The sequence below is a fragment of the Vigna unguiculata genome, chromosome 5 (assembly GCF_037176805.1).
Source record: "Vigna unguiculata cultivar grain cowpea cultivar isolate G323 ecotype 2 chromosome 5, ASM3717680v1, whole genome shotgun sequence".
In the NCBI taxonomy this organism is placed as follows: domain Eukaryota; kingdom Viridiplantae; phylum Streptophyta; class Magnoliopsida; order Fabales; family Fabaceae; genus Vigna; species Vigna unguiculata.
In genome coordinates, this window is record NC_140796.1 from 29,037,205 (window position 1) to 29,109,293 (window position 72,089).

Consider the following 72,089-nt stretch of genomic DNA (forward strand, 5'->3'; position numbering starts at 1 on the left):
TTTGAGATTTTATTAAGGTTTTATTCGAATGAAACTTTGACAGGTCATTTATGAAATAAAAGTTTTTAGAAGTTCCTATTTCATTAGGATGGTATCAGAGTTGTATGGTTTTGAATGTTACAAGTGACGTCCTGAAAAGGGTGTTACAGTGGGTACTATATAAACAACTTTTGTTTCTATACAAAAGTAGAAGATGACAAAAGTAGAGATCAAAACAATGGGGTTACCATTGAAACTAAGACTATGCATTTTGTTAATTCAAGAGATAAAAATCTCATAATAGCATTTATGAGTTACATCGGAATGATAGAAGACATTTAGGAAATTGACTACGTGACATTTAAAGTGTCGGTCATGAAGTGTACATGGATTGATGTCAATACGAGTGTGAGGAATGATGAGGTTAGGTTTACTTTGGTCGATCTTAACAAGTTTGGTTACATGGATGAACCATTTGTTATGACATACCAGGCAATACAAATATATTTTCATTAATCTTTCTAATCATAAATGGTCATTTGTCTTGGAAGGAAAAAATATACATGGAACTTATGATGATGACTCTCTAGATATGGTTAAGACAACATCCTTTTCATCAAGAGTAGTTCAAGTAAATGTCGACAACATAGTCGATGACATGCATGTTATTCCGAGTGATCATGATTAAGGGATATGGGAGAACATAACAATACCGCAGTAGTGAGCCTCTTTGTTCTATTTACAAGTTCTAAATATAAACTATAGTTGGTCCCAAATTATTAAAAGGGAGTATAGTATATACATTCGAAACTTGAGTTAGAGTAGTGAGGAAGCTATCTACATCAGTTGTGAGAGAATAAGAAGTGTAGTTTATCCAAAAAGCAAAACACATTTTGGGTAGAAACGCAACTCCTTTCTTTGCAAATAATAATTGATTAACAGAGTAAATGCCCAAACCCACTTGTAATAAGATTCCAACCATTGACGTATGGGCGGCTAAGGATGTCCTAATAATTCAGCCTGTGGTCGGTCTGAAAATGATTGTTTCTTTTGTTGTGGTTCATGCAAATCATCACAAAATGACAATAGTGAGAGAAAGAAACCAACCACCTTTTCCCATTTGCAGTTCTCTATGTTGGATAGCAGACAAAGCAATTCCTTAAAGTTTTTGTGGGAAAAACTTATCCAGCTTGGAATACACCTCATCCGTGGGACACAGATTGGTATCGTTACCCACCTCCACCGTCCACATCATCCCCTTACACAATAATCAAATCAAATCATACAGCTAAAAGATTCTCAATACTAAATAAAATTTTCCATCATTTTTTTCATACAAATTTCTAAAAATACAAAATATTTATAACTTAACGTTTATATAAAAAAAAACTAAAAATAAAAAATTTAGATAATATATAAAATTTCAACAATTAACTTATACATAAATTTATTTAATTTTTTCTTCTTATTTTTATCCAATAATTTGATGAAAAAATTATGTAAATATATATATATATATATATATATATATATATATATATATTTGTTATCCAACAGAACTTTCTAGTCAAAATTATATTACTAAACAGTTCAATAAGATTTATTATTATTTAAAGTTATATTTAATAAATTAACAATTTTTTCAATAAATATAATTTTGTTTAGGAAAATAGTAGTTATCTTTATTCTTTTACTAATTAATTCTGATTTTTATCTTTTTCTTTTTTTTTTCTCCTTCACTTCTCTTCTAATGATTCTATTCATTGACTCTTAGTTTTCTTCTTCATGTAAACCTCATTTGTACAAAAACTAATTTAGGATTGTTTCCATGCTCTAGCCATCGTCATAAGTCCTCCAAGTCCTTCAAGTAGATCCTTACCCTTACTAATGATCATGTTTTCATCGCTTCTTAAATATTAATTGAGTAGTTTAGTTTAACACATTAGTCAACATTCATTAGCTTATTCTCATCTCTTATGTATTGTGCATGTGTGTTATTGTCAATGGAGGATCTTTAACAAATATGTTGAAGGTGTCAAAATCTATATATAGATATTAAAAAGTTTTGGAGTACCAAATATGTAAAATATATTAAAATTAAAAAAAAATCTAAATTATATATTATAAAATTCAAGGGTCTAGCCTTCCTCTTCCTCCATTATAATTCGTCATTACTCACATTATCTATATTTCAAGTGGTATTAGTTGGAATTTCTTTATTTTCAGTGCGACATTGTTTTATTTCAGGTAAAAAGTTAAAAAAACAAAAAATAAAATTTGTTATATTGTTGTTCCTTTTTTATTTTTTCTATTTTTCACTATTCAGATATGCTTGCTTCCCAATAAATAATGTCCCAAAAATTGCTTTTGAAATGAATATAGACCCTAAGTTTAGTAAAAAATGAATTAGTCCTAGAAAGAAAAAAATTGATGAAAATGTTGAGAATAAAATTGTAAAATATCATCAAGAATCATTTAAAATTAATTATTTTTTGTACAGTCTAGATAAAGCAATTATCACGTTTCAAATTAGATTTGAACAATTCAAAATATATGAAGATATTTTTGGTTTTTTATTTAGTGGTAAACAATTATAGTCACTAAATTTTATACTTTTAAAAAAAAAATAATTGAACCTTGAAAACCTTTGAAACATGATAATTTGTTGAATCTTGATGGATTGGATTTATTTTCATAATTAAATATTTTAATGGAAATTATAGAATTGGAAAATAATATACCAATTAACATTCTTAATTATAAAAAAATATTTTTCAAATATATATATATATATATATATATATATATATATAATTATAATTATAGAATGAAGTTAACAATTATAGTATCAATTGCTTCAATTGAAAGAAAGTTTGCAAAAATAAAAATAAGAAAAACTTATTTAAGATCAACAATGTCTCAATAAATTATTTATTAAAAAATAATATTAAATGAATTTAATTATAACAATTTAATAGATAATTTTGCATAAAAAATTAAAAAGTAAATTTTGAATAAAATTATAATATATTTTAAAATAAATTATTTTATTAGGATATAAAAATGTCTCATTCTTAAATTTGTTGTAAACCTCCTAAACCCATGAACCGTTCTTGGTTAGGACAACTTAAGTTAAGAAACATTAAACATAACTTAAGACAAAATTTAATTAAAAATAAAATATTTAGTTGAGGAAACTATTCCTTTTTATTTCCAATAATTATGAAACTATATTTTTTAATTCCTAAATTACAATTCACCGATCATATTTGTATACAATTTAAGAAGGTGTATAACTTAAGTGATAATAATAAATTGTTTAAAATCAAAAGAAATTATTAAATTTAAAATTTTGATTAAACAAATTCTAAGTTTAATTTTTTTTTTTTAAATTATTCTAGATTTTATTAAGGTAATAGAAATGATATTCGTTGGAGAAATTTATTTTTACTACTAAAAAATTCATAGTTTTTTACAATTTTATTTTTAATCTTTTTAAGAAATATTTATAAATTTTCTTATGAAATAATTGTAAAAACTTCTTACCAATTAATTTTTAAAAATATTTTGTATAAAATATTTTAAAAAAAAAAATAATGTAAAAAATACGGGCAAACTTTTATAATTTTACAAGAAATAATTATTTAAAAAAAAATTATCTGTCAATTAAAATTTTTAAAAAAATCATAAAAATAAATTTTTTTATAAATATTTTTAACAAATTTATAATTAAAATGTTATATAATATAAAAATTTCTAGTAATTATATATTATAATTTAAATCTATATCTTAACTATGTCGATATCTAACATAGTTTCTCACAATGTGAATATTATATATAAAAATAAAATAAAATCTTATTGTAAATGATAGAATAAATCTAGATCTCTTTAAATAACTCAATCTAACTAAATCTAACTCTATAAATTAATCTTATATCTTAAAAAAACATGTAATCTTCTATCAATTTTAATAAATAATGAGATAACACATTACACTTTACCAAATAATAATTTAGTAAAATAGAAATAAATCCTATTTACAATAGGATATACCATTTGTGAATATGAATTTGGATTTTTTTGACAGAGATTTTTGTTTTTTTTTATTTATTTAGTGTCTTTAGAATAACATGATCATTGTTGATTTTAACATTTTAAAATATATTAAAAAATTCAATATTAATATAATATATTTTTAATATTCAACAGAAAATTTTTAAAATACATTAAAAAATTTAATTATTAGTATATTTTTAATGTTCGACCAGAGAATAGTAAAAGAAAAAACACATTAAATTCACAGTTTCAATACGAACTAACGGTTGGTATCATGGTTTCAATACCCAAAATTCCAGCACAGCTTTGAGTAGAAATTCCTGATCAGTGATCACGATTCATATTTAAGACGCCGCTAATGTCATAAATTCGGAGCCAATTATTCATACCCACGTGCTATATCACTGAAGCACTGCTAACATCATGATTCATGAATATGGATATTTTTGGAGGAATATACGCATAAAAATTTTCCAGTACAAGAAAATCAAATGAGTTTTTTCGTAAATTAAAATTAGTTTGTAAATAAACTAATATCGCCAAGTTCATTCATTTAAATTTATTTAAATTTTTATTTTTAACTTGGCTATAAATTAATTTTAATATAAAGAAGTTTACTGTATTTTCTTCCCTTTTTCTAGAAATTTTAATAAAAAAAAAAACTATGTAATAATCTTTGTACATATTCCAAAGCAATCAATTAGAAACATTATGACTTAACGAGCATTATGTCTCCTAGTAATTACTTACGACAATCAATACTAGACATGAAGTTTCTTTGAACATTTATGCGGAATGGATTTAAAGAAAAAGTATGAAAGATAAAATTAACTTTTTTTCAAAGTTAAAATTACTTTATATACAAATTAAAATTAAAAATTTGAAAAATCAATGATTATATGAAAAAAAACTTCCTCAAATTAAAATAATTATATCAATTTCATTTAATTCATTTATAAATTAAAATAATAAAATTAAATTTACATTTTTTTAATAGAGATCAATATTCTAAAACTTAGTCTATCTTACCTTCAACAAAGACTACACAGGTGATCACCTTATTCATTTGGGGTGATAAAAGGTGATGTCAAGTAATGATTAGGAAGATTCATTTCAAATGCAATCCTCTTATACATGGTGAGATTAGAGGATAACGGACTCCAATTTATAAAATTATATCTTCATATCTCAATTTCCTTATACGTGATTTATTTATTTCTCTTTATTATGAAAACAACATAATAAAGATTAATAACACAAATAAAAATTATTATGGTTATAATAAAAATGTATTACTTTTATAATTACTGTTAAAAATAAAATAAAATCTCTATGAATAAATTATTTTTCACCTTACATATTAAATTTATTTTCAAACCAAATATATTGTGTTATTCATTTTTTTTATAAAGAATTTATTTTATAATTTTAATCATTCAATAAAATTTGTGAAAATAATTCTAAATCATTTATATATTATTTAATATTACTTTTATCCATAGGACATTTTGATAATCTAATTCTTTTATCTATTAAAAGTTTTTTTAATATGTCACATCAATCAATTCTTTTCCCTCTCCTTCATATCTCATCCCCTCAACACAACCTAAAAACATACAAAATATCTTAGAATGTTTTTAATGGAAAACAAACTAATATCATATTTAGTATATCTTAAATAACGTTTATATTAATTTATTTAAATAAAATACTAAATAACTTAATATTAATATAAAAATTTATACTATAATAAAATACTAAAAAACTTAATATCCGGGTAAATAAAACTTTTAATCAATCAACAAAGTTTGATGAAAACAAATTTATTTGAAAATTATTCTACATCAGGCACTGGTTTAATCTGATTTTACAACAGTAGTGTATTTGGAGATCACAATCCCGTTCACTTGCCAACTTTTGTTCAAAATTATTCAAACTGAACAACTATTTTATAAATTTTTTTCAAAAACTAGTTAGTAGTATCAGAATCGATGATTAGTGAATAATATAGTCTTGAATTCCCAACACATTCATATTTATATGGATACTGATATTTTGACACTAATTTTTTTTATTATCATTTGACAGTATCTTTTATTATTATTTACTTTCTTTTTCTTCTAAAAATATAAAAATTAATTTTTATTAAGATTATTTTACTATTTTAAGAGTTGTGAAATAACCTTCAAACATTTATTTTCCTATTCATATCAGGATCCTTAACTCCACAAAAGCCAACTTAATAAGGATAAATGATTATGCTTGCTTTCGCTGTCTGACTAGAAGTGTTGATAATAAAAAAATAGAAATTGATTAATTTTTCATGTGACTAATCTATGAGCAGGACCATATTACAAGTGGCACTGTCACTGTTGTGGCAATTAGTAATGCTGAAATCCAAGTGTATTAATACAAACATGCACACACTTATATACACAAAGTCTGAGTTTAGATTGGAATTAACCAAGTTCTGACAGAGCAAACGAAGTGAGGTACAACTATAGTGCTTCAGGATACGAAAGTGAAAGAACAGTATACAAGATCACCAATACTTTTTATGCAACTGCAGCCTCTGTTGAGTTGGTGAGGCCTGCAACATGGAAGCTGAAACCGATTCTCCAGAAGATGCATCTCCTGTGGTATGTCCTTCTATACAGCTTTCTAATCACTCAATTTTTGCACACTTAGCTTTCTTTAACTCAACCAAATACTTAGATTTAGTTATCTTTGTCAAAAGTTGTCTTCTTCTGCTTGATGTTCCTGGTAACTTGATTATGCAGTAATATTTCCTTTTGCCTTTGATTATGAGGTATTTTGATGAAACTATTGGATATATAAGAACTGAGCTCTCAAGCAAAGAGTGGGAATTATAAACCCCAAATACTCAAATTACTATAACACACCACAACTGCTTAAATACTTCACCATTCGTCTCACAACACTCGATGTCAGACTCAAATTTCCCATATTAGATCATTTTCTCCTTTAACATCACTAGGATCAATACCTAAGTATTATATCATACTTAGACACCAAAAAAATAAATGGTTGGAGATATTTATGATAACAATTATCTCAATATATTAAGATCGCATACCTTCTGAATAGTGAAGGAATACAAGTCACATTTTCTTAAGCACCAAATTTTGCAGTTATCTACAAAATATATTCCACTTAGTAAAATAGATTTCAAATAAAAAATTATTAGTTTTTATATTTTGGATTGTGTTTAACTAATTCAATCTCACAGCCAACTTGTCTGATAAGTGCTGTTCTCCACTTAATACATTATTCAAGTTTATTCCTAGATCTAGTCAATGTGGAACATGCGTTCTCTTAATACACCCTTTCACCACGTAGGCTTGACACATGACTGAGGCTAAGTAACAATTTTAATGAATTTAGGACTAATTCTAAGACTATAAATTTATAGTTTCCGGTTAGACTTATTTGAGTTCCTCAGTTCTTCCAATATCAATAAATTTGATTCAATAACATAGTTGGGGTTGGACTTTAAATGTAAAAGTGGAGTTTCTTTTAAGGGAAAAGACCCCACCAGTGTCGGAAAGTATTTTGGTATTGGTTCTTTTGACAATTTTGTTTCGGTTCATTAGTTAAAACATATCAAAACGAGGTAAAAAGGATGATTTTTTGACTTCAGTTATAAACCGAAGCCAAAAAGTCAATATTATGCTAATCTACAGGTGCTAATTGAAGCCTAATACCTTTATGATTTTAAAAAATTGTTTAATTTAATGGATATTAGGCTTTGATTAGACCTAGAACCAAAGTTAAATACTCTTTAAATTAAACAATTCTTTTATTAAAAAGAGTATTTGGCTTCAGTTATACCCATTACCGAGCCCAAATGTCCTTAAAGTTAAATAATTTTAAATTAAAAAGGGTATTTAGTTTCGGTTATGGCAAGAACCGAAAACTATCATTAAAATTAAATTATAATTTTAAATTGAACATGAATTAAGCTTCAATTATTATCAAAACCAAGGTCAAATACTTCCTTTATGTTTCGGTTATTAACAAAACCGAGACCAAATACTCTTTTTATATTTCAATTTTGGTATAATCAAAGCCTAATGAAGGCGTTTTTTTTTTTAAATAATTTTTTTGTTTTTGTTTCTTCCCACATTTTAAACCTGCACAGATTGAGATAGGACCAACACAAAAATAGAACAACATATTTTATCAAACCTAGAATCATCCAAAATCCAAACTCAACTATCAGTCTTGTCTTACAACACTTTTATTATAAATTTTGTACAAACTGTCCTACCATACTTTATGAACTTATCAATTGAATACTTTTGAATTTTTGCACAAAAGACAATAATTTCAATTAGTATATAAAAAAGACAAAGTTGCAAAGTATTTGATTCTATGCAAATATTATCGTTTCCCAACTAGTTGTAAACAACCACAAACAATGGTTGTCATCCATTGTATTACATAGTAACCGCACTCATTTGAGTCGGTTTGTTTATTACACTACAATATATCAACACAAATAGAAATTATTAAGAAAGAAAAGGAATCAAACAATTATAAATTTATGGAACAAAATACCAAACCTAAAGGGACAACCATGTAAGTTTTTTTGCCTTAGCAGTTGATTTCCCTAACAACATGTTATATCCAACAATTGAACTATGATAAGGGAATGTTTTAGAATACATTTATATAACAAATAAAGTTCATAACATTGAGGTTCTTACCAATATATTACTTGTCTGAGATGGTTAGGGAAAAAATTACAAAACTGTCACTGCATTTTTATATGCTTCGATTTTCATAAAACCAAAACATATAAGCTGATTTTAAAACTGATTTTAAAAGTGTTTTCTACATAGTGTTAATTATTCTAGTCTTACTATTGAGTCAATAGTAAATATCTAATTGTGTAAACTTTAAGCTAATAATGTCTAGTTTTAGAGGTCTAAGGTTAGTGTGTTAATACTCCAATCGAATAAGATAAATGTATTATGGTTATTTATATAAGACATGCTAAGTACATATTTAAAATGTATTATTACATATCAAAACATTATAAATATATAATAGTAATTGTACAATTCCAAATTAAAACTGCATTTCTCAAACATTTCCAAACTAAAAATTTATAAATTATTTTCATTTATTTACATATAAAATAACATTATCAATACCATTGCCTCAAATAATCCTTCGAAAAAAATTTCTATCTTTGATTCATGAAGAAATAACCTTTATATGCTTTTACATTACACATAGTTATATGTTTCTTGTAGCTTTATTTGATATAAATTATTTAATACAGTTAGTATTTTATTAATGGGGAGTGTTGAACTCATAACCTCTCTTACCCTCCCTTCTAAAACCCTTCAAACCAACCTTATATCTCCCAAATGTTAGTTGAAGGAGTTGAATTTGAAACCTCTCCTACTCTCCCTTTCAACTTTTAACACTAAATCAACTTTTAAATAACTTATTAATATACATATTGTTGCTTCATAGGTTTAGACACTTCATTAATACGTAACACTAAAATATCCTAGAATATCAATATCAAATACAAATTAACAAAGGTAAATAAAGCAGATTGAAGTATTGATGCTTCAAACAACATTGATTGAGTATGTAAAGAGAGCACCCCAACTAGGTTCCTTAAGGCAAGATACAGTCCAAATTCTAATAAAAGTCATATAGGAAATGAGTGTTGTTAAGAGAAAAAAAATAGAATAGCATATAGGAAACAAAGGTTCTTCCACAATAAACTTTAAGATTATCCTTTCATTGGATTTACAAGGAAACTTGACATCATAGACGAGCACTCATGCTAGAGAGAGGGGGTGTTTGAGATTATTTGACAAACATTTCAATATGCTTTCGAGCTATATGAAGATTTGGAGGAATGTGCATACAAAAATAGAATAAAAAGGACACAAACTAATTAGAAGAGCAAAAAAAGGAAAAAAAAAAAAAACTTAAATCTTAATAACTTTCTTCTACCCTTTTCATTCATGGCGTTGGTCTTAAAAAGATCTCAAAAATAAAAAAGTTAAGATCCTAAACCCTAAATCCTAGATCTCAAGTAAGACTCTCGTCAATTATTCAAATAAATAAATGTTCTTAGTTGAGACAACTCATTTTAGTAGTCAAATGTAATCCTTTAGTCGTGAGTTTGTTGATCTTTCTAGTGGGCTTGTGATGAATTTTACTCTTTTTGGATTTGTACAATCCAAACACTAAAAATAGTTTCCAAAAGTTAGAAACAAGCATTCTAGAATGCATTTTTCCGAAACTAGAATGCATTTTTCGGATTTGAAAATAATTCCAAAACATTTTCCAGATTTGAAAATACTTTCCGGAACAATTCATCAAAACAAAATGAAAGTGTTTTTGCATGATGACATCCCCAATGGCTTTGCTAGGGGAGAATGATCATAGTATGTGGCTTGTCGCCCGAGACTCCTTTGTCACCTCCTACACAGATCATTTTATAAGCCTCTTCACTCCGAACAATAGATTCATATTTAAGATGTGCAATCAACAAGAACTTGAAAATCTGATATCGATCAACAAACTGAGTCAGGTTTTTAAGATTAAAAAATCTTATACTAGTCTAGTTTTATCCTGTAGTAGTTACCAAAGAATACATCTTGTTTCAAGATCTTACTTTCTAACTCGGGAACAGATATATCATTCCTGAAAGTAAGTATTTCTTAGATCATCCCAAATTTATCGAGAAGTAGAGTAAAACATATATAGTTTCACTGACCACTTTATAATGTGTGAATCATCATTGTTCTAGTTTGAAAAATAGGCTTATCCCGAGGTACAACCTCATTCAATATCGTTAAGTCTTCCCTGTACCCTGTTAGGTATGGTTGATGAATCTTCGGGAAAATGAGGAAGATCAACATTATTTTATGGGAAACTACAGAGTGTGCCGATACGTTATCCATGCTTCAAATCCAAAGGGTTATTATGTGAGTGCCTATTAGAGATATAAGATAAAATCATTCGTGTGTTTCATCCAATAGCTTGAGTTTCTGGGATTGCTGGTTCATGAATGAAAGTGCATGTGCTGAAGAACCAAGAGTTAACATGCATCTACAGGAAAGCAGATGATGATCCCAGATAGTTGATAACACAAGGCCAATATGAGAAAAAGATGTTGATCTAGAATGCAATGAAAAAGCCACGAGATTTTCTGATGTAATGATCAATCAAGTATAAATTTGCAACCTCGGTTGGAAACCAAAACGCTAGAAACAATGATGAAAGCTAAGCTGTGTGCAAAGTGGTAAAACATAAACAACATGAATATAGTGACAGTCAGATCAATAAAGTGTTAGGTAAACTTAATTACAATAAAGTTTATGTTATAGTAATAATTGATAATTAATATACTAGTCGTTTGTTTATAGTAGTATAGATAATTTACTGGTCGTTGAATAATTGATGTACTAGTCGTATTAGGAGTACCACCGACAAAAATTATAAACCTTGTATTGTTAATGACATGAATAAGATAACACAAAAAGTACAAAAAGTGAATAAGTTTATTTATCCAAAAACCTCTTTCTCCTGACCTAAAGTTTAAATTAAACCCTTAACTTGGAAACCAAGAATCCAAGCCACGTATAAAAAGATAAGGAGACCAAAGACAAGTGTAAGTAACTGTAAGTGTCACATGCAGAGGATGATATTAAAGAAAATAAGATAAAACAAAAATTCTGGTGGTGCTAAATATATATGGAAGAGGAGGAAAATGAAGAGGAAAGAACTCAATAGGGTTCAGAGGCTATTGGAAAAAAAAAATCAAAACTAATTCAGAAAAACATGAATAAACATGAAAAACATAGTTGACATGTAATTCTGGTTCCATAAAGAGTGAAGTGGAAGCTTCGTGCAAAAGAGCTAAAATAATATTGAAGACTAGAAAGGGATCCTGAGAAAAGAGTTAATGTAGAAAATAACAGAAAGTTGTATCAACTTTGAGGTCAGTGAAAAACTATAGTTTTAGGAGATGTAATGATGCACTGTATTGTTTAAAAAATATAGAAAGCCTCAACTTTGCATGAGATCTTATTTAATTTAGATAAGCTTAGTATTTATGTTATACTTTAAATAATAATACTGTTTTGTTTAAATTGAAAATCTTGAGCTGAATAACCTTTCTTTCTGCAGTGTGTCCCATTAGTTAAGTCATTTAAAAATATTGGAAGTGAAGAGATAACATTTCCGCAAAAACATGGAAATGATGTAAATTCTAAATATCCATTGGTAGAAGAAAAAGGGAATGCAGATAGTAGCAAGACTGATGAAGTCTCCGAAATAAGACCTCAAGAAATACATCAAGAATCATGTAAGGTCTTTGTGGGAAGCGAAAAACAAACTGAAGTGCCTGCAGGCTGGTCAAAGCAAAGAGATTCAGAAGGAATGGTTATGACGGAATCAATACCAAAATCAAGTATTGAAGAACAAGGAAAAGTTCCAGGTTTTGAGACAGGATATCTATCAGATGTATTAGAAATTAGAAAATAACTTTAGCCAACTTTGAGGGTATGATAGTTACGAACATCTAACATTTTCTAATGACAGGTGAGCACGAACATGAACACATGTCAACAATACCTGAATTGGCAATTAACCCCACTGAGGTGGCTGTAAAAATCTGTGAGGAAGAAACATACAAGGAGGAAGAAGGGTTAACAGCAACGGATAATGACCAGAGCTGCAGGCCAGAAAATGAACTAGACGAAACGAGTAAAGCTCTCGAGGTTAGACACTAATGAAGTACAACATACGTGCAGATAATTTCATTCATTCTAACATAATATGCCCATGTTGCATCCATGCAAACAACCAATCATTTATTTTCTTCTTTTTTTGTAATACAAATTTGATTCTGATGCAACATGCAAACAGGCAATTGATCAAACCCAATTCACGGGCAAAGATACAGCAGAATATGAACATGCTGACCACCAATCGGAAGCACCCAGCACGGAGAATGTGATTGCAAAGCATTCCAACTCAGAACAGTTGCCAACGAAAAGCAGCATAAAATCAAATTGTGATGAGGAACCACTAGAAAAGACTCTTGAATTATACTCTGTTGATAATTCAGAGATAAAAAAAGATGGAAAAGTCATGTCAGAGAAGGCAATAGGTATTAACAAAGCCACTGAAGTGGAATTACAAATATCTAAAACAAAAAAGTAATTATGTTCTGAAAATTTACAACCTGCTCTTTTTTTTTACATCCTAGAAACAAATTGATTGTAGAACAAAATATTAAAATAGACAACACTGTCAATCATTGCATTGAATATCTATTTTGGATAATGATAGGTGTGCCTGCAGATGGGACCCTGAAAACTTTATCAACTACAGCATGTGTTGGCGCTGCAGAGTTAGAGAACAAGGATGAAGGAAAGTTCACACTTGAGAAAGAAAAAGAGATGGAAGCAGCAACAGATATGCAATTATTAAAAAGTGCAACAGATAGTATGTGGTCAACGTTTACCAACATTTTTTTACTTTAGTGAAATAAATATTGACCATACAAAATAAAATAAAAGAAACATTATGGTTCCAACTAAAAACTGATTATTTTTCATACCACCTCAAAAAATCAATTTTTCACTCAGATATGGCCTCCAGTGTTTGTGCCATTAAAATGAATAACTTGCATTAAAAGATCAAAGACTTGCATTAAAAGTAAATAGTGTATGATATTATGTATAGAATTGTATATGTTCTGAATGTATTGTGTGTCTAATGCAGACCACACAATATGTATTTATATTATTGAATAGAATCAATTACAATAAAGGCTCACAATAATATGGAATCAATCACCCTAATTTATGAGATTATGTAACGGTTGATTTTCTAGAAATCTGTAACCACTGATTATATTCTAACACTCCCCCTCAAGCTGGAGCATATATTTCATATGCACCAAGCTTGTTACAAATGTACTCAATCTGAGGGCCTCTAAGAGACTTGATGAATTGTCCGCCAATTGATTGCTAGAGTTGACAAAATCAGTAGTGATTTCTTCAAAGAGCACCTTTTCTCTAATGAAGTGACAATCAATTTCAACGTGATACAACATCCCAAATGCTATCAGAAGGAGCATTTAGAAATTGGCTTAACACACTAACCGCGAAAGTAATGTCGGGTATGGTGATGGTGAGATAGTTAAGTCTGCCTACCAGGCGACGATATCTTTCCGGGTCTTTCAATGACTCCCCCTAACCCAAAAGAAGCTTGATATTAGGATCCTTAGGAGTATCACAAGGATGACAGTCAAGCATAGCAGTTTCAGTAAGAATGTCCAAGGCATACTTACGTTGATTAATGACAATTCCAGAAGCAGATTGAGCAACTTCAATGCCTAAGAAATATTTGAGAGGGCCCAAATCTTTCGTATAAAATTGCTGTAAAAGGTGCTCTTTTTTATTGTCGAATTCCAGGCTCATCATTACCCGTGATGACAATGTCATCAACATAAACAACAAGGTAAATGCACTTTCCAGAAGAGGAATGGATGTAAAAGACAGAGTGATCAGCCTCACACCTGGTCATGCCAAACTGAATTAAGACAGAACTGAAACGACCAAACCAAGTCCGAGGAGATTGTTTCAAACTATAGAGAGACAGTTGAAGCTTACAAACAAGACGAGAATCACCGAGAGCAAGAAAACTACGGGGTTGTTCCATATAAACTTCTTGCAATTCACCATGTAAGAATGCATTTTTAATATCTAGCTGATGAAGAGGCCAATGATGAATAGCAGCCATAGCCAGAAAGATACGAACAAAAGTTATTTTAGCCATAGGAGAAAAGGTGTCCCCATAATCTAGACAAAAAATCTGTGTATATCCTTTGGTGACCAAACAAGCTTTTAACCGATCAATATGACCATCAAGTCCAATTTTCACTGTATAAACCCAACGATAGCCAATAGTTTGCCTGCCATGAGGTAAAGGAACAAGTTCCCATGTGCCATTAGAATGTAAGGCTGCCATCTCCTCTACCATTGCCTGATGCAGCCGGGATCAGCCATGGCTTCACCTGTAGTCTTAGGAATAGACACAGAATCAAAAGAAGAAACAAAGGAGAAATAGGATGGAGACAAACGATCATAATTAATGGTAAAAGCATATTGAGAGTTCGGATTACGAGAGGAACAAGTACCTTTTCGTATCGCGAAAGGAAGTTCAGGTGTAGGAGGCGTGGCCGTAGGGGCGATTGGAGCAGGAGATGATGCTTGAGGATTAGTAGTGTAAGTCACAATTGGAGTTTGAACCTGTCTATGGAAAAGAAGAAACAAAGGAGAAATAGGATGGAGACAAACGATCATAATTAATGGTAAAAGCATATTGAGAGTTCGGATTACGAGAGGAACAAGTACCTTTTCGTATCGCGAAAGGAAGTTCAGGTGTAGGAGGCGTGGCCGTAGGGGCGATTGGAGCAGGAGATGATGCTTGAGGATTAGTAGTGTAAGTCACAATTGGAGTTTGAACCCGTCTATGGTATTGAAGCAAAGGACGTTGAGGTGAAGCAATTACTTGAGTCGAAAGAGGCAAGACTTCTGGACATTGTGGAGAAGCAATTACTTGAGTCGAAACAGACAAGACTTCTAAAGATTCAATTGAAAGATTGACATTCAATAGTAGAAGTGTAGAACAGGGTAGTCTCGAAAAAGGTGACATCAGTAGAAACTATATATCGTTGAAGTTGAGGAGAAAAACAACAGTAGCCCTTTTGAAGGCGTGAGTAACCAAGGAAAATACATTTGAGAGACATGGCAGAAAGTTTATCTTTACCTGGAGTAAGGTCATGGACAAAACATGAACAACCAAAGACTCAAAGAGGAATGGAGTAAAGATCTTGTGTGGGATATAAGAGAGAATAAGGAACCTGATTATTAAAGACGGACAAAGGCATGCGGTTGATCAAATAACATGCTGTCAGAATGGCATCTCCCCATAATCGAAGAGGAACATTTTGGTGAAGAAGAAGGGTACGGGCAGTTTCAACCAAGTGTCGATTCTTTCTTTCAGCAACACCATTTTGTTGAGGTGTGTGAGAGCAAGATGTTTGACGTATGATACCCTATGAACTAAGAAAAGACTAAAACTGGGAAGACATTTATTCACGAGCATTGTCAGTGCGTAAAATTTTAATAGTGGTGCCAAATTGATTTTGAATTTCAGTCGAGAAACCTTGGAATATAGAAAAAAGATCTGAACAATTTTTCATTAAGAATAACCAAGTACATCGAGAGAAATCGTCAATGAAAGTAACAAAGTAATAAAAACCCAAAGTAGAATAGACACGACTAGGACGCCAAATATCGGAGTGAACTAAAGCAAAAGGTGACGAAACGCCTTTATTAACTCGAGTACTGTAGGTATGACGAGTGTGTTTTCCTAACTGACAAGACTCGCATTGAAAAGACGAACTGTAAGAAAAACTAGGAAGCATAAGGCGCATTTTTGGTAGGACGAGGATGATGTAAGCATTGATGCTCAAGAGCTTGAGATGCAGTGGAGATACAAGCAACCGATTGTGACAGATAGTATAATCCTCGAGACTCATGTCCTGCTCCAATTGTCTGTCCGGTACACCGATCCTTGAACAAGGTTGTGTTTGACCAATGCCATTAACTTTCATTTGAGAGCCATTTGCCATGGTAACAGAAGATAAAGAATCCAAATAAGTCAGTTGAAAGAAAAAAGACTTGTTACCAAACATATGGTCATCGAAGTCAAGAATCCAAGATCCAAGAGAGGAGGACTGAGAAATATAGGCTAGAGGATTACCAGACTGAGTAACGGCGACCACATGTTGTGTAGGTTGCATGGCTGCCTTGTATTGGAGAAACTCATTATAGGCATCAACGGAAATTGAAACCTCATATGATGGTTTTGGAGAAATGATTTGAGCAATATTAGCTGTCTTGTGTTGTTGTTGTGCCTTTGTACGACATTCTTCCTTAGTATGGCCATACCGTTGACAAAAATTGAAGTGAGGACGTTGACCATGATATCCACCACGAGTTCCACTTCGTCCACCCCAGTAGGAAGATTGGGAGTATAAAGCAGAGGAATCAGTTGGAGGTACGAGAGAATGACCAAACATGTGAGGAACTGAGAGGCAAAGTAACTGTTCATTAACGGTGTCATAAGACGGAACAACTGTGCCAGATAAGATTTGATTGCGGACAGAATCAAGCTCAGTAGGAGGTCCAACAAGTGCAAGAACCATAAAAAACTTGCCACGTTGTTCAGCATGTTTGACTACATCATTAGTGAAAGGCATGAGCAATTCAAAATCAGCAATTAAGCGATCGAGCTTACCAAGATATGTCTATATATCATTATTTTCCAGCTTCACAATGATAAGGTTGGAGACAACATTGTAAAGGCGATGAACAACATTGGAGTATACTCTCTTGGCTTTGTTCCAAACATCATAACATGTAGTAAAAGCGTGGTATTGAGGCTGCAATTTGACATCAATAGAGAACCAAAAAACACTACACAAGGAGGCATCAATTTGTATCCATTGGGCTTGATAATTACTTGGAATGTCTTTGGCCTGTTTGGTCAAGTGGTCAACACAACCTTGACCCTGAAACCATAGCTAGATAGTAGCAGCCCAGGAGCCATAGTTGCTCGTCCCGATCAATTTTTCACATGGAATCAGCGGAACATTGGTAAAAGTAACTATAGATGGGGCACTTGATTGTGAGCTTTCGGAAGCCATGAGAAAAGTACCTGAAATGAGCTAAAAACAGGCCGCCTGGGTGTGCGGAAGAGGGTAGAGTGTGACAGCAAGTGGGTAGTGACACAACAGTGAGAAAAAAACAAAACAAGCAGAGACAAGCATGTGAGACGGACACGTCGAGAAGAGGCCGCACGTATAGTGGCAGATCGGAACAAAGAACAAAATGTGGTGGTTGCCGGAGGAAGAAGTTCCTAATAACAGCAGCAGGGCACTGGAGGAGAAAGTGCTCGGTGATAGAGCAAAGGGGCACATAATGGCTGGGTACTGTTCACCCGAAAAAGAAAAGAAAAAAAAGAGTGAAGAAAAAATTCTGGATCAAAACCTTAAACTACTGATAGCATATAGAATTCTACATGTTCTGAATGTATTGTGTATCTAATGCAAACCACACAATATGTATTTATACTATTGAATAGAATCAATTACAATAAAGACTCAATAATATGGAATCAATCATCCTAATTTACGAGATTATGTAACGGTTGATTTTCTAGAAATCTGTAACCTCTGATTATATTCTAACATTATGTATAAATTATTAACTTAACTTTGATCTTATTAGTAGCGTGAAATGCCAGTAAAAATCTGAGTTTTTCCAGACATGATGTTTCAAATGACTACTAAACAGCTACTTTAGCTAACTTTGGATGGGTGATATCAAAGAAATATCTCAATTGTTAATGATAGGTCCACCTGATAATAAAGACCTGCCAGCAGTGTCCACTTCTGAATTTGTCAAAGGTCACACTGACGAAATCCCACAGCAACAAACACATAAAAATGATGAAACATCAGTTACTGACACTGGGAAGAGCAGTGCAGAATCTGACGATGATGAGAAATTAGATAAAGAGGAGAAAGCAATTGAAGAAGCAATAAAAACCCAGTTAGTAAACACTGAAACAGAAAGTATGTGCTAAAACTTCACTAATTTCTATTACTTTGTATTCAGTTTAATTTTGACCCCAAGAAACTGTAGGCTTCTATCTGAAAATTTCATTATTTCTCAATATCCTTAAGAACACAATTTTTGCTGAGAAACGGCATTTGGCACCTATAGTTTTGAAAGTCTGTTAGAATCACAATAAATTGTAAGGCTTTAACTATTGAAACATCTCGAGTGCATAATGACAGGTCTACCAGAGGAAGAAGTCCAGCTAAGATTGCCTACGCCTGATATTGTCCAACAAAATACTGATCAAATCATAAAGGAACAACCACTTAATCAAGATCAACCAGACATGATTGATAACGCCCAGAGCTGCATAGCAGAAAAGGAACCTGACAGAGTTATTGAGGTTAGGCCATAGTGAAGTAGGCAAGTAAATATATATGTGTGTGTGTGTGTGTGTGTGTGTATGTTTGCGGTGAACAAAAACAAACAATTTTCTTAACTTGTATACTAGTTTCATACTTTAAATATATTCAACCAGGAACCTGTAGAAATTGAAACCAAGCACAACATCAGAATATTAAAAGAACAAGAAGACCAACAATCAGAAGAAAAAAGCATGCAGAATGTCACTGCAAATTCTATAATAGAAGGGCACGTCACACCAAAAAGTAGCACAAAAGTAGCTGATGATGTCCACAAATCAGACTCAATAAAGAATTTAGAGAAGAAAGATGCGAATGAAATAAGAGAAGTGGAAGCAACGGATGTCAAACAATCAACTAATGTAGAGAAACAAAAAGCAGAAGCTAAAGGTAATTATGTTTTGAAGTCTTACAATTGAATACCCGAAAGCCAAAACCAAAAGGCAAACACAATGATATTTAAACCAGGAAAAGAAAAATAAACACATGCATTTTGAATGGAAACAATTTTTTTTTCACATAAAATAAAATAAATTGCTTCTTTAGATGACACAGTTTTATTCACTTCCATATGTGGATGATAACCATACATGGAAATTTTGTGGCCCCAAAAGCAACTTCTTGGGACACTTTGACCTTTTGAATTTTTAAGAGAAGATACGAAAGTGTTAAAATAGTAACAGCAGCCTCAGGTAATTGATTGCTTACCATATAATCTTTCTTTAACAATAGGGATGTCTGAAGATAAAGGCCTGCAGACATTACCCAGTGCAGAATTGGTCGGAAACAAAGCAATTGAAGAGAGTTGTAAAGGACATATAAAACCAGAAGCAGGACTTGCAGTGACATATGCAAATGAGGAGCAAGCACTGCAACATGAATTCGACAAAAAAGAAGAAATTCTGGAGGTTCGGACCAAACAAACCAAACTAAATAACAACAAACAAATAATACCTTTTATATTCACACTTGAACAAGTAAATTTGTGTAACACAAAATATTATTTATATCAGAATAAAAAATGTTAACACTCTGACGGTATTTTTTTAAACCGACATATGGGTGTAGGAAGAGGCATGCCAGCTCACTGCAGAAAGTGAAGCGAAACCAGAACCCCAGATTGTAGCACAGAACAATGAGACCACATGCATAAAGCATCCGTATTTGGATAGAGAGGCTTCAGAAATGAACCCCATTGTTGATACTATAGAGCACGAGATTTCAATGCCCCATGCGAAGTTCAATCAAGAGGAAGAAAAAGGGACAGAAAAAGAAACAAAAATGCAGCTAGAAGACACTACAGAAAGTATGTGGTTTTAAAAATCATGATTTCTACTACTATTTAGTTTCATTTTAACTAGATAAATGATAGGCTTCTATTTCAAAAGCTTATTGTTTCCCAATAAAGCAATTTGTTGTGGAACTATGACAACTTTAATTTTAAAAAATAATATAAATGAATTAAAATAGTAAAACAAACTGCCCTTGTGCAAACGATTCTTTACAATATCCGATCTTTTATAACATCAGGAATGCCACCAGTTGAAGCTTTGCAATTCTCTAATATTAGGGTATAATAGAATAATTTATTGCTAAGAGTAGATCAGATACATATACAAGCTTGGAAAATTAATTTGGGAAATATAACAACTTCACTTAATGTCATCAAATCCCTATGATTTAGGGATATAACCAATTCCTATTATTAAATAATATAATCAGATCCCTATTATTCATGAATATAATTAGGTCCCTAAGATTTAGGAATATTTTGGTTATACATTTCTAATATAATTTACTAAATATGGACTAATAAATATGATTGTTGACATAACAAAATACATAGTAACTCTTTTGGTCAAGACAGCACTGTGACTATTTTAATTTTCAAGACAGCACAACTTGTATTAAAAAAGTAAAACATGCAATCTTTGTTTAAGTATTTGCTTTTTGAAATTCTTTTGTAACAAAAGGTGTGCCGAAAGAGGAAACTATACAACCAATAGCTATAGCAGAATTAGTCAGAATCAAAGCACATGATGAGAGTAGTCCAGAAGCAAATGTTACAGTGAAATCAAACAAGGAGGTGCAAACATCTAATGTCATAGAGAACGAAGAGATTTGGGATACTGGAAAGTGCAATCAAGTAGAAGAAGAACAAACGACTGAAGAACCTACAAAATCACAGCTCCAGGAGGAACAAGTCCAAACAAGATCACCCACTCCTGCCTCTGTCCATGGTGACCCTAATCAAATTTGGCAGCAAGAAACACTGTACATAAACGAATCAGAAATAAATGATAATGACAAGCAGGGCAGCATACCAAAAATTGCACAAGACCCAAAATTGACTATTGCTCAGGTTAGGCAATAAGTAAACAAGTAAAAACTTACAAATATATCACCATGTTATGAACAAATAAAATTCTTCTATTTTCCTAGCCTCTTACACAAATTTTATACTTATGCTGTCTGTATTCAACCAGGAAACTGATAAACCAGAAACCGAGGACAATGTTGGAATAGTGACAGAGAAATTAGAAAACAAGCATGCAAGTGAAATCAGATCAAAGGAAGGAACAGATGCCAAACAATTGACAGATGTGGAGATACCAAAGTCAGAAATAGAAGGTAATTAGTTCTGAAATTTTAAAATTGCATCTGACTCAAAAACCTAAACCAAGAAACAAGCAAAGGTGTATATTCATGTTTAGAAAAAATAAAATCATTTCATCCAGACAAAATTAAAAAATTAGCATCTCTAGATGACACAAAGATTTACTCACCACTTTTTGTGAATGATACAATATAAACAGTAATTCTAGGGGCAAACATGGGAGTTTTTTGTGGCCTGTGACTTCAAATTTTCAAGAGAGCATATAAATGTATTTAAATAATAAGATATGCAACGCTTGTGTAAATGATTAATTTCAATAACTCATTCTCATAACAATAGGTGTGTCAAAAGATGAAGCTCAACAACCAATAGCCAATACAGTATTTGTGGGAACCGAGGTTGTTGATGAGGGCAGTGGAGAAGAGATAGAGTCAGAAGCAGATACTAAATTGCTACCAAACAATGAGGAGCAAAGACCAGAATATGTTACTGAGGGAACTGTAGGAATAAACGACACTAATTATACAAATGAAAAAAAGGACGTTCCAACATCTCCTGTCAGTGTGAAAGAAGGGGTTGAGAATGATCGAAAATTCAGTAAAGAAGAAGAATCAAAAAGGGTAGAAGATGAAATAAAAATGCAAGTCCAGACAAGATCACCCACTCCTGCCTCTGTCCATGGTGATACTGATCAAATTTGGCAGCAAGAAACATTGTACATTGACGAATCAGAAATAAAGAATAATGACACGCAGGGCTGCATACCTAAAATTGCTCATGACACAAAACTGACTATTGCTCAGGTTAGGCAAAAAGTAAACAAGTAAAAACTAACAAAACATATCACCATGTTATGAACAAATAAGATTCTTCTATTTTCCTAACCTCGTATACAAATTTTATACTTACGCTGTCTGTATCCAACCAGGAAACTGAAAAACCAGAAACCAAGGACAATTTTGGAATACTGACAGAGAAATTAGATATGAAGCATGCAAGTGAAATCAGATCAGAGGAAGGAACAGATGCCAAACAATTGACAGATGTGGAGATACCAAAGTCAGAAATAGAAGGTAATTAGTTCTGAAATTTTAGAATTGAATCTCACTCAGAAGCCTAAACCAAGAAACAAGCAAAAGTGTATATTCATGTTTAGAAACAACAAACACCACTTTAAATGAAAAAATAAAATCATTTCATCCACACAAAATTAAAAAATTAGCATCTCTAGATGACACAATGATTTACTCACCACTTTGTGTGTATGATAAGGTATAAACAGTAATTCTAGTGGCCAACATGGGAGTTTTTTGTGGCCTGTGACTTCAAATTTTCAAGAGAGCATACAAATGTATTTAAATAGTAAGATATGCAACGTTTGTGTAAATGATTAATTTCAATAACTCATTCTTATAACAATAGGTGTGTCAATAGATGAAGCTCAACAACCAATAGCCAATACAGTATTTGTGGGAACCGAGGTTGTTGATGAGGGCAGTGGAGAAGAGATAGAGTCAGAAGCAGATGCTAAATTGCTATCAAACAATGAGCAAAGACCAGAATATGTTACTGAGGGAACTGTAGGAATAAACGACACTAATTATACATATGAAAAAGAAGGGGTTCCAACATCTCCTGTCAGTGTGAAAGAAGGGATTGAGAATGATCGAAAATTCAGTAAAGAAGAAGAATCAAAGAGGGTAGAAGAGAAAACAAAAATGCAGTTACAGGAGGAACAAGTCCAGACAAGATCACCTACTCCTATCTCTGTCCAAGGTGACAGTAATCAAATCCATCAGCAAGAAACACTGTGCATTGACGAATCAGAAGTTTTTGATAATGCCAAGCAATGGTGCATAGCTGCAATTGAACTTGAGAAAGACACCACTGTTGTACAGGTTAGTCATTGGTGAAGTAATATATTAAATGTATATCAGCTTCCTGTGAGCAAACAAAGCACTTATTTTCCCAACTTGTTTCACAAATCCCATATTGCATGTGTTCAACCAGGAAACCAGAAATTCAGAAACCAACGATAAAATTATCACAGTAGCAGAGAATTTACATCACAAGGATGAAACAGAAATCAAGGAAGAGGAAGGAACATATGCCCAAAAATCGACTGAAGTGGAGATGCTACAGTCAGAAAGAGAAGGTAATTAGGTTTTGAAATATTAGAATCAAATATGACTCCAAATCTTAAATGCAGAAACAAAGATAATGAATATATTAATGCCAGGTGTTGAGAATAAAGAAAATAGGGATTGAGATTAATCTCCCTTGTGTATAAACCACACATAGGGTAATCTATTTATAATAGAGAGAGGTACAAGTAAAAAAAGTAACTGAAAATAAAAAGATTAAATAGAAGATATTGTTTGATATTGTGGTTATCAATATCTAACAATATCTTAATAATATCAAATAATATCTAACACTCCCCCTCAAGCTGAGCATACAAATCGTATGTGCCAAGCTTGTTACAGATATAATCAATTCTAGGCCCCCGTAAAGACTTAGTAAAAATATCTGCTAACTGATCACTTGAGTTAACAAATTCAGTTTTGATGTCTCCAGACAAAACCTTTTCTCGAATGAAATGACAATCAATCTCAATGTGTTTGGTCCTCTCATGAAAGACAAGATTAGAGCTAATATGAAGAGCAGCCTGATTGTCACACACAAGTATCATTTGAGTAACATCTCCAAATTGTAACTCTTGAAGCAATTGCTTAAGCCAAACAAGTTCACATACAGCTGAGGCCATAGCTCTATATTCTGCTTCTGCACTGGATCTTGCTACAACACTCTGTTTCTTACTTTTCCACGAGATCAAGTTACCACCAATGGAGACACAATACCCAGATGTAGATCTTCTATCAGAAGGAGATCCTGCCCAATCAACATCTGAATAGCAAACAACTCTTGTATGATTATTAGAACCATATAACAATCATTTTCCAGGGGATCTTTTAATATACTTCAAGATACGAATGACTGCATTCCAATGATCTTCACATGGGGAATTAAGAAATTGACTTACCACACTGACTGCAAAAGAAATGTCAGGACGAGTAACGGTAAGATAATTTAATTTTCCAACTAATCTTCTATACTGCTCAGGATCAGATATAGGCTCCCCCTGATTTGGTAGAAGTTTAGTAATGGGATCCATGGGTGTATCAACAGACTTTGAACTCACCAACCTAGTTTCCTCCAGAATATCCATGGCATACTTTTTTTGAGATATAACAATACCATCATTGGATTGTGCCACCTCAATACCCAAGAAATATCTGAGTTTGCCAAGATCTTTTGTCTGAAAATGGTGACAGATATGTTGTTTCAACTGAGAGATGCCATGGTTGTTACTCCCTGTAAGAACGATGTCATCAACATATACTATCAAGTAAACACATCCAGCACTCGAGTGTTGATAAAAAACATAATGATCTGTTTCACACCGAGTCATACCAAATTGTTGAACAACATTGCTAAACTTTCCAAACCAGGCCCTAGGAGATTGTTTTAGGCCATATAGTGATTTGCGAAGACGACATACCATCCCAGAAGACTCCCCCTGAGCAACAAACCCAAGAGGTTGCTCCATATAGATTTCTTCTTGCAAATCACCATTGAGGAAAGCATTTTTAACATCCAGTTGATAAAGAGGCCATTGTTGAAGAGCAGCCATGGCGATAAACAAACGAACAGAAGCCATCTTTGCCACGGGGGAAAAAGTATCGCCATAATCCAAACCAAAAATTTGAGTATAACCTTTGGCCACAAGACGAGCTTTGAGGCGATCAACAGTACCATCAAGTCCAACTTTGATAGCAAACACCCACCTGCAACCAACAACAGATTTCCCAGACGGTAACAGGACCAAATCCCAAGTTCCACTGTTATGAAGAGCATTTAGTTCATCTGTCATGGCCTGACACCAACCAGGATGGGCTAAAGCTTCACAGACAGTTTTTGGAATGGTCACAGAAGAAAGAGAGGAAAGACATGTATAAAAAGGTAATGACAAGCGATGATAACTCAAAGCAATATAATGGGGAGAGGGATTACGAGTAGAACGCATACCTTTTCGGAGGGTAATGGGAAGGTTAGACTCAGGTGTTAGAGCCGGAGGAGACAGAGCAGTTGGCACTTGAGTGGAGTCACATGGTGGTAGTTGTGATCGGTTTCGGCGACTATAAACTTGAAGAGGTGGTGGAGAAGCGGACTGTGGAGCAGGAACCGATGGTGAAGAAGACACAGTAAGAGGGTCACAAACAAGAGGAACATTAAGGGTATTAGAAGAGGTGTCAGGACTAGATGGAGGTAGAGGTGAAGTTTGACTCTTAAAATAAAGGGAGAACTCATCAAAGGTGACATCTGCAGATACAAAATAACGATTAAGAAAAGAAGAAAAACATTTGTATCCTTTTTGTGATCTTGTAAACCCTAAGAAAACACACTTATGTGATCTAGGAGAAAGCTTGTCAAGACCAGGACTGAAATTATGAACAAAACATGTAGACCCGAAAACTCTTAGAGGTAAGGGATGAAGAGGGTCATGAGGAAATAAAATGGAATGAGGGATGTTATTCTTTAAAACCGAAGAAGGCATGCGATTAATAAGATAACATGCAGTAAGAATAGCATCACCCCAAAAATGTTCAGGAACCGCTCCATGAATTAAAAGAGTGCGAGTGGTTTCAATAAGATGTCTATTTTTACGTTCAGCTACACTATTTTGTTAAGGGGTATAAGCACAAGAAGTTTGATGCAGAATACCGTGAGAAACCATAAATTGTTTAAAAGAATGAGAAAGATATTGACAGCCATTATCACTGCGCAAAACTCTAATAGAAACACCGAACTGAGTTTTAATTTCATGAAAAAAAGATTGAAAGATATGAAATAAGTCCGAACGATGCTTCATTAAAAATAACCAAGTACATCTAGAATAATCATCAATGAAAGTAACAAAATATTGAAAACCTAATGTAGACTTAACGCGGCTAGGACCCCAAATGTCAGAGTGAACCAAGGCAAAAGGGGATAAAGCACCACGTGTGACACTACGAGGAAAGGAAGTACGACTATGTTTGCCTAATTGGCATGACTCACACACCAAATGAGATAACTTGGACAAGGCACGGACAAGCTGCTGTAACTTAGCAAGGTTTGGATGACCTAACTAAGCATGAAGAAGAGAGGGAGACTCCATAACTGCACCAACTTGTGTAGAAGGACGGAGATGATAAAGACCATGAGACTCACATCCTGTGCCAATCACCTGTTTCGAACTCCGGTCCTGTAAACACCCGGAATTGTGGGTAAAAGAAACAACACAATCAAGAGAACGAGTTAGACGACTAATGGACAACAGGTTAAAAGGAGACCCAGGGACATAAAGAACATTATCAATGGTTAAAGAAGGAAAAAGTTTAACAGTGCCAATACCATGAGATGAGACTCTAGAACCATCAGCCAGTGTAACAGAAGGTAAATGATTAGGAGAGGATAAAGAAGAGAACAAAGATTTGTTACCAGTAATATGATCAGTGGCTCTTGAATCAAACACCCAAGGACCAAGAGAAGAAGATCGAGTCAGACCAACAAAAGATGTACCTGTGTGAGCGATAGATGCAATGGAACTAGAAGACTCATGATCCTTATACCATTTGAGAAATTTGTTGAACATAGCAGGTGTATCAGGTGAAACAGAAGGAAGATCCTCAGTAGAGGAAGGTGGGGAAAGGTTGGTCTGAACAACTGCAGCAGAGCGAGGAGGATGTCCATGAAATGCATAACACTTGTCAATCTTGTGACCTGGCTTGCCACAATGTTCACACTCATGTAATGCATAACACTTGTCAATCTTGTGACCGAGCTTGCCACAATGGTCACACTTAGGACGCCCTTTTCCCTGTTTGCGAGGGCGAGTCCGGTCATCGTGGTGAGATACCAATGCAGAAGAATCATCAACAGAAGCAGGTGTATCAGTGTTAGGTTGTTCTGGTACACGCAAAAGAGTAGAGCATGTTGAAGTTAAGGTGGGGACAACCGGGGAACCCAAAATTTGATCACGAATATGTGAATATTTATCAGCAAGCCCGTGTAATGCTCCGAGCATGAAGAACTTTGAGCGTTGTTCGATCTCCGTGGCAGGGTCGGGGAAGGAGGCAATAATTCATTGAATTCATGAAATAGAGCATGAATTTTGCCCATATAATCAGTCATAGAGTCTTGATGTTTAGAGGAAATAAGCGTTGCAAATTTAGAACAGACACCATAGAGACATTGAGTATCATTGGTGTATAATAACTTGGCATGCTCCCAGATTTGAGCACATGTTTCGTAGGAACGAAAAAGTTGCTTTAACGAAGGATTAAGAGTACCCTTAAGAACCACACATAATTGAGCATCAATGGTTTCCCAACGGTCGTTCTCAGCAGGAGTGAGAGTAGATGTTTTCGGGGCAAGATGATCAAGATACCTCTAACTCTTAAAACATAAGCGGACGTCATATGACCATGTGGCATAATTATGGCCAGTTAACTTGTCAATGGATAAGTGTACATTAATATAGTTAGTGTAGATGGACGGGTCAGACACATTAGAAGAGTTTTCAGAATGGGAAGAGGCAGCGGAAGACGCCATGTAGGAGGCACGGCTTCAAGGTTGCCGGTCAGAATTGGCACTCCAGCAACAGAGGGCTGGCGAAAGTCCGGCAAGGTCCGGCGAAGGTCTGGCGGTGGTCCGGCGGCGGTTCGGCGGTGCTCCGGCGGCGATCTGGTAGAGGCGGCGGCTCCAGTGGCGACGGCAGAGGCAACGGCAACGAAAAGAAAAGAGACCTTAAGCTCTGGATACCATGTTGAGAATAAAGAAAATAGAGATTGAGATTAATCTCCCTTGTGTATAAACCACACATAGGGGTAATCTATTTATAATAAAGAGAGGTACAAGTAAAAAGAGTAACTGAAAATAAAAAGATTAAATAGAAGATATTGTTTGATATTGTGGTTATCAATATCTAACAATATCTTAATAATATCAAACAATATCTAACACCAGGAAAAGAAAATGTGGCTCAAGGTGAGAGAAAAATTATTTAATCCACATAAAAATTAAGAAATTATGTTATTTAGATTTCTTTTATGATATTTTGAGGTGCTGCATATGATTGATGTTATTTGTGGTGCCAAAATAGTTAGGATGGCAAACAACATAGTTGATGCCTAAGTACTCTCATTTCTATTAAAAAAATGTTATTTAGATGACACAAACGATACTCACTACTATGTGTATGATGACATACATAGAGATTCTTTTGGGTAGTTGGGGAGCATTTGTGTCACTGCGACTACTTTAATTTTCAAGAGAGCACATAAATCTATTAAAATAGTATGATATGCAGCCTTTTTTATAAATGGCTACTTTAATTAATTCAATTTAATAAATCAGGTATGCCAGTAGATGAAGCTCAACAAACAATGGCGAATGCAGTATCAGTCAGGTCCGAAGCACTTGATGAAAGTAGCCAAGAAGAGATACTGCCAGAAGCATATGTTACAGAGAAATCTAACAAAGAGGTGAAAACACCAGAATCTGTTACTAATGAAGTTGTAGAAACAAACACCACTAACTATACTGAGAAACAAGAGGTCCCAAAGGGTTATGTCAGAGAGAGAGGAAGGATTGGGGATAAATTCAATCAAGAGAAAGAAGTAGAAGGAATTGAAGCAACAAACACTCAGTTACTGGAGGAAGAAGTCCAGATACGATCATCCACTTATGTATCAGTTCAAAGTGATATTAATCAAATACCGCAGCAACAAACAGTAAACGTTAATGAATCAGAAGTGATTGAAATTGCCATTGTTGTTCAGGTCAGGAATTAGTGAAGTAAATAAGTATATATTTCTGTATATATAAATAAAAATCATTTATTTTCCCTGCCTGTTATATAAAATTTATACTTGTACATATTCAAATAGGAATCGGAAGTATCTGAAGCAAAGGACAATGCCAGCAGAGTAATAGAGAATTTAGACAAGGATGAAAGTGAAATCAGAGCAGAGGATGGAACAGATGCCAAAGAGTTGACTGATTTGGACATGTCAAAGTCAGAAACCGAAGGTAACTAAGATTTGAAATTTTATAATCGAAATTGACTCAAAAACCAAAACCAAGAAAAAACACAGCATATATTCATGGGAGGAAGAAATTAGCATCGTTAGATTAGATGACATCAACAGTTTTATAAACTACTATATGTGGATGACAACATAAACATTGTATTCTTTTGTGCCGATATGGGAGTGTTTGTGGCCCTGGGACTACTTATATTTTTACAAAGCTTTATAATGCTAAGATAAAATAGAAAGATATGCAGCTTTTTTGTGTGAATGATAGCAACCAATAGCCAACGCTGTATCAGTCAAAACTAAAGACTAGTCAACAAGTGATACAGCCAAAAGCAGATGATACAGAGAAATTTAACAAAAAGGTGCAAACATCACAATATTTTACGAAGGAAACTGCAGAAATAAAACCACTAATCAGACTGGGAGACAAGAAGAGGTTCCAACATCTCATTCCAGGGACAAAGGTGTTGAAAGAGAGAAAAGTAGATCGAAGAGATGAGAAAACTGTGTGGAATTCTTAAGAGTCCATTTAATATATGTTAATGGTATTACATGATATGATATGCCTGTAAATATAATAAATCTGATTCTAAAAAGATATTCCTATAATTATAAAGATTCTTAGTAAATGACGAAATAAATCAAACTATAAAAGAAGAATAAATCCAAAGAGATTATATAAGATACTCGTAATATTCTAAGAGATAATATCTTCAGATATTTCTTAAATTTCTAACAGAAAAAATTCAAGACGACGGAAAATTCAATCAAAGGGAAAAAGAAAAAAGGATTGACGAAGTAACAGAAATCCTTACACCAGAGGAAGAAGTCCACACGACATCACCCACTCCTGCCTTTGTCAAAAGTCATACCGATATAACTGAGCAGCAAATAGCATTCCATCTCAATGAATCAAATGTGATTGCTACTGCCAAACAAAGCTGCATACCAGAATTTGAACATGACAGAAATCCTACTGTTGTTCAGGTTAGGCATTGGTGAAGTAAAGAGAAAAAATTTACAAATGTATTGCTGTGAACAAAAGCAAATTTACTTTTGTAATCTATTACACAAATCTTTTACTTGCATTGTATGAATTCAATTAGGAAATCGAAGTATTTGAAACAAAGCACAACATCGACAGAGTAATGGAGAATTCAGACAAGGAAAAAACTAAAATCAGAGAAAATGAGAAAACAGATGCCACACAACTGAATGAGGAGAGTGGTCAACAAGACAAACAGCTAGAAGCAGATATTACAGACAAATCTAACAAAAAGGTGAAAACACCAGAATATGTTACAGAGGAAAATCTAGAAACAAACATCACTGATTATGCTGAGGAAAAGAACAAAAGTCCAACAGATCATGCCAAAGAGAAAGAAGGGATTGAGGCTATATTCAATCAAGAGGAAAAAGAAAAATTAATTGAAGAAACAACAAAAACACACTCAGAGGAGGAAGAAGTCCAGACACATGCTCCTGCCTTTGTCCTAGGTGATACTAATCAAATTCCGCATCAAGAAACAATGCATGCTAATGAATCAAAAGTGATGGATAATGCCAAGCAGAGCTACATACCAGAGATTGAACTGGATGAAAAGGCCATTGTTTTACAGGTTAGGTATTATTGAAGTAGACAAGTAAAAATTTACTATATATTTCCTTTCTGTGAACAAATAAAAATTGTTTATTTTTATAACCTGTTAGCAATATTTTAAATTATATTATATAAATTCAACCAGGAAACTGAAGTATCAGAGAGCTTGTACAAAAAGGATCCAACTGAAATCAGAGTAAAGAAAGAAATAGATGCCAAAAAATTGACTGATTCGGAGATGCCAAAGCCAGAAACCGAAGGTAATAACTTTTTGAATTTTAGGAATGACTTTGATCGAAAATTCTAACCCAAACAACAAATAGAAAGTGTATATTCATCCCAGGAAAATAAAAATAGACACGGGATATTTGACTAAAGAAATTATTCAAACCACATAAAATGATGAAAGAAAAAAAAAAAAAAAAAAACTAGTGTCATTCGATGACACATAATTTTACTCACTACTATTGTCGATGATAACAGACATAGTAATTATTTCGACAAATAAGGGAGCTTTTTGTGGAACTCTGACTATAATGATGAAAGGAAAAAATAAAATAAAACACTAGTGTCATTCGATGACAGATAATTTTACTCACTACTATATGTCGATAACAGACATAAGTAATTATTTCGACAAATAAAGGAGCTTTTTGTGGAACTCTAACTACATTAGTTTTCAAGAGAACTTTTATACGTACTTCAATCGTAAGATATACAGTATTTGTGTAAATGATTGCTTGAAATATCTCAATTTTATAAAATCATGTGTGCCAGAAGATGAAGAAGCTCTGCAACCAATAGCAGATGTAGTACTGGTCAGAACTGAAGTAGTTGAGGAGAGTGGTAAACAAGAGACACAGCCAAAAGAAGATGTCACAGATAAATCTAACAGGGAGGTGCTAATAAAAAAATTTGTCACTGAGGAGGGTGCAGAAATAAACACCAATAACTGTACCAAGGAACATGACACGGTTCAAGCATCTCCTGCCAACGAACTAGAAGGAACTGATGATGTAAAATTACATGAAGAAGAGGCAGACGAGATCGAAGAAAAAACCAAAACTCAGATCCCAGAGGAAGAATTCCAGACAAGTTCACCCACTCCTGCCTTTGTCCAAGATGATAGTGGTCAAACTTTGCAGCAAGAAACAGTGAACATTGATGAATCAGAAGTTCTTGATAATGACAAGCACAGCTGCATACCTGAAATTGAACTTGATGGAAAGTCCACGGTTGTTGAGGTAAGCCATGACTGAAGTAAAAGAGTAGAAATTTACATGTATATCAAGCTTCATCTGAACAAACAAAATATCAGTTATTTTCCTAACTTGTCTAACAAATATTTTGCTATTATTACGCTGCATATATTCATCCAGGAAACTAACAATCCAGCAATCGAGGACAATATCAGCACAGGAGCAAAGGATTTAGACAACAAAGATGCAATTGAAGTTAGGGCAGAGGAAGGAACATATGTCAAACAATTGACTAATGTGGAGATACCAAATTCAGAGATCAAAGGTACTTAAGTGTTCAGGTTTTAGAAGCAAACATGACTCAAAACCATAAATGAAAAAAAAAATAACAAAGGTTATATTCGTGCTAGGAAAATAAAAATAAAATCAAGGCTTTAAACAAAAGAAAAAATTATTGAATTCACATACACAAACAATTTTAGTCGCTACACTACTATATAAGAATCATAACAGAAATAGCAGGCTTTATTAAATGATTGCTTTCCATAACACGTGTATAATAACAGCTGTGCCAAAAGATGAAGCTCTGGAACTAATAGAAAACATAGTATTAATCGGAACCGAACCAATTGATGAGGGTAGTCAACAAGTGATTCAACCACAAGCAGATGTGAAAACACCAGAATATGTTACTGCAGAAACTAGAGAAATAAACACCACAAATTATAGCAAGGAGCAAGAAAAGGTTCCATCAATTCATGCTGAAGATGAAGGGATTAAGAATAAATTCAATCACAAGGAAGAAGCAAAAGGAATTGAAGAAGCCACAAAAATACAATCACTGGAGGAAGTGCAAACAAAATCACCCACTCCTATCTTTGTCCAAGGAGATAAAAATCAAGTTCCGTATCAAGAAACATTGCCCGTTGATGGATCAAAAGTAATTGATAATGCCAAACAAAGCTGCATACCTGAAATCGAACTTCACAAAAATTCCTTGGTTGCCCAGGTTAGACATTCGAGAAGGAAACAAGTAAAATTTTACATATATATTAGCTTGCTGTAATCACACAAAAATAATTTATTTTCCGAAATTTTATAATAATATTCTACACAATCATCCAGGAAAGTGAAAAACCTGAAACCAAGAACAATGTCAACATAATAACAAAGAATTTCGATGACAAGGACGCAAGTGAAATCAGAGCAGAGGAAGTATCGTATGACAAACAAGTAACAGAAGTGGAAAGATCAAAGTCATTGACAGAAGGTAAATAAGTTTTCGAAATTTTGAAAAAAAATTGGCATGAAATCCTAAACCGAGAAACAAATGTAATTCATACATTCAAGAAAAGAATACAAAAATAAATCATGAGTTTAGAAGAAAGATGCCAAATATTCATAAAATAACATACCCTAGATAACAGGAATTTTGTGGGCCAATATGAATTCTTTTCTCTCACTGGAACTACTTTAATTTTCAAGAACTTTTACATGCAATTAAATAGTAAGATAGCCGCATTCAAGTTAATGATTTCATTATCTCTATTTAAAATAAAAAAAATGTGCCAGAATACGAAGTTCCACAACCAATAGCAATTACAGTAGCAGTTGGAACTGAAATAGTTGATGACAGTAATCAAGAAAAGATACAGCACGAAGAGGACGTTTCAGAGAAAAAATCTAGCAACGAGGAACAATCACCACACTATATTGATGAGGACACTGCCCAAATAAACACTAATAGTTATCCTGATGAACATGACAAGGATCTAACACCTCATGCCAAGGGAAAAGAAGGGATTGAGAATGAGGAAAATTTGGATCAAACGGAAAAAGCCAAAGGTATTGACAAAACAAGCAAAATGAAGATACCAGAGGAAGAAATCCAGATAAGATCAACACCACCTGCCATTGTTCAAGATGACATTGATCAAATCTCGCAGCAAGAAATACTGCATGTTGATGAATCAAAAGTTATCGAGCATATCAAGCAAAACTGGACACCAGAAATGGAATTTGACAGAAAGTCCACAATTATTCAGGTTAGGAATTACTGATCTAAAACGATTAAAAATTTAAAGATATAAAACATCTCTTTTGAACAAACTAATAACATTCATTTTCCAAAATCATACAAATTTTACCTTATATTTTGTGAAAATTGATTTATGCTTCCGTTTATATTTTCTTGTACAGAGGACTCATAGCTGGCAATATATTTTACTTTTATTGCGTAGGATCATTGATCCTGAATTGTATGGATAGATTATATCTATCATAAATTAGGATTTTCAGTTATTAAGTCTTCATATTATATTTAAGACCAATTGCTCCCCTATGAATAATATTAGAAACAGTTTTTTGGACATGGTACCAATGCTATTAAATCCCTGAGAGCATGTATAATCTCATGTGCAGCCAGCATTGGTGCAAAACCAAACCCCTTTCGTTCTTCTACTGTATTCATCCACACAGCTTGCATTGCAGCAACACCGCAACCCTTCCTTTCTTCCACTGTATTCCTTCTAGGCTTGCAATGCCATACTTCAAACCTAAAAAATGTCCGATACTCAAAATTTGACCCACCACAGACTTCAACACAGGAGATTCTAAGATTAAGGGGTTTACTGGACACATTAACAAAATTTTGCATACTCAGGTAATTGCTCCTTACCATTCGTAGGTAAGATTCCTTACTTTTGTGCACTCAACGCCTTAAATTCATTTCAAGAAGGTGTCTTGGTAGTTTATTCTGGAGCCACAAACCACAAGACTCAACCATTTACTGGGTTTATATCTTTTGGACCTTGTCCAAGCAACAAAAAAATTACACTTGCAAATGGAACTTTCATTAGTTATTGGAGAAGGAGATATTGTGAAAAATGAGAACAATCAGTATCTTTTGCATCAGAGTATCTTTTCCTACGACCTCGTAAGTACAATCTCCTTCAACAACTCTCCACATTTTTCCCGGACTTTAAGAGATTAAATCACCTTGTACATCGAGTCCTTCAATGTGTATCCTTCAAGTTCATTTTAATCATAGGGGGAAACCCGATCCTCTACCTATTAAGTGCATATTTATAACTTGCTCGCTTAGCCAAAAGGGATAGATATGTTACCAGAGTCCTATAAAATGATTCCTTCTGTCCTATGATGTCACCTTGGATGAAAATACACAACATTTTCAACCTTATCTTCAAAGGGAAAGCTCATGCATTGAAGATAAGGATAATTCATTCTCAACAAAAAACTTCATTCTCATAAAGTTAAGTCCCATTAACATTCCACCATCTATTGAGTCTAAAACTTCACTGGTCTTGTTGCTTCTCGTATTCATTTTCCTTCTTTGTCAAGTCCAAAGATAACTTGGAAACAAAAATAAGTGTTATCCATCCAATGCAAGAATACTCATGAAGGAGGAGGTCTATTATTCAGTCACTACAAGTCCATGAATATGAACCTATACCTGAAATATCTAACATTAAAGAGGAATGGAATATGCCAACCATTGAAGTTTAGGATCTTCCATCATGGTATTTTCATCTCCCAACAAAAGTGTGTTGGACTTATTGGCTGCCTTGTTATCATTTGTATCCTGTAGAAACTAATGTATTATTGACCAAAGGGCTCAATGGTGCTCTTCAGTCAATTGTTGGCAATTTGGGAATGGATGACATCCACTCACCAGCTTGATTTATGATCCATTTAATTACATAATTAGGAAATTTAATTACATTCCATTATTAGGAGGACTAATAAGCTAGCAATATATTTTATGTTTAATGTAGGGATAGATTATATCATCATAAATTAGGATTTACAGTCATTAAGTCTTTGTATTCTATTAAAGAGCAATTGCTCCTCTATGAATAATATCCGAAAAAATGTTCGTCACATATTTCATAAATTAGAACAGGAAACTGAAAAACCTGAGACCAAGGACAACGTCGGCATTATAACAGAAAACAAAGGCACCAACAATGCAAGGAATATCAGAGCTGAGGAAGCAACGGATTCAAAAAAATTGGCTGATTTCAAGATGCATAACCCAGAAATCGAAGGTAAACAAGTTTTGGAATTTTAGAATTGCTTTTAACTCAAATACCATAGCAAACATGAATCGTATATTCCTGCAAGGAAAACATAAATAAACACTTGACTTTATGTGCCAGAAATGTTATTAATGTACATAAAAAATTTAAAAACAAGAGTCTGTAGATGATATTAGTTGTTGTATTGCAGTCACTACTATATGTGGATGTGTATATAGTAACTTTTTGGGAAAATACAGGAGCTTTGTGTGGCACGGCACTGTGACTATAAAACTTTTTGTGGCACTGGAACTATTTTAATTTTCAAGACAGATTAAACATGTCTTTAAAATAGTAAGATAGGCCTTCATGTTAAAGATTGCTTACAATATCTCATTTTTATAGAAACAGATATGTCAGATAATGAAGTTCCACAACCAGTAGCAATTACAGCAACCACCAAAACCAAGACAGTTGATGACAGTAATTACGGACAGATACAGCTAGAAGACTTAATCGAGAAAGAATCTAACAAAGAGGAACAAACACTACAATATGTTGCTGAGGACACTGTTAAAATAAACACAAATAATTATACCAATGAACATGACAAGGTTCAAGATGAAGAAGCCAAAGATATTGAAGAAACAACAAAAATGCAGTTAGATGAGCAAAAAGTTCAGAAAACATCACCCACTCCTACCTTTGTTCAAGGAGACACTGATCAAATCTCGCAGCAAGAATTACTGCATATTGTTGAATCAGAAGTTCATTATGACAAGCACAGTAGCATACCAGAAATTGAACCTGACAGAAAGTCCACTATTGTTCAGGTTAGGCCTAACTTATATTGTTCATTATAACATTTCATTTGGAAGAACCAAAAATCAATCATTTTCCTAACTCATTATAAAAATTGTATTTATACTACTTATATTTCATATATTCAACCAGGAAACTGAAAAAACTGAGACCATCAGCAAAGAAACAGAGAATTTAGGTACAAATGATGCAAGTGAAATCAGTGCAAAGGAAGAAACAGATGTCAAAATATTGGCTGATTTGAAGATGCCAAAGTCAGAAATCCAAGGTAACTAGCTTTTGAAGCTTTAAAATCGATTTTGACTCAAAAACACTAACCAAAGAAAATCTCCAGTGGTAAAAAAATAAATAAAGCTTATCACAACTTCACATCAAAAGAAATATTATTTAATGTACTTAGAAATTTTAAAACAATTGTGTTTAGATTAAACTAGCAGTTTTACTTACTACTATAAGTGAAAGATAACATGTATACAGTAGTTCTTTGGAAAATACGTGCGAATTATGTCTGGAACTATTTTTATTTTACAGAGAACTTATGCATGCATTTAAATAGTAACATTACAGTAGTCATGCTAGTAATTGGATCCAATATCTAACTTTTAAGAGAAAAATGTCCCAGAAGATGAAGTTCCGCAACCAACAACAATTGCAGTAGTGGACATAACCAAAACAGTTGATGGCATTAAACAAGAACAGAGGAAACTAGAAGAAGACATTGCAAATAAAAAATCTAAAGAGGAACAAACACCACTATATGTTGCTGAGGACATCGCAGAAATAAACACGAATAGCTATACTGAAGAACATGACAAGGTTCAAACATCTGCTACCAAAGTAAAAGAATGGATTGAGGATGATAAAAGTTTTGGTCAACAGGAAGAAGTAAAAGCTATTGCAGAAACAAACAAAATACAGTTACCAAGGGAAGATGTCCAGAGAAGATCACATACTCTTGACTTTGTTCAACGTGACACTGACCATATCTCTCATCAAGAATTACCGCATGTTGAAGATTCAGAAGTTATCGATTATGTCAAGCACAGTTGCATACAAGAAATTGAACTTGACAGAAAGTCCACTATTGCTCAGGTTAGGCTTAAGTAGTATAACTGAGTAAAAATTTACATATATAACATCTCCTTTGAAAAAAGAAAAAATGAATCTTTTTCCAAACTTGTTATAGAAATTTTATACTCATATTACATAAATTCAACCAGGAAACTGAAGAACCTAAGCACAAGGACAATATCAGCACAGTAACAGAGAATTTAAGCACAAATGATGGAAGCGAAGTCAAAGGACAAGAACAAACAGGTGTCAAAACATTAGCTGATATAAAGATGCCAAAGTCAAAAATCGAAGGTAATTAAGTATTGAATTTTAGAATCAATTTAGACTTGAAGAAAACACTAATCAAAAGACACACTCCAATAATATAATGAAAATAAAACTAAGCTCAACTTTACATGAATGAAATATTATTTAATGTACAAAGAAATTTAAAATCAAGTGTGTTTAGAAGAAAATGGCAGTTTTACTCACCAGTACTATATGCGGATGATAACATGGACACAGTAATTCCATGACAAATATGGGAACTTTATGAGCCACTGGGACTATTTTTATTTGCAATAGATCTTATTCATGTATTTAAATAATAAGATAGCAGCCTTCATGTTAATGATTACTTTCAATATATAACATTCTTAAAAAAATGTGCCAGAAGAAGTTCACCAACCAATTGCAATTGCAGAGGTAGTCATAACTGAAACAGTTGATGACATTACAGTGAAAAAATCTAACGAAGAGGAAAAAGTCCAGACACTAGCACCCACTCCTGCTTTTGTTCACAGTGACATGGAACAAATCTCACAGGAAGAATTACTGCATGTTGATGAATCAAAAGTTATTGAATATGTCAAGCAAAGTTGCATACGAGAAACCGAACTTCAAAGAAAGTCCACTATTCCTCAGGTTAGGCCAAAGTGGTGTAAATGAGTAAAAGTTTACAAATATAACATCTCCTTTGCAAAAACCAAACATCAATCTTTTCCTAACTTATAGAAATTTCCACTAGGAAACTGAAAAACCAGAGACCAAGGACAATATCAGCAAAGTAACAGAAAATTTAGGCACCAACGATGCAAGGGAAATCAAAGAAGAGGAAGAAACAAATTCCAAAAAAATGGCTGATTTCAAGATGCAGGACTCAGAAATCGAAGGTAACTGGGTTTTGAAATTTTAGAATCCATTTTGACCCGAAAACTCTTACTAAGACAAACTCCAAGCGTATAAGGAAAATATTACTAAACACAACTTTCCATGAAAGCAATATAATTAAGTGTACATAGAAATTTAAAAACAAGTGTGTTTAGATGAAACTGGTACTCACTGCTACGTGTGGATAATAACAAGTACTCACTGCTACTCAAGAGAACTTATTCATGCATTTAAATACTAAGATAGCAGCCTTCACGTTAATGATTGGTTTCAATATCTAACTTCTGTAAAAAAGTTGTGCCAGGAGGTGAAGTTCGGCAATCAATAGCAACTGCAGTGGCTGTCATAACCCAAACAGTTGATGATAGTAAACTAGAACAGATACAGCTGGACAAAGACATTACAGAGAAAAAATCTAACAAAGAGGAACAAACACCACAATTTGTTGCTGAGGACACAGCAGAAATAAACACCACTAACTATAATGATGAAAATCAGAAGGTTCAAACATCCAATGTAGAAGTAAAAGAAGAGATTGAGGAGGATGAAAATTTTGGCCAACAGCAAGAAGTCAAAGCTATTGGAGACAACAAAATGCAGTTACCAAAGGAAAATGTGCAGACAATATCACCTACTCCTGCCTATGTTCAATGCAACACTGATCAAATCTTGAACAAAGAATTACTGCATGTTGATGAATCAGAAATTATTGATTATGTCAAGCAAAGTCGCATACCAGAAATTGAACTTGACACCACTATTGCTCAGGTTAGGCCTAAGTGGTGTAAATGAGTAAAAAATTTACATATATAACATCTTTGAAAAAAACAAACATCAACCGTTTTCCTAACTTGTTAAAGAAATTTTATACTTATATTGAATACATTCAACCAGGAAACTGAAAAACCAGAGACCAAGGACAATATCAGCAACGTAACAGAGAATTTAGGCACAGACCATGGAAGTGAAATCAGAGCAGAGGAAGACACATATGTCAAAAACTTGGCTGATTTGAAAATACCAGAGTCGGAAATCAAAGGTAATTAGGTTTTGAAATTTTAGATTCTATTTTGACTAGAAAATAAAAACAAAAGCTTATGTGCAAGAAATATTCGTTAAAGTACATAAAATTTTTAAAACAAGTGCGTTTTGATGACACTAGCAGTTGTACTCGCTACTATATGAGGATCAAATACGGGAGCCTTTTGTGGCACTTGAATATGGAATCTTATTGTGGCACTTGAATATGGAATCTTATTGTAGCACTGTCACTACATAACCTTATTGTGGCACTAGGACTATTTTTATTTTAAAGACAACTTTTAGATTCATTTGAATTGTGAGATAGCAGCCTTCATGTTAACCATTGGTTTTAGTATCTAATTTTTATAAAAACAAATGTGCCGAACTTCCACATCCAATAACAATTGCAGTAGTGGCTAGAACCAAATCAGTTGATGACAGTAATAAAGAACAGATACAGCTGGAAGACATTACAGAGAAAAATTCTAACAAAGGGGAACTAACAACAGAATATGTTGCTAGGGACACTACAGAAATAAATATCAATAGTTATACTGATTAACATGACAAGGTTCAAACATCTAATGCAGAAGAGAAAGGACAGAGGATGATGAAAATTTTGGTCAACAGGAAGAAGCCAAAGATATCAAAGAATAGCCACCAGAAATAAGAGAAAGACATAGACTAAATCCTTCATATGTATAGAGCAGATAGGGTTACTAATTTATAAATAGGAAAATACAAAGAGACGGACCTAAACTCGCTAAATGTAACAGCTTTAATAACAGAAATATAGTAAACAAAATGGGGAAATATCTAATACTCCCCCATCAAGCTGGTGACTATAAATCATATACACCTATCTAGTTACAAATATAATGATTAAGTAAAACACATATGCTAGTTGATCACTAGAATTTATGAACTCAATATACAATCTTTTCTTGAATAAAATCACAATCAATCACAATATGTTTGATTCTTTTTTGAAAAACAGGTTTTAAGCTAATATGAACAAAGCATGTGGACCCAATAGGGATACCAAAACGTGTCAGTCCGACCCGTTTATGCCATCCCAATTTCTAGCTCGCCAAAATCCGGTCGGGCTGGGCCAGCCCAACATATGAAAACGGGTTAGGAGCTTGAACCCGCCCCCGCCTACTTGTTTTCCAAAAAGAGAAGCATGTCTCAAAATGTCTAAGACCCCTTGCTCAACAAATTGCCATAAACAGCACACAACTGAAAATCCAATTTCTGCCACTTGGGTTTTTCTTCCTCTGAAATAGTACAGACATCTTTTGCAAGATGATCATGATATCCTTAACCAAGAAACCACAACTCCACAGAAACTAACCAAGATGAGTGTTTTTTCCAATGGTAATAGTAGGAGTAGCAGATAGAGAGGCAGTCAGCCAGCCCGTAGAAGCCATTCCAAAAAAAAACCTTACTTGAGAAGAAACCCTAGGTTAAAGCTATGGCATCGAAACAGAGAAACAATAGCAGAAACACTTCCAGGAGGCTTCGGCGAGACGAACAACAGTGATGGGGCGTGATTCCGGCGCCGGAAAGGCGGCGCATGGAGGACACATACTTGAAGGTCGCTAGAGAGAGGTGGCACGTGCAGAGGTTTCAGAAGCTGCGACTTTTGGGGATGGGTTGCACTCCTCAAGGCGCACCTAACCCTGACTTTGCCGGAGTGGATACGCTGACGATGACAGCAGCAGACGGTGGACAGGCAGCAAAGAACGACGAAGCCTGTGACAAACAGTGAAGATAAACCAGAGAAGATGTTCTGGTTCTGATACCTACTTGAAGAGATTTAGAGAAATAAAACAGTGAACTTTTATGTCACTGTTACACTTTTACCACACTATTTATATAGAGTACAAAGGGGCAGAATACAAAGAGTCAAGGCACAACCCTAATCCTAACCCTAAAGATGGGTTCCCATACATGAATAATAGTAAAACAAATATCATTACATTTCAATAGAGACAAGAACCTTAGGACCAAGAGAGTTGAAATGAGTGAGGCTAACAAATGATGTGCCTATGTGTACAACAGAAGCCATGGAACCAAATTTATGAAGATCCTCATATCATTTAAGAAATTCGTTGAAAATAACAGACTTTTGTGACCAGGCTTGTGACAGTGTTCAAACTTGTGACTCTCAGACCGGGTGATGGCAAGAAACAGTGGCTGGAAAAAGAAAACTAAAAATAATGCCGAAAATAACAAAGTTTTGAGAAAAAAAAAAAAAAAATTAGCATCGGCAAACAGTGGGTTTACCAGGGAGGCAAGGATTAACCCTAGCTCTACACAGAAAGAGACATAGGTTGAATCCCTAATGTTTATGAAGCACATATGGTTACATATTTATAAATAGGAAATTACAAAGAGATGGGTCTAAGACAGTTATATCTAACAACTTTAAAATAGAAATATAATAAATTGAATGGGAAATATCTAACAAATATATTCATAGAGAAAATAGAAACAAAAAACATAACTCTACATGCAAGAATATTATTTAATGGACAAAAAATAGGAAAAGTGTCTTTAGATGATAGAAGCTGTTTTAGTCAATCCTATATGTGGATGACAACATGTATATAGTAATTCTTTGGCCAAGTACGGGGACTTTTTAATGGCACTGTGACTATGGAATCTTTTGGGGGCACTTGGGACTATTTTAATTCTGTAAGAATTTATGCATGCATTTAAATGGTTAGATTCAAGTTAATGATTGCTTTCAATATCTCCTTTTTACAGAAACAGAGGTACCAGAGGATGAAGTTCCTCAACCAATAGCAGTGGCAGTAGAAGTTGAAACTGAAAGAGTTGCTGACATTAATCAAAAAGAGATACAGCCCAAAGAAGACATTACAGAGAAAAAATCTAACAAAGATGAACAATCATCACATTATGTTGCTAAGGACACTACAGAATTAAAAGCCAATAGCTATACTGATGAACATGACAAGGTTCAAACATCTCATGCTGAAGTAAACCAAGGGACTGAGGGTGATGAAAAATGTAGTCAAGAGGAAAACGCTAAAGGTATTGAAGAAATGAACAAAATGCAATTACATGAAGAAGAAGTCCAGATAAGATCATCCACTCCTCCCTTTGTTCAAGACGACACTGATCAAATCTCGCAGCAAGAATTACTACTAGTTGATGAATCAAAAGTTATTGACTATGTTGAGCAAAGCTGCAAACCAGAAATTGAACTTGACAGAAAGTCCACTATTGTTCAGGTTAGGCGTAACTAGCGTGAGTAAAAATTTTCAAACATAACATTTCCTTTGAACAAACTAAAACTCATTCAATTTTCTAACTTGTTATACAATTTTTATACTATAAATTCAAGCAGGAAATTGAAAAACCTGAGACCAAGGACAATGTCAGCATTCTAACAGAGAATTTAGGCACCAATGATGCAAGTGAAATCAAAGCAAAGGAAGAAATAGATGCTGAAAAATTAGCTGATGTGAACATGATACAGTCAGAAATTGAAGGTAACTTAGTTTTGAAATTTTAGAATCGATTTTGACTCGAAAATAAGAACAAGAAGACAAACTCCAATAATATATTCGTGCAAAGAAAATAAAAATAAACACAATGTTACATAAACAAAATATTATTTAATGTACATAAATATTTAAAAACAAGTGTCCTTAGATGTAGCAATTTTTCTCATTACTATTTCGGATGCTAACACATATATAGTAATTCTTTGGCCAAATATGGGAGCTTTTCATGGCACTGGGACTGTATTAGTTGTCTACAGAACATCAACATGACTTGCATATTCTTAGAATGTGAATTCTGCTAAACTCAAGCCCACAAAATCTACAATTAAGATGAATTTGCACCTATTTACATAGTATAAATGATGTTATGCTAAGGACTAGACATCTTGAGCTTAGAGTTAGATATTTGTGGGTGGGCGATAGCATGTGGTACAATAGGTTCAACAACTCTTGCTAGAATAGGTTTTGATACTATATTAGGAATTGAATTTTAAGCCTAACTAAACCTTACAGTACTAGTCAATAAAGTAAGGTTTGCACCCTTTTTATGCTATAATTTGATCATGTAACTAGTCAATGTAGGATCTCCAATACATAGTAACATATGCAACCTTTACGTAAATCATTGCTTTCAATAACTCAGTTTCATAACTTTCAGGTGTGCCAAAAGATGAAACTCCAAAACCAATAGCCAATGCAGTATTGCTTAGAACTGAAGCAGTTGAGAAGAGCAGTCAACAAGACAAACAGCTAGTAGCAGAGGTTGCAGACAAATCTATCAAAGAGGTGCAAAACCAAGAATTTATTATTGAGGGAAATGTAGAAATAAACATCAATAGTGAGGCTGAGGAAAAGGACAAAAATTCAACATTTAATGCTGAAAAGAAAGAAGGGACATCTCATGCCAATGGAAAAGAAGGGATTGAGGATATATTCAACCAAAAGGAAAAGGAAAAAGAAATTGAAGAAGCAACAAAAACACACTCAGTGGAGGAGGAAGAAATCCAGAGAAGATCACCCCCTCCTGCCTTTGTCCAAGGTGATACTGATCAAATTCAGCACCAAGAAACATTGCATATTAATGAATCAGAAGTGATTGATAATGCCAAGCTGAGCCACATCCCAGAAATTGAACTTCATGAAAAGGCCATTGTTGTTCAGGTTAGGCATTAGTGAAGTAAACAAATAAAAATTTACATATATATTTGCTTGTTGTGAACAAACAAAAATCATTTACTATTCCAACCTGCTATGCAAATTTTAATCTCATACTTGTATATATTCACCAGAAAAGTGAAAAACTAGAAACCAAGGACAATTTTGACAGAGTAAGAGAGAATTTAAACAAGGCTGAAAGTGAAAACAGAGCAGAGGAGGGAATAGATGTCAAACAATTGACTGATTTGGAGATGCCAAAGTCAGAAACCGAAGGTAAACATCTTCAGAAATTTTGTAGATGTCAAAGTGTATATTTAAGCAAGGAAAATAAAAATAAACACATGATTTTACCTGAAACAAAAATTATTTAATCCGCATAAGAATAAAAAAAATTAGCATCATGAGATAACACAGACAATTTTACTCAACCATATGTGGATGATAAATAAGCATATTAATTTTTTAGGCCAATATAGGAGTCTTTTTTGGCCCTGGGACAAAATTACTGTATTAAAATAGTAATATATGCAGCCATTGTGTAAATGAATCCTTTGAATGTCTATTTTTGTTATAGCAGGTGTGCCTGAAGATGAATCTCTCCAACAAATGTCTGACACAGTATCTGTTGAAAAGGAAGCAGTTAGTGTGAGTCAAGAAAAGAGACAGCCACAAGAAGAATTTATTAAGAAAGTTGACGAAGAGGTTGAGACACCACAGTATTTTATTGAGGATAGGGAAAAATTAGAAACCGCAAATGACACAGAGGAACAAGAAGAGGTTCCAACATCTCAGCCTAAAGAGAAATCAGGAAACAAGGATGATAACAAATTTGAAGAAGAACAAGAAGAAAAAGGGATTGAAGAATCAACAAAAACACAATTACAAGATGAAGACATCAGGACAACATTGCCCATCCAAACCTCGGTCCAAGGTGATTTTGATCAAATTTTGCAGAAACAAACAGTGCATGATAATGAATCAAAAGGGATTGGTAATGCCGAGAGGAGTTGTACGCAAGAAATTGAACTCAATGGAAAATCCACTATTGTTGAGGTTAGGCAGTAGTGAAGTAACAGCTCAAACTTTACGTATTTATCAGCTTGGTTTGACAAATCTATTCTTATATCCTCTGCATTGAACCAGGAACCTGAAACCAAAGACAATGTCAACATAGTAAAACAAGAACATGCAGATAACCAATCTGAAAAATCAAGCATTCAAGGAGTCACTACTACATATAATATAACAGAAGAAGGACTCGTCAAGTCGGAAAGCAACAGAGAAATAAGTGAAGTGCACATTGATGAACAGGATGCAGTAAAATCATGCTCAAGAGAGAATTTACACAACAAAAATGCATGTGAAATCAGAGTAGAGAAAGCATCAGAGGCAAAACAATCAACTTATGTGGAAATACAAGAGTCAGAAACCCAAGGTAATTATTACGTTGAAAATTTTTTGAATCGAAAGACGCTCAAAAACCTAAACAGAATAAAATCAATGCATATATTCATGTCAAGAAAAGAAAATAAACCCAAGACTTTAGATGAAATAAAAATTCTGTAACCAACATAAAAATTAAATAATTAGTGTCTTTGATGACAAAAAATTTATTCACTTACTATAAGAGGATGAAAACATATAATTTTGTGGCTTACTAAAGCAACTTGTTGTGACATTGGGACAATTTTAATTTCCAAGAAAAACAAATAGATGTAGTTAATTAGTGAGATACTCAATTGTGCGTAAATGATTGCATTAAATATGTCATTCTTTGTAACAATAGATGAGCCTGAAGATAAAGCCTTGAAAAGAAAGCTCAATTCATCATCAAATGGAAATGAAGCACTTGATGAGAGTAGTTTAGAAGAATTTACAGAGAACTTTAACAACGATGCGCAGACTCCACAGCGCAATACAAAGGTGAATGCAGAAACAAACATTACGACTTATCCTGACAAACAGCAAGAGTTTCCAGCATGTCATGCCAATGAGAAACAAGGGATTCAGGATAAAGGAAAATTCGAAGAAGAAGAAGCAGAGGAAATTGAAGAATCAATAGAAAAACAGTTACCAGAGGAAGAAATCCAACACACATTGCCCACTCCAACATCTGTCCAAGATAATATTGATCAAATGTCTCAGCTACAAACATTGCATGATGATGAAATAGAAGTGATTGATAATGCCAAGAGCTGTATGCCAGAAATTGAGCTTGATAGAAAGTCTATAGTTGTTAAGGTTAGACAGTATTGAAGTAAAGTAAAAAATTACATACATATTAGCTTGCTATAAACAAAAAAATATAATTTATTTTCTTAACATGTTATACAAGTATACTCATATTGTAAATATTGTATAGGAATCTAAACAACAGGAAACCAAGGCAAATGTTGACTTAGTGAAAGAAGAACAGGCAGACAATCAATCAGAAGAATCAAGTGTGCAAAGTTTCATTACAAATTATATAATAGTTGAAAGACATACGACATCAGAAAGCAATAAAGAATTAAGTGATGATGTTAACCCTGATGGACAGAAGAAAGTAGAATCACACTTGGTGGAGTTTTTAGAGATTAAGGATGCCAGTGAAATCAGAGCAAAAGGAATACACTCCAAACAACTGACCGATGTGGAGATACAAAAATCAGAAACTGAAGGTGATTGTATTCTGAAATTTTAGCATCGAAAATATGACCTGATAACGAAAAAACAAGAAACAAACACAATGCATACATCCATTTCCTGCAAAGAAAAACAACACAACTTTAGATGAAAGAAATTTTCTCCAATTCACATTAAAAAATTATGGTGTCTTTAGATGACAAACACTTTTTTTCACTTCTGTATGTGAGTTTAAATACTAATTTTGCCATGCTATAAAGAAGATTCTTATAGTTGTTTTATAGGAAGATACGCAATCTTAATGGAAATTGAAGCATAAAGTGCTTATTACCCTTCCAAGTAGCTTAGCTATTGTGTTTTGTTGAGTTCAATGTATACCATGAAATTGTAATGTTATAGTTGTTCTCTTCAGAATAATTTCTTTTATTTATTACCTTTATAATCATTACTGTTATAAATAGATGCATATGTTGAGTGGTAAATCTTGTAAACAGGGGATTATTAGGATAAAAATATCCTAATATCTCTAGTAACTAAGAAAAATATTCCCGGAATCTATACATTCACTCCATATGACTTTCTTCCCCTTTATAAGAAAATGTGATTGCTATAAATAGAGGAGTTGAGAATGCAATTATCATTATTGTAATCAATAAAAATATTTATTTTCTCCCTTTAGTTGTAAACTCACCCAAACATATTCAGAAAACAATATTTTTTTTCTCTTCTCACAATGATTTACTTCAATATCTCATATCTACAACAATAGGAATGGCTGAAGATAGAGGAATGCAAACAATGTCCAGCACAACATCAGTCAAAAATGATGCATTTAATGAATGTTGTCAAGAAGAGATTCAACCACGAGAAGAATATGCTGAGACGCATATCAAAGAAGTGAATATGCCACACTATGAATTTTATATGCAAAAACATATTCCTGAGGTGTGAGCAAACTACAACAAACAAAAGTAGAAAATAAAACCTTTCATTTTCACACTTGTACAACTATTTGACCATTCACACACAAAGGACATTATTTCTTGTCATTGAAATAAAACATCTTCAACCTCTGACACAGTATTTGCTGAAACAGGCATATGGGGTACAGGAAGATACATGTCAGATCAGGGTGGAAAATGAACAGAAATTTAAATCCCAGCTGGCATCACTAATCAAGGAGACCACATTCATAGATAATCTGTACTCAGATGGAGAGATAGAAAAAACAAACCCCAGTAATGATGTAGAGAAAGACGTGAATCCACAGTCACACAACAAGGAGAAATTAGAGATCCACGATGATAGTAAATTCAATGAAGAGGAAGCAAACGGAATTGAAGAAATGACAAAAATAAAATTACTAAACTCAGCAACGGACAGTATGTGCTCAAAACTCACAAATTTCATTACTTTTAGTCAGATTCATTTTGCCTTAGGACCCTAAACCCTAAACAACAAAGAGTTGAAATTTTATGTTTTCCAAACTCCATGCTTATCAGAATCAATAAAAGATAATATTTTAGCAGTTGAAAAATCTCAGATAAACAATGACAGGTCCACCAGAAGAAGTCCAGCCAAAATTGCCTGATCCTGCAACTGTCCAAGGTGACACTGGTCAAATCTTACAGCAACAAACACTTGCCGCAGATGCATCAGACACAATTGATAACAACATGAGAAAAATTCCAGAAAATGAACTTGACAGAATGTCCACTAGTGTCGAGGTTGACAGCATGTGCATTTGCTGAGAAAAAAGAAATCATTTATTTCCTTATTATTGAAACTTATATTGTATTTATTGAAATAGGAACCTGAAACCAAGGCAAACATCAACATAGAAGAAGAAGAAGAAGAAGAGCAATCAGACAAACAATCACACGAACCTAGCATGCAAAGTCTGATTACAGATTACATAACAGTGGAAGGCCATTTAGCATCAGAAAACAGTTCAAATATGAATGAACAGAAGACAGTAAACTTGCAGTTGGTAGAGAATTTAGGGATCAAGTATGCAAGTAAACCGACCACAGAGGAAGTAACAGATGCCAAACAACCAACTGGCGTGGAGGTAGAAAAAACAAAAAATGAAGGTAATTATGTTCTGAAAGTTTACCATAGAAGTTGCCTTGATAACAAAAAACAAGAACCTGAAAAGAAAAACAATACATGACTTCAGATGAAGGAAATAATCTTTAATCCACATACAAAAATAGTTTCCTTAGATGGAAAAAAATATTATTCACATTTGTGTGTAGATGGTAAAATATAAGTAGTAGTTTTGTGTCCCCATGAAGAGTTTGCTGTAGTACTAGGACTTTTTAATTTTGAAGAGAACATGAACATTTTGTATTAAGATAGAAACATATGTAGCCTTGCGTAAATGACTTCTCTTAATATCTCATTTGTGCTTGAATAGTGTGTTTGATTTTAAAGCAAAAACATTAACCAATGCAGAAATGATCGAAAATGAAACACTTGATGAGAGTAATCAAGAAGAGATGCAAGCAGAAGAAGATTTTTCAGGGACACATACCAAAGGCAAGCAGACACCACAATCCAGCATGGAGAATGTAAATTCAGAAGGAATGGAAATAACTGAAAGTAGTACAAAGTCAAGTTATGCCGAGGAAGAACAAGAACAGGTTATAAACCCATACACTATAGAAAATTCAGAAATCAAGGATGGTACAAAAATCAAGCTAGAAGAAGCATCTGATATAAAAGAAGCCACAGGTATTGAATTACATAAGCTTAAAACAGAGAGTAGTTATGTTTTGATAACTTTCTTTTTACTTTTACCCAATGCGATGTCATCCAAAAACCAAATACCAAAGTTAAGTTTCTTGAAAAAAAAAAATCCTACATGACATTTTGAATCATTTAAAAGTTTTGAAGAAAACGTATAAATGTACTAAAAATGAACTATATTAGCCAATCTCAGGTAGTAGATTGCGTTTAACATCTTACTTGTATAATGACAGATGAACCTGTGACTAAAGCCATCTCAGTTTTATCTACGATACCATCTGTAAGAATTTGGATAGTTGATGAAAGCATTCAAGAAAAAATACAAAAGGATGTTCAAACCTCAGTGATCAATACCAAAGAGGAGCAGAGACCAGAAAATGATTTTGTAAGGAACATGGAAGTTCAAGAGGTTTGACTTCACTTAACAAATTAAACTAGATATTGATATATACCACATTGCATGTCAGACTTGCACATCTTAATTTAATGTTTATCTAGAAAACCAAGTATTCATCTTCCCAACGTACAAATATCTTTGAGTTCTGATGCAATTTTATGTTAAATTAGGCATGTGATTTAAAAAAGGGGCCAGGCAACACCTCTGTGGAAAATGACGAGAAGGTCGAAGTCCAATCTGAAGCAAATAACCAGAAGACCATTAAAAAGAATCCAAATTTAGAAGAACTGGAGACTGCAGAAATAAGTCCAAGTAGTGATACTAAAGAACTTGGAAAGGAACATGAAGTTGCAAAACTTGGAGGTGTCTCTGAATCTGTATCCATAGATATCACAAAACAAATAGACACGGGGAAACTGGAAACTCAAGAGGCCGAAACTGGTTTATCGGACAACACAAAAGAAGATAAAGCAGGAGAAGAATTCGAAAAAATAAGCCCATCATCTAGTGTTGGTGTCATATCCAAAGACTCTCAAGACACTAGCACCAAAGTTTTGCACAAAAAATCTCACGGCATTCTGTCAGGTGTAGGATCAAAGGTGAAGCACTCAATTTCCAAAGTGAAGAAAGTCATTACGGGCAAGTCTTCACGCCCCAAGACACCGCCATCGTAAAAATAAAAAATAAAAATAAGGGCTCATTACACAACTACATGCTGTTGTTGAAAATAGAATATACACATGTTTGGGAATTTTAGAGGGTTTATTTCTTATGTTTGAATAATTGGATTGATTTGTTTCATTGATGTATTGTTTGGTTTGTCATTGGTTTTGAAATTTGATCTTACGGAGGATCTGCTATCCTTCCAAATCGGTGTAATGTATTATATGGATTTAGCATTTATTTCAAAACATGGGCACAAATAGTTGGTAATTGAGAACAGAAGGAAAGGGTAAAGTAGGTTGTGGAAACAACATTTTGAAGAGAAGAAAAATGAGAAAGCACTACCAAAGGGACACCTGATAAGAATCATTAGACACTACCAAAACATCGAAAGAACAGAGCAAACTGACGAAATTGCAGTTCTTAACTTTGTTTTCACCAGAACCAAATGGAAAAGTGAGAAAATTTTGCCATAGAAGGAATAAAGAACATACCTGACTCAAACACCGCCACCTGTACCTTTCAACGAATCAATGGTGGGTCAACAGGAAATAATAGAGAGCTGTGTTGGTGCGCGTGTTTTTCGTGGTTAATATACTATTTAAATAGAATTATACATTCCTACTTACAGTTTAAATATAGTTATTTAATAGCGAATAATAAGTTTTGAATTTTATAAAATTTTATAATTAATTATGATATTAAATTAATTTTAATGTTAATTATTATTAATGTAGTGTTATTTTTATATAAAAGATAAAAGTATTCATAAATATTATACAATTATAATTTATAATTTTTTAATGTATATAAAAAATAATAAAATAATTTTAACATAATAATACCATTAAAATAATTAAATAATAAAATTTAATGTCATCAAATTTGATGTCCTATTTAATAATTAAACTTAATTAAATTAAAACATCACACAATATAATATAATGAGCGAAGCTTTAGAGTATTAACGTCACTCCATATAGTTATCCAAAAATACTCAGAGGAAACCAAGGCACACCAAGATGCCAATACAAAACAAGGTACAAAGATCGACAGTAAACGATTAATACTCAAAAACAGAATGATACATGGGTCACGACCCTAAAAGAAAGCTGGAATCCAACCCAGAGAGACTAAGCAGCGGAATCACTATTGTCCTGTTGACCACGAGTAGTTCTCGCATATGCTCCCATCAATAAATTGATGATCATCGCAAAGAGAGAATACCACACACATAACAATCAAACAAACAAAGAGTAAGATAAAGCAGAAAATGGTTTATCATAAAGGTACATACAATTTCACAGTCCAAGATGCATACGTCAACCAATCATGTTATGACTTGCAAACAATACACTAAGACTCAAGATGTGACTCATTTGGATACATATAATTAGTCGGATTCCTTGCACTTATGGTGGCCTTTCCTACTATATCGAGCTAATTGTTAAAGTGTTTCTTTCCCCCACACACAAGGTTAGTCCTTAAAGTGTTTCAGGCATCCTGCTACTCTCACCACTCAAGTCAGTACGCTCTACGTGAGCTCTACGTGAGACTAACTGACTCTTTAGAGTGTCAGGATGCAATCCTTACCTTGAATCCTTACTAAATTATATAAATGGGGCACCACCATGAACTCCAACTAACAGGGATCATAGAATTACGTCCCGACCAACTGAGGCACCACCATGAGGTCTCACCTAGAGGCTCATGGAATTTCGCCCTAACCAATGAGGCACCACCACGAAACTATCGTGGAATTATGCCCTAACCACACCAATAACATGTTCCATTCATCAAAATTACATTCGTGCTCATACCAATTCCATTTCACTTTTGTAATCAACCATACCACACATGCCACATGCCAATATTATGTCAACTTATCAATTCCAATCCATAACACTAGAAATTTCATACATATTCACATGCCTCATACTTTAAATAGAGTAAACCATCCAATCTTACAATTTGTAACAATTAGGGGTGAAAACAGTGTGGCCTGCAGCGATTCTCGCTCAAGTCAGGAGCCCTCGCTCAGGCGAGAGGAGTGCCCTCGCTCAAGCTGTAGGCTCTCGCTTAGGCAAGACCGCGACAGAGGCCTTGGAAGATTTTGCGAGCGCTCTCTTAGGCGAGGCCATCTCGCCTAAGCGAGATGGTCTTTTGCTCAAAATTGAATTTACTCGCCTAAGCGAGTACTCACGCAGAACTCCTAGGCGAGTTTTTGCTACTCTCGCTTAGGCGAGATGAGCTCGCTTGGGCGAAAATAGCAGTTCGCCTCTCCTGTTTCACGTAACAGTAGCAACACACATACTTCAAACAATATTCAATTCATATTCATTAAACCCAAGCATCATCCAGGCACATTAATCACAAAACAGAGGTAAAACAACCAACACACAACCAAAATATGAAAACCCTAACTTCCCTTACCTAGAAAGAGCTAGCAGAAAACTTTGATACGCAAACATTGAGCACAACAGTTCTAAGGACAGGTCAAAAAGATGAAAACAAATGGTGAAACAGAATAGGAGCATGGTTACCACGAAACCCTAATTGGGATTACAAAAATGTGACTGGAGAAGAACTAATATGAGCAAAGAGCAATTTACGTGACTTAGAGAACGAGACCGAGCTAGCTTGAAGATGGCGGAGATCCAAACCCTAGCAGAGGTTTTGTGGAGAGGAAAGAGGGGTGTGAGAGTACTGATTTTTGACAAGTGAGCTGAAATGAGAGGGGTTAGGTTGCTTTAGGGCCTTGGCACCCTATGGGCCAACCTTTTGGCCCAACTAATTAGGGCAACCTTTAAACCTTGGGGCAGAAGTAATAAGTGGGCCTTACATTCTTCTACTATTAATAATGATGACGGAAACTTCATGGTGACTTGACAAAATCTACGAAAAAGACTTCATATCCCTCAGATTTACGCAACGGAAGATTCAAGAGAAGGTGTAATCCTTGATTAGCAGCGAAAATACACGAAACACTCTCACATTCTAGTTGGAAACTCTCGGTTTCAAAAACCTAGGAGGTAAAACCCTCAACTAGAAGGTGAGATATCAGAAAGGGAAAATTCTTTACTCTATTCATTAAAGTTGTTGTTTACAAAGATTCGCCCGCCTTTTATAGAGGAAGAAAGGCAGTTGGAAATTTAAACCTTAACGGAAGTATAAACTTAATCGTGAGAAGTGTGGTAAGGTTGAAACCCTAGCTAGTTAGTTGTGGTTGAGCACTCTCACCTTTGTCCTAAGATGGACGGTCCTCCTTAATTAAGTGAGCAAAATTAATGTAATTTTAAAATATTTGTTTTTTCCAAAAATCAAACAAAATATGCAAACATAAATAAAGAAAATATTTTTAAATTTTTATATTTAGGCTCGACAAGGTGTTTGACCTTGCTACTACATAGGGATGTCAAAAAAATTCATACTCGCGGATAAAACCCGCAACGGGTAAAAAAGGGATACTCGCAGGTAACGACTATGGATATTTTTAATACCCGCATGTTAACGGGGAGAGTATAGGTATCATATTATTAGTACCCGTACCCGTAATACTCTAATCTAAATTAAAATAAAAAATAAAAAAAATATGATTAAAACATTAACACATTGATTTTGAATGGGTTATTTTTTATCAATTGGTTTTAAAAAAAATCTTCATTTCTTTGTAAATTATACTTCAACACTATTTAAATGGGTTATTTTCACAAAATTTATGAATGTTATACATTGTATTTTTTATTTAAATTTATGATTAAAATATGTTGTTAAATATTAATTTTTCTTTTGTAAATACCTGCAGGTACCCGTGAATATCCGTGAATTTTAACAAAATATGTGAATACCCGCATAATAGATACCCACACAGATATGGGTACGAATACGAGACGAATATTTATCAAAATAATATAATTCTCTTTATAAAAACAAACTATTTAAAATGAAACCTTGATTTAATTAATATATTTTAGAATTTCAAATTGTCATATTTTATTTATCAAGTGAATTCAAGACTCATCATGATAAAAATGTACCATCAAGCCCGGAACTAGATATGATGATTGAAACTTTTTAAATTTTGTAAAAATGAAAATTTTAATTATCAAATAATTCCCAGACTTAACATGATATAATTAACAATTTTCAATATTGTTATAAAAAAATTAATTTAATTTGTAACAAAATCGCCCTTTTTCTTTCATTTAAAATTTGTAGTATTTATTTTATTTTAATTATGACTATTATTTAATTATTAGTTTTCTTTTATTTTTATTTTTAAAACGCTAAAAAACCTAACATTAAACACACTCAGAACCTAAAAACTAAAACGCTTAACCTTAGCACACCCAACATCATTTCTTCTGTCAAAACCCATACCCTACGCTGCCACCATTGTAAATTATGCCGGCGACGATCAACATCGATTATTATTCGTTGTTTATTGTGATTCTACTCACACCACTTCCACCTCTTACCACTCTCGATCCTCGGCAAATTTCCAAAAATTCATTACCTTGGCAAAAAGTCATTAGCACTTTTAACATTGATGAATATACTCCCCAGCAACCCAAATTCATTACCATGGACACATGGTTACCTTCCGAATTTCCAAAAGCGCAATGAACCTCTAACTATCAACTATCAATAACATACTCTCTTTGTAATGCGTTTTACTTCTTCAGCAATTTATGATTCTTGAGCAAAAAAAAATTAATTGACGTAATATGAGGAAAATGCTAAACAACATATAAACACGAACAGTTGCATACACGAAACAAGCAAGAATACGAAGGACAATGCACAAAAGTGTGAGAAAATTCAATATGAATCTAACAAGGATGAGTAAACGAAACCTCCGTTGACGTGATGTCCGACCACTCCTTCTCTTCTCTCTACCTTTCTTCGGTCTCTCGATTCTTTGTCTCCTTTCCTTTAGAAAAATCCACCAGAAGCTAATTGCAACGACACGCTCCCTTCTGTTAGGTCAGTTATTACATTTATTACATTATTAGGTGCATGAATCTCGGTTGGGGGAACACTTCAGAAGAGTCTAAGTGAAGGGCACACGTGAGTGAAGAGAGTGCGTTGATGAGTGTACGAAGAGATTTTAGTGAGAAGATTGAGATGCACGTGAGTGAGTGAGAAAGAAAAGGTAGTATATAAGATTACGGGGTTCAAAAATAATATAAATTTAAAAAATGAGGTTTTTTATTTAATTTTTTTATATGAAATTATTTATTAAATTGTCATAATTAATTTCATTTAATATTTTTTGTAATAGATAATAGAACTAATTGGTTTAATCTTTTGTGAGATATTGTTGATTTTAAATAAATTTTTATTATTTTTAGATTTGAGAAACCCCTTACTGCTGAAATAACTGATACTAAGATTATTAACATAATGATATATGCATTTGGACAAAAAATATTATTTTTTATATAATTAAAAATGTCAATTGGTTTATCATTTTTCAAACCTATAATTTTCCTTAAATATTTAATTATGAACTTAAATCAAATCCATCAATATCTAACAAATTATCACGTTTTAAGGATTTTTAAACATTTAATCATTTTTCTTTCAAATGAAATATCTACACATAGTAATACACAAGACATTTGCTCTTTTTGTTCATAGCTCTTTTTTGTTATGCAATTAAATTATTAATTTTTCTTTTCCTTTGAACTTTTGAATAGTCTCATTCAAAATTTCTAGTTGACATATCTATATATTTTTATATGAAATAAAAAAGGATAATATATAAAACACTACTAAAAATAAATATATAAAATGAATGATTAAAACAAGAAAACCGGGTTTTGGTTGTCAAGAAAATAAATTCGATAATAAACCTGTGGTATCTTGAAGTTTCAAGTCTCTTTTTGTTTTTAAACCTCAACTTTTTCATAAACTTGCAAAGTTTTTTATTTTAAGATTAATCATTAACAAAAAAATTAAACAAAAATATTCTCTTTTAAACTCAATAGTAAGTCTTGTTTTTTCCTAAACTTGAATTATCTTTCTAAAGAAAACTTAACTTTGAATTATGCTCCAATTAATCTATTATCCACCAAAAGACTAAACCATAGTCTAATTAATAGTTTTGTAAAAAAATTCAGTTTCTCCTCAAGATATATGCAAAAAAAAAAGAAACTCTCAAAATCTGTAAATCTAAAAGTACCGAAAAAAAATTAGGCAAAAGAAACACATTTTTAGTTCTTATACAAATCCAAAACAGAATAAAACTAACAACACAAATAGAAAAAAAAACATACTAACTATAAATGAGGATGAAAAAATTGGTACACACGGACAACATGAGATTCAAGAGATGTAAGGGATGTAATTGTTAAAACCCTAGAAATATGACTATTAGAAGAAATAGAAGTAAAAAGGATGTAGAGAGATAAAAAGGAAATAAAATCCAAATTGATTATAAGAGAATAAAGATAGCTAATCATTCTCTTTCTTGTAAACAAAATTATAATTTACTAAAAAAATGTTTTAACTCATTAATTATCATTTTTACTACCAATAAAAATCAACATACACTAATAATAATTTAATTAAACATAAATTTATAATTAATTTAATAGAGCCATATTAGTAATAAAATATTCTTTTGAGGCCTTTTTTTATCTTAAACAAATTTAATAATTAGTTTAATAGAGGTATATTAATTAGTACTAAAAAAAATTTGAGGCCTTTTTTCTCAAACATAATTTTATAATTAATTTAATAGAGAAATATTAGTAGTAAATAAATATTTTTGAGGCCTTTTTATCCTTGAGGCCTAAAGCGACTACATTACTCGCTTTACCCTTGAGCCAACCTTGTATAAGATGCAGATGTGGATAAGCTGCATGGATGTGTGCGTCATTGCGTTTTGGAGAGAATACGTGAGTTAGTGAGAGCGTTAATGAGTGTGGTTTAGCTTACAGTTAGTAAGTGTGTGAGTTAGGAAAGGGTGGCATGGGTGCATGCGTGTGTTCGCTGTGAGATGCTTGTATTTGCTGTGAGATGCGTGTGTCTGAGTGATGTGTGAAAGAGTAACATGAAAGGGAGTGCAGTGCATTTTGTGCTTCTGTGAGTGGAGAAGACAATGCATGTGTTTTAATGGGTGAGTATGGTACGTGAATGGTGTGTGAGTGAGTGACTATGAGGTGCTTGAGTGAGTGGTTGTGATTGTGAAGTTTAATGCAGTGAGTGGGTGCATGGTGCAACGTGTATTAGTATTGTGTGGGCTGCTGTGAGAAAAAGAATGTGTGTGACTGTTGCATGCATGGGTTGGTGAGAGATATGTGTTTGTGAGATGCATGAGTGTGTGGAGTGGTAGAACTTGGATTAAAATTTTAGGGGTCAACTTATTTTTTTAATATATAAATTATTTTTTCTATATTAAAATAAAATTATTTCCTCACATCATTTTCTCTATTCAAAACAAGCACATATAATAATAGAATCCCAAAAAATATGAAACTAAAAAGATAGTATGGTAAACAATATGCAACATCTTTTAATGGCGAATACTGAATACTCTAACCAGGAAGGAAATAAGCTAAACCATGTGTATTGAAATCTTCTTGGATAACCATCTTTACTAGACAACATTTAATTTTCTAGATACATTTGATATGAACCCCATTTTAGATAAGTCCTTCATACATCATCAATTTGATTTAGTGGATATTGCCAAATTTGATGACGTTTCCCTGGATCATGTTCTAAAGCATTTTCAAATTCATTGTATGTAACTCTAGGAACTTTAGATAGTTGTTTTTCATTTTCTTCAATTTTTGGATTATTGTGAGTTTCTTAAGTTTAGATGTAGATGCATTATTTTCATCTTTATAACAAGCATTCCTCTTGAAAAAAGAATCAATTTTTCTACTCTTTATCATAATTTTTCTAATATAAATTTGTTACCTTTCACCTATTTCTAATATAACAAGCCACATTAACACAACTTCCACTATCAATTATGAGGGAGCAAGTTTTGTTGTTGATTTGGCACCTTGAGTGAAAAATATTTTCTCTTTTGGTTTTCAAATTCCTTAGGCACTTGGCCTAGCATGCGCCTAACCACTAACAAACCTCCTTCACTAAGTTTGATTTCATCCTCACTTGAAGATTGGGAAGAAGTGTGGGAGGAAGAACGTTTTGGGGAGGGGGGAGAAGAATGTTCACTTTCAACCTCTCCTTTAGGGTTCAAGATCATGTTCCTTTTTGTTGGGCAATTTGAAGCAATGCGACCATAGCCCAAACACTTAAAACATTTTATGGAACTAGTTCTTGAACCTTGGGAAGATTTTGCACTTTCATGGGAGGTTCTAGACGAATTGGCCCTAGGTGGGTGGTCTTTGGAAGGAGGTTTCTCATCCTTTCTTTCTTTTCCTTTCCAAGTCCTAGAGTAGTAGCCATTGTAAGGAGTACTCCTCTTGGCCTCTTGTTTCTTTTTCAATTGACTTTTAACTTTTAAGGCCAAGTGTAAAATTTTGTCAAGAGTAGAGTACTCATACAACTCAACTACATATTGAACTTCTCTTCTAAGACCACTCACTAATCTAGCTAGCTTTTCTTCTTCACTTTCAAATTGGTGTCCTACTTTGAGAAGCATGGACTCCATCATTTTAAAATATTCATTCACACACATGGACCCTTGTTGAAGCCTTTGGAGCTTCAAAAGAGTCTCCCTCCTATAGTAGGAAGGAACAAATCTAGCGCGCATCAAAGTCTTAATGTCCATCCAAGAGGCCGCGGATGGCTCTTGGTTAATATTGTCCATACACAATTGATGCCACCATGTCATGGCATAATCCTCAAATTCTAAAACTACTAAGTCTACTTGCTCTTGATCACTAACTAAATGAATATTAAATATTTTGTCCACTTTTTGCTCCTATTCAATGTAGAGGTTTGGATTATTCTCTCGCTTGAACTTTGGAATCTTGATTGGTGGAGATTGTCTTTGTGGGAGTTGATTGCGCTTCCCACCACCATCATGGCCATGCCTTCTTCTTCTTCCACAATGGCTAGAGTCCTAGGAAGAGGACCTCCTCCTTCTCCTCTCATCTTCTCTAAGCTCAAGTCTTTGGATGTGCTCTTATAGGAAGATCTCACTTTGTCTCCTATCCGCCCTTAATTGATCAAAAGTTTCCCTTCTACTCACTTCCATCTCACGTAGGATGTTGACATTGGCGATTTGTTCACTTTCTTGGGCCATAGGAGCCACCATGGGAGGGGAATAAGGTGAGGCTGATTCCTCCTCCTCTTCTACCTCCAAGATTGGATCCATATTCATGTTCCTACACTAAAACTCACCAAAAACCGAGACAAGCAAGATGTTAGATAATAAAACAAGCCAAACCCGAGACCAAGTGTGGTCTTCACAAGCACCCAAGTGTTTTTTTATCACACTCCCAAAGCACACAAGTAAGGCTAGCACTCAAAATCCTTCCAAACAAGTGAAAACACCTTAAAAAAAGATGAAAACCTTACAAAAGCAAAACAAGTGGCTCGACCACAACACTCTAGGAAAGCAAGGAAATGAAAACAACTAAGACAAAACAAAGATTACTTAAAGACAAGCAAGCAAAGCTCAAAAACAAGAAAGTTTAACTTCTAAGGAAATTTGTTTTAAAGACAAAACTTGAACAAGACTAAAGCAATGAAAAACACTTTTAAAGACTCTATGGAAAGCATTTGAACAAGCCAAGATTATACCCCAAATTATGCATACACCAAGAAAGATCATAACCAAGTTAAAGCATGAAACTAATTTGCCAATATCACCCAAAATCCAAGTATAAAATTTGGTAGCATAACACCTAGTAAAAATGGCCAAATGGATTCACCAAGGAAAACTTTAGCTCTCGGCCAAACTATTTTTTTGTCTTGAAAATAATTTTTCTTTTCAAAACTAGGTACTTAAGATGATGAGAAGGATATTTTAGGGTGTCTTGAACACTTAGTTCCTTAAAAATTAGGTCAAAATCAATTTTAAGGAGCATACAACAACACAAGGCATAAATCTCATGTAATAACTCAAATACTTAGAAACAAGAACAAGAAAACTTAAAGAAGCATATGACAAGAGACTCAAAAGTAGCTAGGAACATTTTAAGAAGACTTTCAACATGTGAAGAAAATTTTTTGCATGGTAACACTTAGTAAGCTCTCGACCAAAGGAAAAATAAGCACTAAAATTTCATGTTTTCACTTCACCAAGCAACATATATCAAGAGATAGAGTTTTTGGATACTTTAACCTCAAGTGAAGTGGAAAAATTATGTGCACACCATCTTGAACACCACAAGGCCGAGAGGTCTCCAAGCCAAACAAGCCACCAAAACAGAGGTTAGCACAAGAAAAACACCATATTCAAGATAACCTAGGCTCTAGATACCAAATAATGAAGGATTATCTTGTTTTCTTTTAGAGTTATGAATATGGTGAAGTTGTTTAAGAAAGCTTTTTGAAAATTCTCACTGGACATTAAGATAGCATGCTATCTAGATGTGAAGGTTCATTTCTCAAGCTCATGAAAGGAAGAAGAGAGTTGGATTCAAGTTAACACACACACGAATTCAACAACACTTAAAGAACAAAATGAAAGAAGAAACATTAAAATGGAAAGCATAAAAGATGAGCAATGGGTGAAGCACGCCACTCATAGGGGGGATCTAAGCCAACCAAACCCCACATACGATCATAACCGACAATGGCCGATAGTTCATAGACAAAGAACTGTCTAAGTTCTACACCGACCTCGACATCAAACATGTAACCAGCTCTGTCGAACATCCGTAGACCAATGGCCAAGCTGAAGCAGCCAACAAAGTTATACTAGTGGAGCTGCGCAAAAGATTGGGTAGTGCCAAAGGCCGATGGCCAGAAGATTTATTAGAAGTGTTGTGGGCCTACAGGTGTACCCCCTAATCAGCAACGAACGAATCCCCTTTTAGCCTAGTATACAACGCAAAGGCCATTATTTTAGTAGAAATTGGCAAACCATCTCTATGCCAAGAACTATACGACTCAGATTAGAACCATCAAAATATGTGTACCCACCTCGACCTCCTACCCGAATTAAGAGACAAGGCGCAAATCCACAACTTGGCAGCTAAGCAGAGAGCGGCCAGAAAATATAACGCGAACTTATGCCCGCGATCGTTTGTAAAAGGAGACCTAGTTTGGAGAATGGCCAATAGATTAAGAAAGAAGGATGGCAAATTCTTCGCCAATTGCGATGGCCCGTACCGAATACGTGATGATGCGGGAGGTGGCGCTTACAAGCTTGAACAATTATCAGGAGAAGAGATACCGAATACGTGGAATGTATCTCATCTCAAATTTTACTTTAGTTAGAATGATTATTGTACCAAATACTTGTAACCCTGGGTGTACTCTTTTTTCTCACCTGGCATTTTTCCCTAAGTAGGGTTTTGGCCAGGGAGATTTTAATGAAGCACCCCAAATTTCATGAATAAAGCAAAGGGTTCTTGATCACACGTTTGACTCTTGATCCAATTTTTCATCGCTCAAGTTCCCCACCCTTACCACAAGTAAGCGGTCTGGGTTGAACACCCTTTATATGATTTAAATCGCTTAAGTTCCCCACCCTTACCACAAGTAGATGGCCTGGGTCGAACACCTTTTATATGTTTTTAATCGCTTAAGTTCCCAACCCTTACCACAAGTAAGCGGCCTGGGTCAAACACCATTTATATGTTTTTAATCGCTTAAGTTCCCCACCCCTACCACAAGTAAGCGACCTGGGTCAAACACCCTTTATATGTTTTTAATCGCTTAAGTTCCCCACCCTTACCACAAGTAAGCAGCCTGGGTTGAATACCCTTTATATGTTTTTAATCGCTTAAGTTCCCCACCCTTACCACAAGTAAGCGGCTTGGGTCGAACAGCCTTTATATGTTTTTAATCGCTTAAGTATAACTTATAACTTACACACGCACAATGACTCAAATACATCTACAAACGCCAATACTACTTATTCAAATAAAACGGCCTACTGAAACAACATACCGAATACGTAACAGATCCACACCAATAGCATTCAACAAGCGTGTTCCTATATAATATACTATCGTCATCACCAACACAACAAATATCCAGAGCATGCATCATATTTAAAAGAAACAAAAATATTGTACAGGTTATTACAGACTTAGGATTCATAACAAATAGTAAACATAATACCTATATCCTAAACTGCCTTTTCATCACCACCTTTCGCAACCACCGCCTCTTGATGAAGGATTGACCCCAACCAAAGATGAAGGCACATGCTTAAGAAGACTAAGCATGTTTAGAAAGGAAGCTCACTAATCCTTCATCCCTTTCATTTGTGTTTGTTATTTTTGATTCCCTAAGTTGACTTAGTTGAATCAACTTTAGTTGACTTGTTGACCTTTGACTAGGTTTGACTTGTTGACTATAGTTGACTTGACTTAAGCCAACATGCTAATCTATGTTTATTTGCTTTGTAGGTTAATTAGGAGTAAGAAAGAAATGCTAGATGGTCCATGGTGATTGGGGAGCATAAATGATGTGGATGAGAGAGTAAAGCAAAGGCATAAAATATAAAGTAAAAGGCATAAAACAAGTGTACCTATGTACCTTTGGTATCCTTTGTTTTTAACCCCATTTGGCCACTTTTTGGAGATATATGAGACACATTCTTTGTCTCCTTTTGTGCTAGAACGAAATTAGCCTTGCACACACCATAGTTGGCTCTTTTGTCTCATTTTTGTAACCTTATTTGACCTAGTTTCTAGAAGCTAGAGTTAGGTTTTTGTAGAGACATCCTTAGGTATCTTTTATTTGCTTAGAGGTCCCTAAACTCTTCTATACAAGGGGTGCTCCTAGACATGTAAAAGGGTTGAACATTTTGAAGTAAAAACACTCTTGTGTCTCAACTATTTGTGAGAGTTTCCTCCCTTGGGAGTGAATACTTTTAAGCCTTATCTTACATAGCAAGTGGCGGCACACATCCACTCATCTTCAAGGTTGCCACGACTTCTAGCCTAGCCTTGTAGTGGTGTGCTTCTCACATTTTTACCATTTCTTTCCTTTCCATTTTATGTTTTCTTCTTCCTTTAATTGTTCTTGGTTTTCTATGGTTTATGTGCTTTCCATTTCCTTTTTGTTTTTGAATCAATCTATCATCTTCTTGTCTTGAGCTTTCTGAAAGGAACCTTCACATCTAGATAGCTTGCTATCTTAATGTCTAGTGGGGATTTCACTTAGCTTTCTTAATCAACTCACACCATATTCAACAATCTTTAAAAGGAACAAGATAATCCTTTCATCATTTGGTATCTAGAGCCTAGGTTATCTTGAATATGGTGTTTTTCATGTGCTAACCTTGTCTTGTTGTAGTTATCTTTGGATGGTTCGAATGCACTTCCATTACACACAAAAAAACACTGTTGGCAAAAAACGTTACGATTTTAAAACATTAAACTGCACTAGCTCAGCGGTCCAAAAATTACGTTTTTGGTGTCAAAAGAAAGCTCTGTTAGTCTAGTTTTTAACAAAAAAAAAACCAACGCATTTGGAGTTCTGGGGAGAAAGTTATGATCAAATTAGTGAGCAAAGGTCAGATATGCCAAGAAGATGTGAATCAACATTTTCAGTTTCTGTTGTGGCAGTTTGGATATGGTTTTTGCACCTCTTTAAGCTCCTAAATGTGGTTGGATAACATGTCTTTGGATTCTTAGTTTTTGAGCCTCAAATCCATGAGTTTAAATGCATGATAGCTACATGTTTGTGTCTTTGTGTATGTCATGTTGAGTCTTTAAATGTGCTTAACTTTTGCTTGAGTCATATGTCATATGTTAACTTGAAGTTTTCTTATTCTTGTTTTTCCAAGTATTTGAATCTTGCTTTCAATTGATGTATTGCTTGATGTATGCTCCATGAAATTGATTTTGGCCTAAAACTTGAGGAACTAAGTGTCCAAGCCACCTAAAACTCTTTCTCACCATTTTATGAAACTAGTTGTGAAAGAAGAAAAATTTGCACCAATTTTTGCCTAAAAACCGAGAGTAACCTTGCTCCTTGGTGAACTAAAAGTGTGTTTTTCACTAGGTGTTATGCTACTAGTTTTCATACTTGAGAATTGGGTGATATTGGCAAATTAGTTCCATGCTTTAACTTGGTTATGATCTTTCTTGGTGTATGATAACGTTGTCGTTGACGCAATCAAATTAATACTACTAAACTATAGCAACTTCAGTATTGCTAAGATAGTAGTCAACAAAATAGAAAGGGTAAAGTAACCCAAAGTCGTCTTCCAACGAACACGGAATTGATTTTTAACAAGTTAGTTCTTATAAAACTATAAAAGTTAGTCAAATAAAATTATAAAAATATGAGGGATAAAGATTAAAAGATAAAATAAGATATAAACAATAGTAAAGTAAATAGATTGATTCCATTGCTTTTTCAAAATAGATTCATCATCGGTTATCTAAAGATTATTGCTTAATTAATTATTGTTGTAGATTTGTAAATTAATCAATGTAAAGTCTCAATTAATTTGTTGGCGTTCTCACTTTTAACCAAAGTACAGTCTTAATTAAAAGTTAGAACTTTTAGATTATCCATAGTAAATTCAACCAAAGTACAGTCTCAATCAAATTTTACTATGTCTAATCATGTCTATTCTTTTATCTTCTCACCAAATAAAAAGCTTAATTAATCAAAGTAAAGTCTCAATTAATTTTAGTTAGAGTAAATACCTTTAATCAAAGTAAAGTCTCAATTATTGGTAAAAACTCATTCAATCACATGAAAGTTTCTAAATAAAATCAAAGTAAAGTCTCAATTAGATTTAAAAACCCTTGAACTCATATAATCAACATGCATATAGATTTAAAATCATTACTTTTTACGTGATTCAAAGATAAAAGACATAGATGAATGAAAACCTCAACAATAATAAAAAGAACAAAGAAATTATTTCATTCTAACCTCAGAATCCATAATGAAATTACAATGGAATCAACCCAAGAAGTTTAGCACTCCATGAAACACAAAATAAAATAAAGATAGAAGAATGGAGAGAGAGAAAGGAAACGAAATTAGGCCCCCCTAAGGGTTCCAAAACTCCGAAGTCCCGAACTTGTTTTTTCTACTTCTCCCTTAGTCTCTTTATATAGGAATTGGACTGGGCTTTTCTGTTGCTAAAATCTCTCAAATATCTTTTAAAATAAATATAAAGATAAAGATAAATATTTTGATGAAGGATTGACCCCAACCAAGGATGAAGGCACATGCTTAAGAAGACTAAGCATGTTTAGAAAGGTAGTTCATTAATCCTTCATCCCTTTCATTTGTGTTTGTTATTTTTGATTCCCTAAGTTGACTTAGTTGAATCAACTTTAGTTGACTTGTTGACCTTTGACTAGGTTTGACTTGTTGACTATAGTTGACTTGACTTAAGCCAACATGCTAATCTATGTTTATTTGCTTTGTAGGTTAATTAGGAGTAAGAAAGAAATGCTAGATGGCACATGGTGATTGGGGAGCATAAATGATGTGGATGAGAGAGTAAATCAAAGGCATAAAACGTAAAGTAAAAGGCATAAAACAAGTGTACCTATGTACCTTTGGTCTCCTTTGTTTTTAGCACACTTTGGCCACATTTTGGAGACATATGAGACACATTCTTTGTCTCTTTTTGTGCTAGAACGAAATTAGCCTTGCACACACCATAGTTGGCTCTTTTGTCTCTCATTTTTGTAACCTTATTTGACCTAGTTTCTAGAAGCTAGGGTTAGGTTTTTGTAGAGACATCCTTAGGTATCTTTTATTTGCTTAGAGGCCCCTAAACTCTTCTATATAAGGGGTGCTCCTAGACATGTAAAAGGGTTGAACATTTTGAAGTAAAAACACTCTTGTGTCTCAACCATTTCTGAGAGTTTCCTCCCTTGGGAGTGAATACTTTTAAGCCTTATCTTGCATAGCAAGTGGCGACACACATCCACTCATCTTCAAGGTTGTCATGGCTTCTAGCCTAGCCTTGTAGTGGCGTGCTTCTCACATTTTTACCATTTCTTTCCTTTCCATTTTATGTTTTCTTCTTCCTTTAATGGTTCTTGGTTTTCTATGGTTTATGTGCTTTCCATTTCCTTTTTGTTTTGAATCAATCCATCATCTTCTTCTCTTGAGCTTTGTGAAAGGAACCTTCACATCTAGATACCCTTCTATCTTAATGTCCAGTGGGGATTTCGCTTAGCTTTCTTAATCAACTCACACCATATTCAATAATCTTAAAAAGGAACAAGATAATCCTTCATCATTTGGTATCTAGAGCCTAGGTTATCTTGAATATGGTGTTTTTCATGTGCTAACCTTGTCATGTTGTAGTTATCTTTGTATGGTTCAAATCCACTTCCATTGCACACACAAACAATGCTGGCAGAAACTGTTCACGATTTTAAAAGATTAAATTGCACCTGCTCAGTGATCCAAAAATTACTTTCTCTATGTCCAAAGAAAGCTCTGTTAGTCTAGTTTTTAACAAAAAAAGAACCAATGCATTTGTTGTTCTGTGGAGAGAGTTATGATTGAAATAGTGAGCAAAGGTCAGAGTTGCCGAGATCACCGCGAATCAACGTTTTTCAGGTTATGTTGGGCAGTTTTGGCTACTGTTTTTGTTACTCTTCTTACTCCTAAATATTGTTGGATAACATGTCTTTGTGTGCTTAATCATTGACCTTCATTTCGAAAAGTTTAAATGCATTATAGCTACATGTTTGAGTCTTTAAATGTCCCTAACTTTTGCTTGAGTCATATGTCATATGTTAGCTTGAAGTTTTCTTATTCTTGTTTTTCCAAGTATTTGAATCTTGCTTTCACTTTATTTCTTGCTTGATGTATGCTCCATGAAATTGATTTCGGCCTAAAACTTGAGGAACTAAGTGTCCAAGCCACCTAAAACTCTTTCTCACCATTTTATGAAACTAGTTGTGAAAGAAGAAAAATTTGTACCAATTTTTGCCTAAAAACCGAGAGCAACCTTGCTCCTTGGTGAACTAAAAGTGTGTTTTTCACTACGTGTTATGCAACTAGTTTCATGCTTGAGAAGTGGGTGATATTGACAAATTAGTTTCATGCTTTAACTTGGTTATGATCTTTCTTGGTGTATGCATGATTTAAGACTTGAAGATGCTTGTCAAGTGCTTTCCATAAAGTCTTTGAAATGTGCTTTTCTTGTTTTAGTCTTGTTAAAAGTTTTGTCTCAAACTTTTCTACTTTAGAGTTTAGCTTTCCTTGTTTTTGTGCTTTTCTTGCTTGTCACTAGGTGTTCTTTGTTTTGTCTTAGTAGTTTTCTTTTCTTGAAACTCTTGGGATGTTGTGGCCGAATCACTTGTCTTGCATTTGAAAGGTTTTGAACAAGTTTTTAAAAGTGTTTGCTTCACTCTTTTGGTGGATTTTGAGTGCTAGCCTTGCCTTGTTACTTTGGGAGAGTGATCTAAACACTTGGGTTACATTTTGGGTTGGATTTGGTCTCGATTTTCATGTTGTCTAACCTCTAATCCATTTATTTTGTCTCGGATTTGAGTGTTTTTGTTGTAGGAATCATGGCAAGTTCATCAAATGCACCTACACCAAACAAAAACAATACATTGATGAGATTGCTTCGGGATTTGGAGTTGTCTAGGAAGAAGGCCTTTGAACAATTAAGAAAAGACAAGGAGCAAAGTGACCTAAGAATCCAAGAGCACATTCAAAGGCTTGAAGCTAAAGAGCAAGAAAGAGAGGCTAGGAAAAGAGGGCATTCTAGGCGCAACCCATCACAAGAGAAGCAAACTCCAAAGATTCCTAAGTTCTATGGAGGAAGTGATCCCAAAGTCTTCCTTGATTGGGAAGCTAAAGTTGATCAAATTTTCAATGAAAATCATGTAAAGGATCAAACACAAGTTGATCTAGTAGTTTTAGGATTTTTGGAGTATGCCAATACTTGGTGGCATAAAGTTTGTAAGAATTATGACCAAGGGCCACCCGCGGCTTCTTGGATGGACATTAAAAGGGTTGAACATTTTGAAGTAAAAACACTCTTGTGTCTCAACCATTTGTGAGAGTTTCCTCCCTTGGGAGTGAATACTTTTAAGCCTTATCTTGCATAGCAAGTGGCGGCACACATCCACTCATCTTCAAGGTTGTCATGGCTTCTAGCCTAGCCTTGTAGTGGCGTGCTTCTCACATTTTTACCATTTCTTTCCTTTTCATTTTATGTTTTCTTCTTCCTTTAATTGTTCTTGGTTTTCTATGGTTTATGTGCTTTCCATTTCCTTTTTGTTTTGAATCAATCCATCATCTTCTTCTCTTGAGCTTTGTGAAAGGAACCTTCACATCTAGATAGCATGCTATCTTAATGTCCAGTGGGGATTTCACTTAGCTTTCTTAATCAACTCACACCACATTCAATAATCTTAAAAAGGAACAAGATAATCCTTCATCATTTGGTATCTAGAGCTAGGTTATCTTGAATATGGTGTTTTTCATGTGCTAACCTTGTCTTGTTGTAGCTATCTTGGTATGGTTCAAATCCACTTCCATGACACACAAAAACAGTGCTGGCAGAAAACTTGACGATTTTAAAATATTAAACTGCACGAGCTCAGCGGTCCAAAAATTACTTTTTTGGTGTCAAAAGAAAGCTCTATGAGTCTAGTTTCCAGAAAAAAAAGAACCAATGCATTTGGAGTTCTGTGGAGAAAGTTATGGTCAAATTAGTGAGCAAAGGTCAGATCTGCCAAGAATACGTGAATCAGCGTTTTCAGGTTTTGTTGTGGCAGTTTGGCTACGGTTTTTGCACCTCTTTAAGCTCCTAAATGTGGTTGGATAACATGTCTTTGGATTCTTAGTGTTTGAGCCTCAAATCCATGAGTTTAAATGCATGATAGCTACATGTTTGTGTCTTTGTGTATGTCATGTTGAGTCTTTAAATATGCCTAACTTTTGTTTGAGTCATATGTCATATGTTAACTTGAAGTTTTCTTATTCTTGTTTTCCAAGTATTAGAATATTGCATTCACTTTATGTCTTGCTTGATGTATGCTCCATGAAATTGATTTTGGCCTAAAACTTGAGGAACTAAGTGTCTAAGCCACCTAAAACTCTTTCTCACCATTTTATGAAGCTAGTTGAGAAAAGAAGAAAATTTTTACACCAAAATTTGTCAAAAAACCGAGAGCAAACTTGCTCATTGGTGAACTAAAAGTGTGTTTTTCACTAAGTGTTATGCTACTAGTTTTCATACTTGAGAATTGGGTGATATTGGCTAATTAGTTCCATGCTTTAACTTGGTTATGATCTTTCTTGGTGTATGCATGATTTAAGACTTCAAGATGCTTGTCAAGTACTTTCCATAGAGTATTTAAAATGTGCTTTTCTTGTTTTAGTCTTGTTAAAAGTTTTTTCTCAAACGTTTCTACTTTAGAGTTTAGCTTTCCTTGTTTTTGTGCTTTTCTTGCTTGTTACTAGGTGTTCTTTGTTTTGTCTTAGTAGTATTCTTTTCTTGAAACTCTTGGGATGTTGTGGCCGAATCACTTGTATTGCATTTGAAAGGTTTTGAACAAGTTTTTAAAAGTGTTTGCTTCACTCCTTTGGTGGATTTTGAGTGCTAGCCTTGCCTTGTTACTTTGGGAGAGTGATCTAAACACTTGGGTTACATTTTGGGTTGGATTTGGTCTCGATTTTCATGTTGTCTAACCTCTAATCCATTTATTTTGTCTCGGATTTGAGTGTTTTTGTTGTAGGAATCATGGCAAGTTCATCAAATGCACCTACACAAAACAAAAACAATACATTGATGAGATTGCTTCGGGATTTGGAGTTGTCTAGGAAGGAGGCCTTTGAACAATTGAGAAAAGACAAGGAACAAAGTGACCTAAAAATCCAAGAGCAAATTCAAAGGCTTGAAGCTAAAGAGCAAGAAAGAGAGGCTAGGAAAAGAAGGCATTCTAGGCGCAACCCATCACAAGAGAAGCAAACTCCAAAGATCCCTAAGTTCTATGGTGGAAGTGATCCAAAAATCATCCTTGATTGGGAATCTAAAGTTGATAAAATTTTCAATGAAAATCATGTAAAGGATC

At 33.7% G+C, this 72,089-nt stretch overlaps 2 protein-coding genes and 1 long non-coding RNA gene across 25 annotated transcripts; 1 reads left to right on the forward strand and 2 right to left on the reverse strand.

Moving 5' to 3' along the window:
• The first annotated feature begins 6,459 nt into the window (after positions 1 to 6,459).
• On the forward strand, positions 6,460 to 52,205 carry LOC114184829 (A-kinase anchor-like protein). Of its 23 annotated transcripts, none has more exons than XM_085673735.1 (50): positions 6,461 to 6,677; positions 12,226 to 12,535; positions 12,640 to 12,818; positions 12,967 to 13,210; positions 13,393 to 13,548; positions 18,533 to 18,754; positions 18,980 to 19,143; positions 19,279 to 19,552; positions 19,895 to 20,070; positions 20,231 to 20,468; positions 21,136 to 21,524; positions 21,649 to 21,793; positions 22,119 to 22,582; positions 22,708 to 22,852; positions 23,202 to 23,677; positions 23,790 to 23,934; positions 29,241 to 29,665; positions 29,774 to 29,915; positions 30,663 to 30,910; positions 31,030 to 31,542; positions 31,669 to 31,783; positions 32,301 to 32,767; positions 32,903 to 33,047; positions 33,289 to 33,731; positions 33,848 to 33,992; positions 34,295 to 34,767; positions 36,645 to 36,789; positions 37,165 to 37,592; positions 37,714 to 37,849; positions 38,204 to 38,673; positions 38,802 to 38,946; positions 39,308 to 39,558; positions 39,662 to 39,806; positions 40,100 to 40,572; positions 40,699 to 40,843; positions 43,600 to 44,087; positions 44,204 to 44,348; positions 45,022 to 45,524; positions 45,653 to 45,794; positions 46,096 to 46,574; positions 46,665 to 46,956; positions 47,308 to 47,762; positions 47,884 to 48,181; positions 48,916 to 49,091; positions 49,243 to 49,528; positions 49,704 to 49,873; positions 49,957 to 50,239; positions 50,604 to 50,882; positions 51,131 to 51,306; positions 51,465 to 52,205. In XM_085673735.1, the coding sequence occupies exons 1-50, from the start codon at positions 6,636 to 6,638 to the stop codon at positions 51,966 to 51,968; spliced, it is 13,899 nt and encodes a 4,632-aa protein (XP_085529861.1). In that variant the 5' UTR covers positions 6,461 to 6,635; the 3' UTR covers positions 51,969 to 52,205. The 23 variants fall into 23 exon arrangements, 22 of the variants coding, with proteins under 22 accessions (XP_085529861.1, XP_085529868.1, XP_085529862.1 ...); XM_085673742.1 differs by having other exon boundaries at positions 51,131 to 51,282; XM_085673736.1 differs by having other exon boundaries at positions 46,099 to 46,574.
• Positions 13,195 to 18,506, reverse strand: LOC114184830 (uncharacterized). Its single transcript, XM_085673757.1, has 2 exons — positions 15,248 to 18,506; positions 13,195 to 15,131 (listed from the first exon to the last, which is right to left on the reverse strand). Exon 1 carries the CDS (start codon positions 17,375 to 17,377, stop codon positions 16,205 to 16,207), a length of 1,173 nt encoding a protein of 390 aa, XP_085529883.1. The 5' UTR covers positions 17,378 to 18,506; the 3' UTR covers positions 13,195 to 15,131; positions 15,248 to 16,204.
• Positions 48,130 to 57,075, reverse strand: LOC146886336 (uncharacterized). Its single transcript, XR_014995306.1, has 3 exons — positions 56,814 to 57,075; positions 50,263 to 50,296; positions 48,130 to 48,266 (listed from the first exon to the last, which is right to left on the reverse strand). It is a non-coding gene; the product is annotated as an uncharacterized LOC146886336 (long non-coding RNA).
• Positions 57,076 to 72,089: the final 15,014 nt, after the last annotated feature.

What these genes read in the sequence shown, in the direction of transcription:
- LOC114184829 (XM_085673735.1), top strand. Translation starts at nt 6,636, where the DNA reads ATGGAAGCTGAAACCGATTCTCCAGAAGATGCATCTCCTGTG. An exon ending in AAAAGGCCATTGTTTTACAG is followed by an intron (nt 31,543 to 31,668) that starts GTTAGGTATTAT and finishes AAATTCAACCAG; the next exon opens with GAAACTGAAGTATCAGAGAG. An exon ending in GCCAAAGCCAGAAACCGAAG is followed by an intron (nt 31,784 to 32,300) that starts GTAATAACTTTT and finishes CATGTGTGCCAG; the next exon opens with AAGATGAAGAAGCTCTGCAA.
- LOC114184830 (XM_085673757.1), bottom strand. Translation starts at nt 17,377, where the DNA reads ATGCCTTTCACTAATGATGTAGTCAAACATGCTGAACAACGTGGCAAG.